Source organism: Ctenopharyngodon idella, chromosome 12 (assembly GCF_019924925.1).
Source record: "Ctenopharyngodon idella isolate HZGC_01 chromosome 12, HZGC01, whole genome shotgun sequence".
NCBI classification, from domain to species: domain Eukaryota; kingdom Metazoa; phylum Chordata; class Actinopteri; order Cypriniformes; family Xenocyprididae; genus Ctenopharyngodon; species Ctenopharyngodon idella.
The window spans coordinates 17752008-17815495 of record NC_067231.1 but is presented as its reverse complement, the minus strand read 5'-3'; the positions used below and the strand labels follow the sequence as shown (position 1 = coordinate 17815495).

General features: G+C 36.6%; 1 protein-coding gene across 3 annotated transcripts; it reads left to right on the top strand.

Moving 5' to 3' along the window:
* The first annotated feature begins 24891 nt into the window (after nucleotides 1–24891).
* opn4b (opsin 4b) lies at nucleotides 24892–63246 on the top strand. Of its 3 annotated transcripts, none has more exons than XM_051915516.1 (11): nucleotides 24892–25147; nucleotides 37049–37191; nucleotides 39179–39312; nucleotides 44179–44382; nucleotides 44958–45129; nucleotides 45394–45561; nucleotides 48198–48305; nucleotides 49549–49735; nucleotides 50688–50900; nucleotides 56632–56667; nucleotides 60330–63246. In XM_051915516.1, the coding sequence occupies exons 1-11, from the start codon at nucleotides 25004–25006 to the stop codon at nucleotides 60513–60515; spliced, it is 1695 nt and encodes a 564-aa protein (XP_051771476.1). In that variant the 5' UTR covers nucleotides 24892–25003; the 3' UTR covers nucleotides 60516–63246. The 3 variants fall into 3 exon arrangements, with proteins under 3 accessions (XP_051771476.1, XP_051771475.1, XP_051771477.1); XM_051915515.1 differs by having other exon boundaries at nucleotides 56632–56697; XM_051915517.1 differs by lacking the exon at nucleotides 56632–56667.
* The last annotated feature ends 242 nt before the right edge of the window (nucleotides 63247–63488 follow it).

The window sequence follows — 63488 nt, the reverse complement described above, 5'->3', positions numbered from 1 at the left end:
GTTCTCCCATTTATACAGGGAGATATGCCAAGTTAAGCTTCCTTTTTATTGTTTATTTTACAATTCGATTTTTATTTTAACTTGCAGTGACACTGAAACCACAGTTATGAGTCTGGCACATGATGGATCTTCAGGCCTGTAATAGTTGAAGGGTCTCATCCCATTCGATTTTGTAGAATATGCATTGTTTCTAATAGATTTTACTTTCAAGCAACACAGCTGAAGAATGTTTGGCCTTGATAGAGTACAGTACATGAAGCTTATGCAAAGCTTCACTAGACTGAAATTTGGACAGTAAGGGGCCTTGTGCAAGGAATGCTTTCATACTGTTATTCAAATAAGATTTGTGAGATATATTAACGAAAATCTAATACTGAACAACAGATGTTGTATCACAATATAATATGATTAATGCAGTATTTAACTTTATTCATTCTAATCATATTGTGCTGTGATATGTATTTTTTTTTCATTAAAAGCCTCTGAGTGCTAAATATAATTTATTATAAAATATATAACTTAAAGAGAAATAGATCTTATTTAACTTTGTCTTAACCAAAGATTGGCTCTAACACAAAGATATGTTTTTTTTTTTTTTTTTTTTTTTTTTTGTCATTTATTCATCTTTACTTTTGTTTAAAGGATGTTTGAGAATGTAGCAAAGGTGGTGTATGAGTATGCTATGCAAAATGCTCTCTCCTGATCTACCAGCAAAGAGTCAGACTGGGACAAAATCAAATATTTTTTCTTCTTTTCTTTTCCTATATACTGGGGAAGAAAATGATTTCCTGCTGAATTGTTGAATCTTTACTTATTAATGTCTGTACAGTTAACAGCCTTTGAATGCGAGTTGTAGCCAGTGGGAGGTGGATTTCTCAAAGATGAAATGGCATTTCAAGGGTTTTCCATTTCGGGACTCGTTTGTAAATGCTTGAGGTTGAGTGAACTTGTATTTTTGCAATAAAGTTATTACCAATGCACTCCAGCAGGGGCGCTGCACAAACGCCTACACTCTGTGTCTGAGTGTTTCTTTTTTTTTTTCATAGAAAACGTTTTTCTCTTATTATGATACAAAGTCTATCAAATGCTATTGTAATGTGTACCATTTCTAAAACTCTCACAGTGGGAGTGATGAATGAGTGTCAGGCTAATTTCTTAACATATGATCTGCATTATGCCAGTCAGAATTTCTTTCTAATGCTCACATTTAACTTCCATATTCACAATGTAAATTATACTACAAAACCAGGGAAGTACAGAAGAGCTGTGTCATGGATTGAGAGAGTATAGCAGCGCCTCAGTGTGGCTGGGATTTCATTGCAGCTCTCAATGACTGATGACCTTTAGGCACCTCCCAGTCAGCTTACTTTGATCTGCAAGGAAAGCTTCTGCTTAATTAAATGGGCAAAGACTGAAATGTCCAAAAAGTGTTCGTCATGATTGTTTCTTTAGTGTATTTCAATAAGATAAAATATGTAAAATCATACATTTCTTTAGCTCAAATCACTTGCAGTCATTTTCAGGCTGGTCCAGCTAATGTATATATACATTTTAGAGTAAACAACTTATCAAAAATGCAGGACTTGCATTCATACACTCTTAAAAATAAAGGTTCCAAAAGGGGGGTTTCGCAGCGATGCCATACAAGAACAAGAAACTTTCAGTAATCAGTTCTTAAAATAACCATTTTTTTTATTGTTATTGGTGTAAAGAACATTTTAATAATCTAAATATTAAATAACCTTTTGTGCAGTAGAATGGTTCCATGGATGTTAAAGGTTCTTCATGGAACTATAGATACCACTGTACAGCCATCATATTGAGCATTATGATTTGTGCTTTTGTGCTCAAACCTTTTTCTCAAACTGGGATTAATGCTATATTAAATTAACCACAATTCATTTTGTGATTCCAGAGCTGTATGTTCTTCAATAAAAACAGTAGTTGTCAGAGTGCATGAGTGGAGGACTCAAAAGCAGAGGTTTCGTGCAACAGTTTATTAGACACTTTTGGGAGTAACCAACATCCAAAGTGTAGTGATACACACAGACAAAAGGGGATGTGTGAGAGCTCCAGAGCCATCCATACAGACACCTGCGGACACAGGCTGTGGAGACCACTTCAGGTGCATGCCCAATGGGACGGGGAGTGAGACGAGACTGAGAACAGAGAGCGCTCGGCCAGCTGTACAACTCCTTGTCTAGGTGTCCTAGGCACAGCAGCAAACAAAGACTATACTGATTATAAGTAAATGCAACTACATGTCAACTTATTATACTAACCTAAACCCTAACACCGACCTAACCCTAACAGTCTACTAATACTCTAATGAAAGTTAGTTGACGTGGATGCAAAGTTACATTTAGTTAGTAGGATGTCTAAAGAGGACCACCAAAATAAAGTGTAACTCTCTTTTTTGGTTATTGCCTCTATACTAGAATGGAAGCATCCTTACAAAACCTGAAGTATTCTTGGGACTGCTCTGTAACAACTGTGGAGAAGTTATGGCCACAACTTCTGTTTGTTTAGACAGTTTCCTCCACAAGGTGTCAGTATAGATGGTCTTCGAAATATTTATTTATTTATTTATTTAATCTCTTTCAGTGTTTTTTTTTTTTTTTTTCTTTTTTTGTGAAGTAAATTTTTATAAACTATGTTGCCCCTGCAGTGAGTCTGTGGTGAAATACAGCAGTTTTTGTGTTACAATTGTGACAGTCCATTCAGAAGAAAAGATGATGTCTTCTTTTTTCCTACAGGAAGGATTGTGTTCCAGCAATGCTTCCTTTTTTGCCAAGAAGTGCTCAATGGTTTTTACCCCCAAAAAGAATGGTAAATTGCACATTTCTCCTTAGTTCAAGTGACAGTGATAGAAAATGAAACATTTACAGATCCTCAAATGAACTCTGTTTCACACACCGCAGCATTTCTGGATATGGCTCAGGAAAACAAAGCTTTTCATTATTGTGCATGCACTGCTGTTTTGAGATGCCCTTTCCAAAGTTGCCAGAGGGAAATAGATGAACCCAAATGTACTCATGTTATTTAGTTTTTCAGCGAAGAGGCATTCCTGAATGCTGAAGAAAACATAAATGTGAAAGTCGGTCTTTTTTTTTTTTTCTCCCCCCAGAGTATTTAAAACAATTAAAGTTAAAGAGTGCAGTGGTTCAGAGAATATCCATGAATCAGATAAGGACCTGGACTAAACCAGACCCAAACTCGAGCAAGGCCAGGACACAGATCTTGAAATGACATTTAAAGGCCAGATGAGAACATATCTATCAGTAAGACACAATAAAAAACAAAATCAGGCTTATTTGTATAATTATTGCCACTGACTAGAGATGATGTGATGGCTGCTCATGAATGATTTGTTCATATTGAAGTACACATAGGCCTATAGCAAGTGTAACAAGTTGTCTCAGAGAGGGATTCTTTCATTGGTTTTGTGAGTACGCATGTGCAACATCATCTCGTTCATGAACGAAATGACTCGGGAGGTGAACTAATCAACGACTCGGACAAAAACAGTTGAGAGGTGACTTAATCATTAATCTTTTCGCGCATTTTGTCTTTGGCTGGTATTATCGTGATTTCCTAATTTGGAATATGATCAAAGCTTGCGTGAAAAGATGTGGAGGTAATTTGGCTATTGAGAAAATGTAGGCCTATAATTTAACTCTGCTCAAATGACCGAAATGACTTGAATAAAGATTTGCTCATTTTTGCTGAATGAGATTCAAAGATCAAGTCAGGAAAATCTTCCCATCACTTCTAAAGATGCAAGTAAACATCATTATTAACATTGGTTGACCTACTGCTGTTGTGTCAATGTGAATCAATGTTGTGACAATGTCATACATTCAAGCATGAAGTGTTTGTGCAGTTTTCTTATGAATGATGGATGTGAGTATAACTTGCAAAAGCAGTTAGAGTTGTTGAAAGCAAAGTGATGCTGTAGCTTCCGGTGATTCAGCTCTGGATGCGCACTTGATCCGTTTCCCCTCCTCTCTCTTCCTCATCCCTGCATGTGCCACAGCCTCACGTGTGCCCAGCCACAGACGAGTGGGTCTGCCGCCTCAATGAAACACGTCTTGAGTTGCTAAAAATATCCCTCACACAGGAGGAAGGGAGAAATAGAAACCAGAGGGTTATTTTTACTCTCTTTGACTGACTAAGAATCGTGACTTCTTTGGCCCACTGGTTCTTTGAGCTTTTCATTTTTTATCTATTTGTTTGTATCTCACAGCAGCTTTTTTTGGAGGAAATTATACCATAACGAGTGAGTGAGGAGGTTTGCATGCTAAGTAATGGCAAAAACACCTACATTCATTCTCTTCCTCTGCACGCTTCCTCCGAAAATCCCACGGGCTTCACCTTTGGTCAATTGAAGAGAGTTTCTCAGCTGAGTCACAGTTGGGTTCTCTGGTTTGTCAAGGATGAATCAGGCACTAAAACTAAAGTGAAACTGGATGTGGTACATGCAGAACTCCTTTGTAAGGTTTATGTGGAACTTTCCTAGATAGACTGAATACAGGTAAAGTAAGACATAGTCCTATGTCATTGTATGTGTATTCTTCCACTAAAAATTAGCTTTAAAGGGATATTTCACCCCAAAACTAAAATATTCCAAACCTGTATAACTTTCTACTGTGGAACGTAAAAGATATTTTGACAAATGAAAGTCAGTTGTAACCAAAACTGTTTAGTTATCAACATTCTTCAAAATATCTTCTTTTAAGTTCCACACAAATGATCAGAACGTGTCCCACACCTATATTTACCTCCTACAGTGGGGTCCACATTGAAAATCTGGCATTCCCAATCTAATTTAAATCTGGATATAAATATAAGGTTTTAAGATTCCAAACAATAAATTGACAAACTGAATAAGAAATATTTCAGATTCTGCACTGAATCAAATAAGCATTGATCGTTTGAACTCATTTGTGCAGACGGTAAGATGCACCTGCTTCTATATTGAAGCTCAAGATGCTTTGAGTCATTATCAAATCATGGTGGAGAACATTATCAGGTTTGACACAAACTTGTGAATGTCATTCAGCTTTAGTGCTACTGTCATTAAAGAAAAAGGAGAACAAACCAAATGTGAAGAAATTTATTTTTTAATGTTTTAAATTCACCTTTTCACTCAAATTGCTTATGCCAAAATACACTGTACACAAGTACATGAATGTGCATTTTGCTATACAAGCGCATTGTTGTGGTTTGAAGTGCATCAGAGCGCAATTTTATGAAGCCCAATATATATAACTGTATAACTGACATCATGTATGCGTACAGCCGAACACATATAGGCTGCATCTGGAATTGCATAATTCCCTACTATATAGTAGGCAAAAACAGTGTGACAAGAGTAGTATGTCTGAATTCGGAGTATTCATAAAACAGTAGGTGAAAAGTTATCCAGATGACTTAATAATTGAAGTGAAGGGACGCAACTGACTCTGGGAGGTCACATGACAGTGACAACTTGACTGATATAGTACATCTTGATTATGTTTGTACTACACACATTCATACTATATAGAACATACTTTTTTACTGTTGTACAGCTCATCCATTTCTCTCCACAAGGTATGAGGAAAAAAAAATACAAGCCACATGAGCGAACTGAGCATACAGAGTTGAAAAATCCGTGCACAGATGCTGGCTGCATCCGAAAACTTAGGCAGCTGACTTACTGCCTTGCGGCCTAATATGCAGTGACTTTGCAGGCAGCGCACAAAGTTACCTCATGAAACTGATTTCGGACAGACTTCTGATGCAGCGTAATGGTTTAATGATACAGCAAAATAGAGCGAGCTTTGGTGAGAACGAATCGAATATTTAATTACTATAATAGTTACAGTATCTCACAGAAGTGAGTACACCCCTCACATTTTTGTAAATATTTTATTATATCTTTTCATGTGACAACACTGAAGAAATGACACTTTGCTACAATGTAAAGTAGTGAGTGTACAGCTTGTATAACAGTGTAAATTTGCTGTCCCCTCAAAATAACTCAACACACAGCCATTAATGTCTAAACCGCTGGCCACAAAAGTGAGTACACCCCTAAGTGAAAATGTCCAAATTGGGCCCATTTAGCAATTTTCTCTCCCCGGTGTCATGTGACTCTTAGTGTTACAAGGTCTCAGGTGTGAATGGGGAGCAGGTGTGTTAAATTTGGTGTTATCGCTCTCACTCTCTCATACTGGTCACTGAAAGTTCAACATGGCACCTCATGGCAAAGAACTCTCTGAGGATCTGAAAAAAGAATTGTTGCTCTACATATAGATGGCATAGGCTATAAGAAGATTGCCAAGACCCTGAAACTGAGCTGCAGCACGGTGGCCAAGACCATACAGCGGTTTAACAGGACGTGCTCAGCGTCATATCCAGAGGTTGTGTTTGGGAAATAGACGTATGAGTGCTGCCAGCATTGCTGCAGAGGTTGAAGGGGTGGGGGGTCAGCCTGTCAGTGCTCAGACCATACGCCGCACACTGCATCAAATTGGTCTGCATGGCTGTCGTCCCAGAAGGAAGCCTCTTCTAAAGATGATGCACAAGAAAGCCCGCAAACCGTTTGCTGAAGACAAGCAGACTAAGGACATGGATTACTGGAACCATGTCCTGTGGTCTGATGAGACCAAGATAAACTTATTTGGTTCAGATGGTGTCAAGCGTGTGTGGCGGCAACCAGGTAAGGAGTACAAAGACAAGTGTGTCTTGCCTACAGTCAAGCATGGTGGTGGTCTGGGGCTGCATGAGTGCTGCCGGCACTGGGGAGCTACAGTTTATTGAGGGAACCATGAATGCCAACATGTACTGTGACATACTGAAGCCGCAGGGCAGTATTCCAACATGATAACGACCCCAAACACACCTCCAAGACAACCACTGCCTTGCTAAAAGAAGCTGAGGGTAAAGGTGATGGACTGGCCAAGCATGTCTCCAGACCTAAACCCTGTGGGGGCATCTGTGGGGCATCCTCAAATGGAAGGTGAAGGAGTGCAAGGTCTCTAACATCCACCAGCTCCGTGATGTCGTCATGGAGGAGTGGAAGAGGACTCCAGTGGCAGCCTGTGAAGCTCTGGTGAACTCCATGCCCAAGAGGGTTAAGGCAGTGCTGGAAAATAATGGTGGCCACACAAAATATTGACACTTTGGGCCCAATTTGGACATTTTCACTTAGGGGTGTATTCACTTTTGTGGCCGGCAGTTTAGACATTAATGGCTGTGTGTTGTGTTATTTTGAGGGGACAGCAAATTTACACTGTTATACAAGCTGTACACTCATTACTTTACACTTTTAGCAAAGTGTCATTTCTTCAGTGTTGTCACATGAAAAGATATAATAAAATATTTACCAAAATGTGAGGGGTGTACTCACTTCTGTGAGCTACTGTATTTCTCGCTAGAAATGACATCAGAAGTGGAAATGTTGGTCAAGTGGTCAACAGCCACAATTTTCAGACACAGTCTTTCTTTTTCTATCGCAGCTGCACAGAATGGAATTCCCATTCCATTCCCACAGGATTGTGGGATATCAAAGGCAGCGAAGGATACATCGAAAAATCAATCATGCCTTTAAAAATCAATCATATGATGGTATCTCAGGAGACAGGAAGTGAAGCTAACATGGATTCGGACATGACTTGATCCCTTCCTACCTTGGAATGCAGCCTCCGAAGGCAGCATTTTTAAGTTTTCGGATGCAGCCAGAATGTGTGTACTACCTTGAATATGAACTTTATGTCATGCGCACTTTACGCATATCCTATAGTGTACGTGTAACAAGCTTAACCCAAACAAGTACATACTTCATTCTCAGTGCTACCGCAAGGGACACTATAGCATTAATTAAAATGTCAGTTTTCTCTTTCAGTTCAACTACTGTTATGGCAGAGCAACAGTTTTGCTGAAGTATGCACGTAAGTATGCAAGTATGCGCTTGTGAAAAACAGAAGCATTTTCTTTGGTGGTCTCAGGCTTTCAAACTACAGTACAATGTACATGAAATCTATTTCAACAGGTAAATGATATGATCATCCAAATTGTTATTTATCTTTTAATCAACTCACAGAACACCTGGGGAAAGTAGTAGCTCAAGCAGGTGAATGCGGTCTGTGTGATTAGTTTACGTTAATGAGTTTCCAGAGACACACTGAGCCTTCCGTGGAAATTCATTAATTTGCTGCGTTCAGCATGCCTGTCACTCAGGACACGTTCATTGGTTCAGAAAACATGAAAACGCCACATATCATGCTCTAATTGTCAGCCAGCTATTAAGATATTAGTCCAGTGTTGGTAATGAAGTGAATGTCTGTTGCTGGAGTCCTGCGCAGCAATTTGCTTTACGCCAAAGCCAGACAGGACAGAAAAATTCCCTCATGACTGCAAGAGCAATTGTGTTGCTTAGCAACAGCTATAGCTGGGCTATCACCTTGTCACTAATTTGTGAAATGTCAAGAAAAAAGGGGCAATGCCATCAGCTTTTTTATATATATATAAAAGCTTAGTACACAAGTACAGAGATAAATTCCATGGCACTCCTTTGTGTTTTATTGTAAGTGTGGGAAATTGGAGACTCCCAAGAGTCTAACCCAACAAGGTCAGATTCATGTTTTTGCTTTAGAAAGTCTTCAATCACAATAATCTTGTTCCCAATTAGCATACTATGCCCTTGCCTCCATCAGGTGGTGCTCTAGTCACAAGTTCAAGCCTATAACAGAACGTGTGAGAATTACATTGAGTTCCCTCAGCAGTAATGTCATGCTTTTTCAAGTACTTAGTCAAAATGCACTTTCTCGTTTCATCTGACTCAAAGGAATAATGAAATATTTCTCTGAAATCTTTCCTGGTACGGCTAATAAAATTTCTGTCTATGCCTTTCACACCCAGAATTCCAAAAGCCTAGAGCCCTATAACAGTTGATAAGCATTAGCAAGAGTGTGCTCTCTCCGGACCAGAGTGAATCTGAGGCTGTGTGCATTCAAGAGACAATTATTCCCATGTGCAAACAGCACAAGAGGTGACAGATCTATAGATAGCCACAAAGCTCTAGGGTAAATGCGGCACAGAAAATTATTCTATTCAAAAAGATATCTGGCTGGATAATGCAGAAAAGTGTCTAAATGTAGAGTAAATAAAAACATGAAAGCCTGTTTATGTCTCAGAGTAAAAAAAGAGAAGAAAATGTAACTTATTTTCTCTCGTAATTGCAACTTTATATCTCACAACAGCACTTAAAATCTCTCAATTACAACATTTCCCCAAACTTATCACAATAATTATTTTTTTTATTTTTTATTCTGAGACAGAAACAGATGTCCACTTAATTTAATAAAAGGATTTTAGAATTGATGGAAAGAAAGAAACATTTCTCATTAACTCAGAACCCTTTGGGATATTTGGTTTATCTGGTTTCAGAAGGTTTTATTTTTTATTAAAGTTTTTCTTTTTTCATTTTGATGTTTATCAAAGTCCTTTGCGAAAGTGCCCTGAAGATTTAGGTCAACTTTCTATGAAGACAAGCAATTTAAAACAATTTAGTTATTTCTGGTTATTGTGATTTCTAGATGGTCGTTTAGCCATTGTGACAATAGTGGTATGTTTACACGAAAATAACAATGTACTAAAAACGGAAACGTTTTTAGTACATTGTAGAAATGACTAAAAACCCTGTATTCTTGCATGCCAGGGCAGTAGCTGGCGATGTCACTTTGTAAAGAAATTCACGTTTTTGTTATTTACATGTAGACATGTAGATAACAGTATCGTTTTCAAAAATTTGCACTTTGGAGCCGTTTAACACAACGCTGTTTTCAACTAAAAACGGTGAACTTTTTATGCGTTTTGAGCATTCATTTACACAATAATGGCTTTTGGGGGCCTGAAAACACAAGCTTTTGAAAATGGTTTTCAAAGTGCAAGTTTATGAAAACAACGTTATTGTCTCTATGTAAACAACAAAAACACGAATTTGTGAAAACGGTGACATCATGCGCATGCGTATTAAGTGCTCATAGGCACGTAGTGTCTCTTTACAAAATGACATCGCCATCTGCTGGCCTGGCATGCAGAATACAGCGTTTTTAGTCATTTCGTGGATCCGTGACAACGTTGTCAAAGAAAACTTTTCCGTTTGTAGTACATCGTTGTCGTGTAAACGTACCCTTTGAAACACGTTTTCAAAAGCTTGTGTTTTCAGGCCCCTAAAATGCCATTGCCATGTAAATGAACAGCCAAAAAGCATAAAAAGTTTTCAGTTTTCAAAACTGTGTTGTGTAAAACTTAGGCCATGCTTAATTAATTTTTTTTTTTACATCGTGCACAGTGCTTTATTTATGTTTTATGCAGTTTTACAATGAACATTATGGATTTGACTTGGTTTTCTTAGACTTCAAAACAGTTTGAGAATCAAAATAACTCTTTTTGGTGGTTTAATTGTTAAATCTTAAATATTTTAATAGATAGAGAAGAGTGTTTTGATAAAAGTACCTCAACTGAACTTTTAGTGAGAGTCACATTGACCTTACAAAGTGCAAAACTACTAATTTTCCAGTGACCCTGATTGTGAGTTAATTAAGTTGTGAGCATTACAGTATGTATGTGAGCCTGTGGGCTATGAGTTCATGATTGCTGATCAAAGTGATTGGGGATTGGAAAGGGAAGGGTGGTCTGGCTATTGACAGCGTCTGCTAGAGAACTGTCAATATCCCTCCTGGTAAGCTCATGATTCCTGTGGTCTGAGAATCATATAGAACCCATCAGCTTTCTGCCAGTTCATTTAAGGTAATTTAAGACTCCATCCTGAGATTTTTATAATTATATAAGTTGTCCTTGTACCTTCTGTCATTGCCACTCCACATACCTCAATCAGCTGTGAGTGTCTTCTGTCTAAAAAGGTGTCACCCCTCCTGCCAGTTCACCGCTGAGATGCCTGAACTGTGAAAGATGGATGATCGCTATCCCCCTGCTTTACACTTTGATTCGGTTTCTGAAGGCCTCTTCTGTAAAACCAGTCCTTCAGTTGAACATGAAACATCCTACATATCACAGTAATGGTACAGTAATGGTGTGTGGTAAGGCCCAGAGAACACTATTTTACCACTGTAGATATATAGCATCTTTTTGCCCTTTGTAGATTTGTATCTGATCACCGGAGGGGATTGAAGAGAGTGTAAAAACAAACATTAAATCAAAGTGAAATTCAATATTTCCCCAGCGTGCAGACATTAAAGCCTATTAAGCTTAGAGTCTTGGGAATCTTCACTCATTCATAAGAGGAAATCATCTTTTATGTAGTTGTATTTTTTCCTCAATATTTTTTTTTAATGAGGATATTAAAGGCATTAATGAAGAATTTCACTATAATGCTAACCCAAGTGTGATTTTCTTTTAATTCCTAATAAAACATTGGAACCATAATTAACAAGAAATATCTACTGTAACTAGAGGGAAGTTTTGTTCTTTGTAATAATCCCAAACCTTTTTTTCTCTCAGTCTGTAGCTTCAATGTATTTCACATAGATCATAATAAAAACATAGGCTAATATTTATATAACTGTATAAGCAAGTTCAATTTTTTGATCATAATAGCCTTTACTTTTGCAGTATGTTTTGTGTATATATATATATATATATATATATATATATATATATAATATATATATACAGTCAAACCAAAATTTATTCACCACCTTGAACACCTTGAACATTTCATTCATTAATACAGTTTATTCACTATAGCTTAAAAAAATGGTAATAAAATATGACAAGATCTCAGAGTTAAACTGTGTCAGAAAAAATTTATCTTAATTATGTCAGATAACACTTAAGCAAAACATGGTCAGGTCAAAGTGTCTGAATAATTTTTGGTTCCCAATTTTACTGGTAGTCCGCTGTATGAAGAATTTTTTGGTATAATATGTCACAGTTTACTTTATTTTGCTATCCTCATTTACATAAATGAACTGTAGTGTCCTGCACCCACTAGTAAAAATATATCAAAAATGTCTGAATAATTTTTGGTTTGACTGTATATGTGTGTGTGTGTATGTATATATATATATATATATATATTGAAGAGAAAATTCCTTTAGTAACTAAAATTGCTTCAGTGCTTATAAAAAGTTGAAACATTTCATTTTAAGCATTTCCTTCTACTTTTAAAATGAATTCATATTTTAGTGACTACTCAGATTTTATTTTACATTCATTTTTGCTGTTTAAATGGTTTTGCTTGTTTCAATAGGGGTATGTTTTGCAGCGTGTACCTGTATGTTTCATGTGCATCAATTTATTACATTATGTTGCAGCAAGGTTATACAAGGCTTTATTGTGGATGCTGAGGAACCGTAAATCCTTAAAGCTGTTTATTTTGAGTCTAAAACCAATGATGGATACGATCTGGCTTCTGTGTTTGAAGGTCCATGCGGTCAGTTCTTTTGATGCGAGAGTGTATGATCACAGAGGCTTTTTAGACATGGTGCATGGCCTACCATTACCTGTGAGATGCACTGTTAATGGAATCTCTCAGTGCTCTTTACTAGTGCTTTCGTTAAATCCTTGTCACTCAGACCATTGTGTCCTCATTGTTACCCACATTCATGCATTTATCCATGATCAGGAAGTTTCCTGTCAGATGTGCAGTAAATGTCCTTAGTGAAGATGAACAATATTGGTGTGCTGTTTTGCAATATTCGCTTCCACTGTTGGCAAGGCTGCTTTCCTCTCACATGGTGTGAAATAGAATAACTTTATGAGAAATTTAAATTAGGACTTGAGGTTGTGTTGTTAGACTCTGCTCGGCAAGATATTGATTCCTGAAAATGGTTTCAAATTTCTCAGAATTCTGAGCCTTTCCAATGATGTGCAAATTGACTCATTCATTGACTTCATCCAAGTCTACTCAGAAATGTTTTACTAACAATTTATCATCTGTGTTACTTCTGTTTTTTCTTTAGTAGTACACTCTTAAAAATAAAGGTTTTAAAAGGGGGGTTTCACAGTGATGCCATAGAAGAACCATTTTACTGTAGGTTCAGTAAAAAGTCCTTAAAATAACCTTCTTCTTTTTTTCTTAGTTTGAAGAACATTTTATAAATCTAAAGAAACTTTTTCAATTATAAAGAACCTTTTGTGCAATGGAAATGTTCTATAGATGTTAAATGTTCTTCATGGAACCAAATGCAAATAAATAAAAAAACTTTATTTTTAAAGAGGACCTATTATGCCCCTTTTTACAAGATGTAATATAAGTCTCAGGTGTCCCCAGAATGTTTCTGTGAAGTTTTAGCTCAAAATACCCCACAGATCATTTATTATACCATGTTGTAAATGCACATTTTTGAGTGAAAGCAAAAACATGCTGTTTTCACGTAAGTATTTTTAAATGCAAATGAGCTGCTGCTCCCCGCCCCCTATCCAGAAAAGCACTGTGCCTTTACAACTCATGCCTCGGATACTCTGACAAAAACTAACAAAACATCTGTTTGGTTTTGAGTATCATCTCTATCAGTATATGGTTTTTATATATGGTTTTCTGAGTGCACACATCCAAAGCACACAAACAGAAAGCTGGCTGCCAGACAGTGCGTACAGTGTATCAAACTGCCAAAGTCACACCCCCCCACCAGTGGTGAACCATTGAAATTTTGAGCCATCAAATTTTATCAAAAATATCTTAATTTGTGTTCCGAAGATGAAAGAAGGTCTTATGGGTGTGGAACGACATGAGGGTGAGTAATTAATTACAGAATTTTCATTTTTTGGTGAACTAACCCTTTAAGCAGTGTTTTATGCATCACTGTTGTTAATGAACAGCGGACCATTCTTAAAATTTTTACATTTTTGCTAATGTGACTGTGACTTAAGACCTACTTGTGAATAGATATACTTTAATTTTAATTGACCAAAGACTCTTTTTTACTTAATGAATGTGACATTTGCTTTTGTCAATGTATTCATGTGAACTGTGGTTGGATGTCATGTCTTGTATCAGCAAGTAGTCATGAGCAAAGATATATATATCACTATGGTAACATCCTCTGCATATGCGTACATTGGAGTGTGAAGGACTCTCGTCAACCAACACCAACTGTCGGTTCAGTGATTTCAAAAGTGATTTCAGAACACAACAGAAAATGAAGTCTATTTTGTCACTCCAAGACCTCTCATCTCTTTTGCAGTGCAATGAGAAGCTCATCTTTTCTGGTTCTCTCAGGGCACGAATACTGGAATGTAACTTCCTGATCAATAGAGTTTCCCATGTATTGATTTGTCACATGGAAAGTGGCAGTCAGAGAGTTATTAATCAGCAGTGTTGTGTGGACTGCATCCCACGTCGTCGCCGTGTTGGTGTTTGCAGTAATGTTTCATAACAAGCAGCTCTGTTATACTCTGGATGTCCCCTTAGATGAGTCAAGTTTCCCATAAGCCATTGCCTGCTTGATGAGAACTTATTGTCCAAAAACAATAATGTCATGAATTGCTGCAGTAGCTGCTGTAGAAAGAAAATTATTGGTACAAAACTGTAAGTACAATGCAAGCAAAAATGACAGAAAATAAAATAACTGGATAGGAACTATTTATAGAGTATTCGCAATATATTTGCAATGATTTTGTTGAAAATATAAAATTAAGCAGAATTGTGAATATTATAATTATTTTAATTAATAATGTTTTTGGCCACACTGTAAATCCTAATGCTCAAAATAATTAATTGGTTTGAGTAGGGCAAACTTAAATTAAGCAAATTAGTTCAGTCAAATGAATTTTATGAGTATTTAGAACTTTCCTTTTCTTTTGAGTTCACAGAACTGACACAATTTAAGTAATCTGAACTCTTTCATTGATTTGAGTTTTATAAACTAAAACTGGGCTAGGATTTCTATTTCTCAGCATGCTTTGCCATAGCACTTAAAAAAGACAGAGTAAGTGCTAAAATAATGTGATGTTTTGTTTTGTGTGCAAGATTAATGTTAAGTGGGAGATTTAGTAGTGTTTAGAGTTTGGTTGCGCTAATTTAAAAGAGTTTCTGTTATGTTTTGTTTTTTGTTTTTTTTGGACGGTTACCATCACGGTGCCAAGTGGAGCATGCGACTTGGTTTGAGAATAGTTATATTAAATTATTTATAATACTGTACTCATTTAGCAAGTGCTATGCCATGATAATGCTAACATGTTAGCATTTATTCAGTTAGCTACAGTAGTTATAGCTAGCTAAGTTTCCAGTAATAAAATATTTAAGTTGAGATTACATGATAATTTTAAGTTAAATGTAGTTAAAGTGTATTAGAAAGTTCTGCTTAAACTTTGAATTCCTCAACTTAAAAATTTTTATGTAACTGATTACCTCAAAACATTTTTTTTTTTAGTTTTGCCAACTTATTTGGGTTTACAGTGCATTACATTTTCTGAAGAGTTTGTTGTTAAATGTTTAGTACAAAAATGTGGAAATATTGCTGCATATTGTTGTTGTTGTCATTACATTTTTGTTATTCCATTGTTTATTGTTATAAGGGTGACTATAAATGAATTAATGATCAGTATTTTTATTGATAATACATGCATTTATCATCCCATTTCAGTGTTCAAATATTTTTTTATTAAAACATGTTTTTAATAAAACCTATACATTTTTTGTTTAATGAAAAGATATAAAGATTAGGCCTAATATCTAAAGTTTTTTGCCATATCGCCCAGCCCTAGTTGCTGACATTGTTTAGTAACTTTATTTCTGTGATTTTAGAAATAGTATTTCTCTCACCATTGTTTTATAATGTGCATTTATATTTATAACTTCCTTTCCATGCTATAGACGTCTGTGGTATAGTCTATTTAGAATAGATATTTCAGAATAGCTTTCCATTCGGTTGACTTTCCTCACATTCTTTCACTTCTTTTCCCTTTGCTGTCTCACCTTGTGTCGCCTCTGACACCAGTGACTGATTCTCTGGGCTTCCTCTAGCAGTTTTTCATTGTCTCACACTTCCACTTTACTCCATGTCTCCACACATTATCTCACCCAGTGCTGTTTGCTCATGCGACCCCTGTTTATGAAAGGGACGTGGGGCTGTACCTGTGTGTGTTTCGACGTGGGAGGGAATGCTGTGGGATGGGATTATTGTGGGATTTATGTTCTTTAAAAAATCCCATCTCCCTGTTTTCATGGTAATCCTTCCATCAGTGTAAATCCAGGCGATTCAGAGCAGGCTTCTAATCACAGCAGACCTCGACGCTGATGCTCTCTGACATGACTTAAGACCACATTTTCTCTTGTATGTCTTCAGAAAATCCACCCTTTCCCTGCGGCAGAGAATGAAGTCAACAGAAAACACAATTCCGATGCGTAATTCTTTGACCACTTGCCCAATTCCTGTCTTTATTCTCAAATATGGCTGGATGACGCAAGAAAAGATAAATGCAGTGCAGTGATGACTCAGTGGCTGTCATAGCCGAAAACTGGCTATGACATGCACATTTATATGATGAAAATTACAGATGTATCTGCCTCACCTGTCAAAGTGTATCATTATAGTATTCACTTAAATGGAACAAAAAAAAAAGTTCTTCTACTACAAATAATGGAAATTACAATTAAAGCAGTGATTAAATGTAGCAAAAGCGGTTAGGTAAAATCCAGACTAGTCGGAAAAACAATTTTTTTGACAATTTGGATAATTTTGTTGCAATAGCTTACACAGCACAGGGAGGCTTTATTTGAAACTTGGAGCTAAATTTACAAAAAAAAAAAAAAAAATTATATATATATATATATATATATATATATATATATATATATAAGTAAACAGTAAACAGTCAGTAATAAAATAACAAATAAACAATTTGGAAACAATAGCACAAATAAATACTTTTATTATTTACTTTCATTTAAGAGCTTAAGCACAGATCCAATATACTGTTACTCAACATGTGTTTTCAACTATTTACTTTGCAAAATTGGCTGTTTACCTGAATATTCGCCAAGATGGGCATTTTGACATAATTTTTGTGTGTATTTGACAGTTTAAGCACAATAAGCCATGAAAAAGAAACTAATGGTACTCGTGAGCTGGTTAAGAGGCGGCTTTATGTGTGCGGCACTCAATAATTTTGACAACACACACACACACACACACACACACACACACATATATATATATATATATATATATATACTGTAGATATAAAATATGAGATATTTCATAATATATAAATATATATTTGTAATATAATCATTTACATATACATATATCTTTATTGTATACCTATTTCTGGTTCAATTTAATAATTTAATTTATTTCTGGTTCCTTCACTTTTAAATTACACATCTATTTTCAGGATCTATTTTTTGTGATCATTGTTGTCAACAACAGTAACTTGTCCAGACTCATAAGAATGGCAGGTGCAACAATGGCCTCCATATACTTGCACATAATCAGAAAATAAATCTGTCTTAAAGCCTAAAGGATAAGCACTTAACAACTGAAGGAAAGCACTGAGGGATTGCCAAGCCTTTCCTCCCTGCTTTATGCCAAAAAAATTAATATGTCTGCAAGTAGTTCCAATTGGACAGGGTTATCTGGTGATTTGAAGTGGTAAAATGACCTCACCAGCCTGTTGGAGTCTGAGATGAGAGTAATATGACCAATCTCTTCTTTTGTCTCAGGAGGATCTGTGTTCCGAGTTCCCTATTTAAATTCTGCAGTTTAATCCATCTTTTCATAATCATTTCTAACATAGACCGTGACTTATATTTCCTCTATGTTCACCTTGTTCCAATAATCCTTCTTTATTTTTTTCTACATTTGTATTGAAGAGCTGTGGCATCATTTTTGTTTTGCACATTTACGCACACACACACACACACACACACACACACACACACACACACACACACACAGAAACTTTGACCTGACCATGTTTTGCTTAAGTGTTATCTAACATAATTAAGATTCATTTTTTCTGACACAGTTTAACTCTGAGATCTTGTCATATTTTATTACCATTTTTTAAGCTATAGTGAATAAACTGTATTAATGAATGAAATGTTCAAGGTGTCTGAATAAATTTTGGTTTGACTGTAAACAGACAGGCATAATTTATATTTTTGTTTGTTTGTTTGTTTGCCTTTTTTTGGTAGCCAATGAACATGCACCATGCATTAAATTGGAAGGCCAAACCCATTAATTACAAGGGATTGTCCATATACTTTTGGTCATATAGTGTATTTTGTTCCATGAGAGCATATCATTCTGCCTGCCAAACTCTGTTTTATTGCTTTTAATGTATCACTCAAAAGTTCCTGCTGTGTGTGACCTCAATTGTGTTTTGCAGAGATTGCGGTTACATGCTCCTAAAGCACTTAGATACCTGAAAGCAAGCTTAGAAATCAATATTTTCGCCGAAGACATGCAGATCCTAGATATACCCATCTTGTTTGAGTTTTTTATCTGTTACAACAGAGGTCTTCAACCCTGCTCCTGGGGACCCACTGTCCTGCAAAATTTATTTCCAACCTGCTTCAGCACACCTGCCTGTGATTTTCAAGCTTGATTAGCTGGTTTAGATGTGTTTGATTAGGGTTGGAGTGAAACTCTGCAGGACAGTGGGTCCCCAGGAGCAGGGTTGAAGACCTCTGTGTTACAACTGTTACTGTGACATACATTTTGAAAACTTTGTTATACTATACATGCAGAACAAGATGAGATTTCTAGTAACACTCCTTTGCACAGACATGAGGGACGTGTATCGAATAGGATCATTAGCACCATCCAACACAGCGGGAACAGAGATGCCATTCTGGGCAGCCCCATTAATCTTTTATGATCAAATTAACCTCACAGGGTTCACATATGGCCTGACACCGGCCATGCCATCCCTTTTAAAACCACATTGCACATAAATTGCAACACATAATGCATGAGATACAAGAGGTAAGATGGTAAATATGGGATGAAAAAACAGTTATCAGGGTGAACATCTGGTGCTGTGGCTTCCGCCTGCGCTTCAGACGCTCGAGTGACTCTCTGCATTGCGCAAAGCTCATACAGGGATGGTGTGGGATTGTGTAGCTGAAGTGCAAGGATCACTATCATTAATCTTTGTATTTGGTGAAAAGAATGAAAGAGACTGACAGAGAGAGAGATAAAGGAAAAAACTAACATGAAAATTTTCTGTACGCCAACTAAAGAGCATATATACAAACCTTTTGTGCTCATATATACCACTAATTAAAATAATCTAACAATGTTTACTAAAACTTAAAGATAAAGACAATCACAATATGCATTAATAATAATAAATGAGCACTGTTTTTTTTTTTATTTTGTCACTGAAATGTATTAATTATTTCACTATATATGATTTCCTGAAAAAAAGAAGCCATATATATATATATATATATATATATATATATATATATATATATATATATATATACACGATTTATAAACTGGGATGCATTTATTTTTTTATTTTTTGCCAAATTAGTGCGAAAAAATGTTATGCAGTATCTCAACAGAGCTTTTGCCTTTTACAGTAAAACATGACATAATTGCAGCTAGGATCCAAGAATACTTTTAAAGTAAGAATCAGCTTATAACTTTTAAATTTCTGCCTAAAGTCATGTACGTGGCCTTCATGTGTCTTTGACAGTTACCATAATTGGTATGTTAAAAACACTGGTTGTGTGTTCAAACCCCACTGAGGCTACACTGTAAAAAATGCTGGGTTGTTTCAACCCAAATTTGGGTCAAATATTGTCAAACTTAATCGTTGGTTAACAAATTTCATTTAAAAAATTAACACAACGGCTGGGTTTGTCCATATTTGACCCATTTAAGAGTGTCTTTGAGTGTAATGTTGTCACTTAACTCTTTGTATTACGCTAGTGAAGGTTGGCTCCGTAAATTCTGCTAGCTATTTACTTTAAATGCTGTATTACTGTTATTTATTTATTAATTTATGCTTTTAAATTGTTTGTTTCTTTGACATTTTGTCAGACTTAATAGAACACATTCAATGCACTGTTTGCAGGGTAATTAGGAAGTGCAGTTTATGGATGGAAAAACTTCATAAGACTGACTAATGCTAGTCAACAGGAAACAATCAATATTACGCAGAGAGTGCAGAATGTAAGGTCAGTTTTGGAGGTCTGTATATTAGACTGAGCGCAGCTTCCATTAAATGGATAGTCATTATTAACTCACCCTCATGTCATTCCAAACCTATATGACTTTATTTATTTCATAAAATAGAAGAAGATAAATTATACAGGCTGTTTTCTTTTTGATGTGCACTTTCCTTCATGCAATTGCAACAAAAGGGGACTGTAGCTTTAAGCATTGAAAAAAACACAAAAGCACCATAAACGTATCATTATAAATGGTGTATATGTGTGTGAGGAACAGACTGAGATGTTATTCACTGAAAATCAGCAATAACTCTCTATGATGTATCAATGAGAGAAGAGGTGATGTTTATTTAGTTAATGAATCATTATTTTAACTTACATTTGTTCAATGAATTGGTGGATCTAGTTCACAAAACTGTTTTGAATGATTCATTGAATGACTCACTGACTCATTGATTGAGTCTCAGCAGTTAAAAGCTCAATAGAGGTAAAGATTATCATTCAGTATGTCTCAGTGGTGGCACGTCAAGGGAGCCAAAATTTTGAGGAGGACAATGGTAGAAGAACCATTTAATGTTAACAAAATTCCCATTTATTCATGTAATTTCACATCTCAGAATGTGTATTCCATGTTTGTAATTTCACCATTGTAACACCATAAAATATTATTATTAGTTCACCCAAAAATGAAAATTATCCCATGATTTACTCACCCTCAAGCCTCAAGCGAAAGTCTCTAGCTATGGATTTGCCTCCCCCTTTCTCTCCCTCAGACTCGCTTTAGCACAATTTTCAAAACGGTTCGACACATCTACGGGAAAGAGCAGCAATGGTTTCTGACTTAAAGGGATAGTTCACCCAAAAAAGAAAATGATCCCATGCTTTACTCACCCTCAAGCCATCCTAGTATATGACTATGTTCTTTAAGACAAACACAATCGGAGTTATATTAAAAAATATCCTAGCTCTTCCAATCTTTATAATGGTAGTTAGACGACCCTTGCTGTTCAATCAAATAGGGCTGGGCAAAAAACTCAAGCAATTTCTCTTTAAAAATTCTTATTTTAGACTTTGCTCTATCCTCTGCACTTCTGCATTCATCATTGTGTCACGCGTCAGGTCAGAGATTACTCTTGTGGCGTAAATCGATTTGCATAGGCCCTCCGCTAGCTAGTTTTTTTAGTTTATAAAGATTGAAATATGGATATTTTCAAAATCAGGAGCACCATTCACTACCATTATAAAGCTTGGAAGAGCTGGGATATTTTATAATATAACTCCGAGTGTGTTCGTCTGAAAGAACATAGTCATATACTAGGATGGCTTGGGGGTGAGTAAAGCATGGGATCATTTTCATTTTTGGGGGAACTATCCCTTTAAGTCAGAAACCATCACTGCTCTTTCCCGTAGATGTGTCGAACCGCTTTGAAAATTGTGCTAAAGTGAGTCTGAGGGAGAGAAAGGGGCAGGCAAATCCATAGCTAGAGACTTTTGCCTCCGTTGGTAAAAAAAAACTAGCCAATCGTCGATGAGTATTTGACTTTCAGTGGTTAGAGTGTTGAGAAAAAGTACATCGCAGAGGAGGTGAGCCTCCCTTCAGATATGAACCAATCATCATAGAGACGTATTTTGATGTTAGTCTGAACTGTTCCTGCTGATAATCTAGCAACTACATTAATTATGGAGGGTAGAGATATCGAATATTTAATCGCCATTAAATTGACCAAGCTGTCATTCAGGCAACAGCTACAAATTAAAAATAAAAGAAGATCCTACGCCTAAACTACATCATAGGCTATATCAATCAACGGCACTAAATGGCCGAACGTGCTCTTTTAACGCGGACATTTAAATAGACAGCAGGATTGTTTGTTTTTTTTCTTCAGGTGATATGTGAGTAAATTTCTATTTATATATCATCTTGCTGTACTATATATGTGTTATGTAATTTTCTTAATTTTTCTGTCTGACAAACAATCTATCTTTGGGAGAGGATCCCCAGTCCTTTACAATTTAGTGCGCCTCCTCTATAAAACTGATATTGTACAACATCAGATGCCTTGAATCATAATGCATGGGTTTTATGATTCTTTTATGATGCTGAAAATCCTCATTCATTATAATTGCATGGAAAAGCATAACCAGTACACTATTCAGAATGTCCTTTTTCTGTATCGCAGAGAACAAATAAAGTCATGTAGATTCGGGAATGACTTGAGGGTGAGACAGAATTTTCATTTCTGGGTGAACTATCCCTTTAACTAACCCCACCTCAATACTGGAAAGTCCAGAAAATAAAAAACATTGTTCCTCATAGTCAGTGAGTATACATGTGATTGTTGAAAATCTTATGACTTGGCGGTCTTCATCTTTGCTCTTTGGTGCCCTAGTTTCTCAAACCAGAGATATTTCACAAAATAATCCTTTTGATGAAAAACATAGATAACAATGAATGTACGGCTAATCACTTGCATTTCTTTCAAGGCCAGGCTTTAGAGATATCTGTAGCCTAGCTGGGTGTTCCATATTGATTGTCCTCGAGATTCCAAGAATCAGAGGTCAGAGGTCAGGGGTGAGAGTTACATCACCTGAAATCTTCACCATAATTGCTTCTTTCTCTTCCTTCTATTCTCTCCCATCTAATGAAAATAAAAACACACTAGCTAGCATACAAGTGAAATGAGGATGATTACCTTACCATGGCACTACAATTATTTTCAACACAATGCATTCCAACTAGATCTGCTGGGATTTGTCCATGCATTGGGCAACATGTCTCATGACATTGGAAAGCCAGTAAAATAGCAGGAGCAGAGTAAGAGGATAAGTCTTGTGGAAGCAGTTACAAGCACCTTACACACAAAAATCTTGTATAACAGTAGATTTTACACAAATTAACTCCATAAATCTGTATTTTTTTTCTCCCTTAAATAACAGTGCTGCTCTTTGTTAGTCATTCATGACCCATATTCATGTACTTCCTCCAGTGTTGAAACTACCCAAATTGCCACCTATTAAAAAGCAATAAATATATTCAGATGGTCATGTACTCACACACAATATATAATAAAAAAAAGAATAAATAAATAATGTAATGTAATATAATATAATAATGAATATAAACTCTTACAAATTTGTAACGCAGAAATATTTGTATGAACATAAAAAGATTTTACATCTGGGACAAACTGAACAAATTTCACCGACATTTGACAAACAAAAAAATAATAATCGCTAAACAAAGGGGGGTCAGTATCAAAAGTAGCTGTCAAGATCTTGTGCGTCCACCAGCTGCTTTAAGCAGTGCATCTCATCCTCATGCACTGCAGCAGATCTGTCAGTTCTTGCTGTGAGATGTTACTCCACTCTTCCACCAAGGCATTTGCAAGCTAGCAAACACATCTTTTTGAAGCTCAAAAAAGTGCATCCATCCATCATAAAGGTACTCCACACGGCTCCAGGGGGTTAATAAAGGCCTTCTGAAGCGAAGCAATGCATTTGTGTATATATGAAAAATATCCATATTTAACATGTTATAAAGTAAAATATCTAGCTTCTGCCAGACTGCCTTCTGTAGTCAACTTACGAAGAAGGTGTAATGCCTCTCGCATTTCAAAACACTTACGTTACATTCTATGCCTTCCATATTCAACTTATGAAACAAGCGTAACTGAAGTTTGAACCACTGTAGTCACGTGGACTATTTTAACAATGTCTCTTTCTGGGCCTTGAAATGTGTAATGACGTTTCTGCTTATGTGTAATTCAGAAACCCTCGGATTTCATCAAAAATATCTTAATTTGTGTTCCGAAGATGAACGAAGGTCTTACAGGTTTGGAACGACATGAGTCAGTTCTTAATGACAGAAATTTCATTTTTGGATGAACAGTTTATTGCTCTGGCCACATCTGCAGTCCCCATGCCTCCCTGCAGCAGGTCTATGCATGTTCATGCAGGTGTATCCTACGTAGGGATATGGGCATCTTTCTCCTGGTGTTTTGAAAGTTCTCTCTAGTGTCCTAAATTATTGAAACTGTGACCTTAATTGTCTAACCCCAGTAATCTGTTCAACAGGTGCATGTACAAATATTGTTTATGGTTCATTGAACAAGCCTGAAAAACTTTGTTTAAACCCTTTCTAATAAAGATCTGTAAAGCTTATTTTACAAAAAATATATTTAAAATACAGTATCCTGAAAAAGGAATGTTTATGAAGTAACGAAATAAAAAAATGTATTTATATTTGAGAAAAATTAATGTATTGTTAGTAGTGTGCAGTATGTATGAGTAAATGCTAAGCAACTGTTGTTCATAACATTTTAATTGCCAGCTCTGGGGTTCACACTGAATCGGCAAGTAGCCTATGTTTGTGCTGCTGAGCTGACCAGCTCTCAATTAAAGCTATTTCTGATTCTGAACTGGATAGGTGGTTTGAGAAAGAGAGAGAGGCAGGGAGGACTGAGCATGTGCAGGTTATTTACATATAGGCTACTAATATGAACGTCCTGTTGGCACTTATTCACATAGGGCAAACAGGCACATAAGGCTTACACTTGGTGTGATTATGAAGGGCTTAGCACAGGGCTGCTGTGTGTATGTGGGATGTTTGAGTTTGCTTAACTGAGCATCCCTCCTCATGCATACTCGAATCGGCACATGGTTACTGGCATTGACAAACTCATCACACACACACACATGTTGGGCGCAGTTGACAGCTTAGCTCTAGGTTGCAGACAGAGAGGCAGAGGAAGACATCCAACATCTTCTCATATAGTAATGCTGTTCCTCAGGTTTAAGCTAACTCTTTTTGCGTACCAACTCTGAGCTTCTCTCCCTGCGCGTGCCGTGTCCACTGCGATGAACGCTTCGCGCTCGGTCAGCATGGGAATCCCCACTCAAGTCCCTAACAGCACCGCGGTGAGTGCGGACACACTCGCCCATTGGAATTACAGCGCAGTGAGTGCGCACAAGCTGATGGAGCTGCCGGCGCGAGCCACTACGGTAAGATGATTGAGTTTGTAATTGAACCAATTGTGTTTAGTGGTAGGCTGCGCGCGGATTCTGATTCTTCTGTGAGCGTATACAGCTCCGTTGTAACATATACAATCATGTGTGTTGGACTTTAAGACAGTTGAATGTTATTAACACACAATAAAAACGGGAAAATATTGAAAACTAACGTAAGAGCGCGTGCGTAATCGGAGAAGTTCATCCGTTCCAGCTCGTTTCAGGTCCAAGGGTGCGAATTGGGATGACTCCCTCAAAAAGATAGTCAGAGGTACTTGCGTTATGTTTTAAAAGCGCTTTAGTACGTCTCCATGTCCACAAAAGTTAAGTCAACGACCATTCACTTGTATACTCCTACTGCAAATTTAGTTACCACACGTGTTTAAAACATCTGCAGGAGAGGAACTAAAGATATTCCTTTTTAGTCTCCCCAAATGGACATGCAAGGATTTGGCTAATAAATGTTTTAGCTACTTAATCACGCCTCATTATTATACCCTCTGGAGAGTTATGCGTGCCATGGTTATGCATAGTTGATTCACAATTGTGAGTTTAGCGAACCATTGAAACGTAGAGCACGTGCTAAAACATACGATTGAGAATGTAGTGTCTTAAAACACTTAACCGAAAAAATTATAAACCAGGGAACTTTATGCCGATTTTAATTAGGATCATGATCTAAAATTACTACAGTAAATGATGTTCAAAAGGTCGTTAGTTAAGAGCGTTAGTTACATTTTCGAAATGTCATGGGTAAGTAAGGAAATTCCATTTTTTATGTCTTTTCTAAAGACCCCCTGTTACAGTACTTGGCTGTTGACAAGAATATTTAATATTTTTATTCAGCTGCAGCAATATCTGAAATAAAAATATTTCAGCTGTACTTTTCCATTGATATTTAATGCTTCGGTGAAGCAATCAAGTTGGAATGTATTATATAGATGTATCCATTCTGTGCATTTATGTCGAGGACTGGAGTTATTGCTTAACATCAGAAATGTGTTCCATAGGTATTTCTTTGATGAGCTTGCATTAAATAAAGTTAGTCTAAAGAGTAAACTAAATATAATGGTATTTTGTCGTGCTTCTCTGTAATGGCCACATGAAAATGCACTCAGTAGGTTTTAGAAATACATTTTATGCATGTTAGACAGTCTAGTTTTTAAGAATAATTGAAGTGGTACTCATTTGTCATTGTGATAAAATGCAGACATATTTGGATCAAGTCTCTACACTATAAAGTCTAATCTGTATGGTGTCTTTGTGATAGTACACAGCTGGATTGCAGCTGCTCACTGTCACCCACACACACTCCACCAGAGGTGTTACAACCCAACAAGTGGAATTACTCAGCAAATGAGCACAGTTTACCAGACCTAGACAGAAGCAGACTGATGCCATATTCACACAAATGTATAACAGTAGTCCTATATAGGATCATGTGGGGATCTCGCACATGGGATTAATTTCTTAAAGAGGTAAGCTATTCCTGGATATTTCCTGTTTGACGATTAAAATGAGTAGCCTGCATGGATATATAGGAAATGAAATCAGGGAAGAAATGAAACAAATAAAAAGATAACAAATATGCATAATGTAGCTCCTAAGAGCGAAATTTGCATTGTATCATTTCATCACATGAAAACGATATTGAAATAGCATGATAATGATGTGAGGTCCTAAAGAAAAGAGCTTTAAAACCAAATTTTACTAAAACATAATGCTATCCACGAAAAAAAAAAAAAAAAAAAAAAGATTGCATTGGCAATAATCTACACAAATGTTAGGAATATAGTGCCATATGAACGAGTGTTGTGGCATTTTTCAAACAGAGGGGGGCCCTGTTCCTCTCATAAATCAAGACATTATTTTTTAATGTCATAACCACAACACACAGCGTGCATTAATATGCTGATGTGATGTGAATACAAAGCTTAACCTCTATATCTTCCATTGGCCTATATTGATATTTTTCAATCCATGTAATTTTTTTTGCACACATCAACAACAGCCATTGTGAATCTAACTAGTTATTTTCACCCAACTATGGAGCACAATACAGTATAGTATATAGAATTGATTTCCCATCTGAACCTTGTGTCATTGTGTGTTGTTATCCCTGCTGCTGTATACTATTATATTCTGTGTAATTGTTTTCACCTCTCACCCTTCACCTTTTGATTCCAAATAATAGACTGATTCTAGGGGTGGAGAGAATCAATGTGTGGGAGATAAAAAAGTGATGCAAATGTGGGTTTGAAAAGAAGCTTGAAAGAGAAAGTGAAAGGTCATGGTTGTATATGGACTACAGAGAATAGGATGTTTAAAACTATGCCAAAGACATTTGTAATTGTCAGTGAGACTCTCACTGTTTGCCCACAGCTAATATTTGACCACCTGTGTCAGTCAAACAGTTTATGTGATGATACTGCATGACAATTAGCATTTATATATTTGGCTGCATAAATTTCCCAATCCAAAGTGTTGAGAGATGCCCATGTGGTCTCAAAAACAACAGGTGAAATCAGCTATTTTTTTATTAAAATGAAAGACAAAATACCTGCATTTGCCCAATCATAAAAACCAGTAAAATATCAATTGAGCATGTGTTTGTCTTTGACAATAAATGCTGTTTTACTCTGAAATCTTGTAAAGACAATGGTGCAGGTTTTTCTGGTTAATTCATAAGGCCGTCATGACCCTGTGCTGCTTTGATGTTCTTCTGGATCTTTGAAGGTTATAGGATTTCAGCCTAGCTTGGTATTCTGTTGGGGAGCACTACTACAAAATGATTTATTACTGTACCATTTTAATGTTCTTCTTTTTTAGTTTTTTTAGAGGTAGACTTTCTGCTCCCATGGTTTGATAGAAATCTGACTTTATGGAGAAAAAAAAGTTGTTTGAGTTCGATTTGTTCAGTGTGTATTTGAATGATTTCTGGCTTGTCAAAGGTAAAGCAGAGAGCAAACCTGTTTCTGTAATACAGAGAGACATTAACAGGATGACAACAATATAGACATTGGTCTTCTATGTCTGTCCCACAAGTGGGGAATAAAGCACAAGTAGAAAGCTGAATATGAAATACAAACTGTTTTGTTTTTAGTTTTTTTTTTTTATCATGAATGAAGTATATGTCTATGGAAGCTTGTTCGGAATAAAAAAGGTAATTGCGACTTTTTTCTCACAATTACAAATTTATATCTCACAATTAAGACTTTATAACTCGCAATTCTGAGAAAAAAAGTCAGAATTGTGAGTTACTCAGAATTGCAAGAAATAAAGTCAGAATTGTGTGATATAAACTCACAATTGCAAGTTAAAAGATTGAGCGCTGGCTATTGTATTTAAATGTTCACATACTTGTGTCATATGGATGTATATTTTAAACATCAGAAAGACTAAGACAATGAAAATAAGAGGGAGAGTGATTTAAACATAGCATCTGTTCATGCTTCAGTCACTTTGCCGTGTCCTTCAAGGCTTTCAGACATTAGTATTCTTCTTAACATCTGAATTGATAATTCACATGGTGGGTGTTCTTTATGTTTCCTGTCTGATTGTGCAAAGCTAGTGACATACCTTGAAGGGACATATAGGATCAGACCTCTCTCTCAACGAGAGAGCAAAAGTGTGAAAATCTCCTCACATAGATTCATTTTACATTGTTCCAAATTAAAATGCACATTAATTAATGGCAAATGTTTGAAAGAGAAAGTGAAAGGTCATGGTTGTGCCCATTAATGAGCCATTAATGGGCCTTTGGTAGTTCATTGTGGACAACATATTGTTGATTCTTTAGTACAACTACATACCATTTTTTTTTATTTATATTTATGCATCTGATAGATGCTTTTAATCTAAGCAACATACAGTACAGTGTAAGGTAGGCTACATATTTTATCAGCATGACCTTGATGTTGCTAACGTTATACTATACCAGCCTTAGGCATTAAACTATTAGTTTGCTTCCTGACAAAGACATTGAATAATCGGTAAGATGTGCTGTGTAAGATCTTGGTTGATTTTCCTTCAAGTGCATATGTCATGTCAGGTAGAGCAATTCAATTGAAATCTTTGCAATAAAATTGTAAGAAAAGATACTTAACTCTATGATGCATCAATTATTTAATTATGAAAAGAAAAATGATCTTATTCTCATTTGAAAAATGAGAGAGATGAAAAATGTTCAACTTTGGATAAAACACAGCGCTCGTCACTGTCACTTCTTACCCAGCCGTCCAATCACAGTGGAGGTGGGGCGGGACAAATATCACACGAACCAACCGTTTCATCATACAACAACAACAGATGATAACAAGCCCAACAATGGAACAAAATTTTTAAAAAATGGCCAAAGCAAGTATTTTACATTGTTTTGACATTTTTATATTCGGAAACAAACTACCTGCAAAATCAGATAACACTTTATCGGATATTCTGTATCATAGCAATTAAAGCGTCTCAAAAAAACAACAACTAAAAAAAAACCAAAAAAAACGCTGCGCCTCCGAAGCACTCTCAAACGCCCACAGCTAGGTGTTTTCAGATGAGCACATGCCATTTTCAGCTGGATAAAAATGCTTTGGTGGTCACACAGCCTAAGGGTCAAAGGTCGCCACCCATGGTGGTTTGGATGTAGCATCACACCCAGAATAGCTAAAAATGGCTTTTAAAGATCCGTCCACTGTAGTGAAGTCTGAGGGTTAAATAATGATTCCCTTATGGTAAGAACTGCCAATGAGAAGCCAAGAAAAATGGGTCAGTGGTATCAGTTAAAGCATGCATAGATTGAAATCATCAGCATCTCAGAGCTGCACATTGTCAGAGTGCTTTTTAAACTTTGTCTCTCGAAACAATGTTTTTCCCTAGTAATATTGTAGACATCATTAAACAGGAATTTGTGCAGTTTGAAAACTTTAGCTTGAATTCAAGTTCACCTTCCCTCAGAAAAGTTCTTTCAGGAAATACAGCCCTGCTCTTTGCGGAAAGGTCTCAGCTTTTGTTGGACAGGCGGAGAAGATAATCTCCCCAAAAAGAAACCTTTTTTTAAAGCAGTGGATCAGCTGTCCTTTATCGCAGTTTCTGCTTGAGAAGTTTGGGGCCATGGTCTTCAGAGACGTTCCTCACTGATCAAGAAAATGTCAGCTGACGGATTTGTAATTGATTGTGTGTGCTTTGCTCTTATCCAGACTGTTTCTACTAGCCACAAGCTATGATAATAAGTAGGGCGGCACAGACAAACAAGTTCATTCAAGACAATCTGTTGCTCTCAGTCTTGCCAGGTTTTTTTTTTTTTTTTTTTAAATAATGCAAACATATCCATAGTACTTAAACTGTTAATTATTTGGATTATTGAAACATAATTAAAAATGATTTAGGATTTTTGTTGTGCATTGGTGTAAACAACTGCAGCCCCAAAAATGAAACACCATGATATCATTCACACTCAACTAATGGTACAAATAAGCTCCTTGTGCTGTGGTGAAGTGTAATTTCCTCTACTTTATCCATTTCTGTCTTTCTCTTTTTTTTCTCCTTGTCTCTTTATATCGCTCACTGAATGTCTAAGTGATAGTGACATTTTAAGAGCACTTCTCATCTATTTGTGCCGCAGAATCCTCCACCAAGTAGCAGCACATGCTCTCGTTCAAATCCCTCATCGATAGACCTAACAGAGAAGCACTGACATATGAGGATTAAAGCAAATATCAGTTCTGTCTCTTTAGATTAGGCGAAATGACAGTCGAGGCCATGCGCATTGGATACACTGCTTTCTGACTTGCGACTTGTGCTGTTGCACTTTTTTTTTTTTTTTTTTTTGAGGGTCATTTCATTTGAACAGTTACTGTCTATATATTACTGCCATCCAAAAGTTTAGTTCAGTAAGATTTTTGTTTTAAAGTTTCTGAATAAAGTCTCTTATGCTCACTGTAACAGTGCTGACACAGAGCAGATGGGGACAATGATGTAATGAACCCAAGTGCAGTTTATTTAATAAGGTGAAAATCCAAAATCCAAAGCATAAAACATAAAGTACAAACAAAATCCAAAATTTGAAACCATAAAAATAAACATGAACATAAACTTGACTATAGACTATGACTTGACACATAAAACTTAAGACAGCAACATACTTCAATACCCAACAAAATAACAAGGCAAACTCGAGGGCTTACATACACAAGGAAGGACTTATCACATAACAGGAAGGAGTACCACATGACAAGATAAACCAAAGAGAACATAACTTTTAATTGCTTTGTGTTGCGCTTTGGGTTTGAGAAAAGTGTAACATAAACAAAATGCATCAAAGTCATCATCATAATAACACATGAACGGTCGCCGCTACAGCTCATCCCGAGGTGGTGGTGCCCCTTCCTGAACTCTCTGCCTGCTCTGTCACTGCCATGGTGGCTGTCCATGAATTCATTGTGCCACATGCTATGGCCACGGAGGCCGTTAATGTTGTTTCTCTGCCAGGGCCTCTTGATCCACCAACTCCACCATGGGGCTCTCCAGCTCTACTGAGGATGTGGTCATCGCCTCTACCTGCTCCATCGTGGTTGTCTTCTGTTGCATCTGCTCCACCCTGGTGGCCCCCATCACTGTTGGCTCTACCATGGCATTGTCTAGTGCTCCATGGCCCAGGTCCTCAATTGCTCCATGGCCCAAGTCCTCCATTGCTCCATGGCCCAGGTCCTCCAATGCTCCATGGCTCAGGTCCACCAATGTTCCATGGCTCAGGTCATCCATTGCTCCATGGCCCAGGTCCTACATTGCTCCATGGCTCAGGTCCTCTAATTCTCCATGGCACAGGTCCTCCAATACTCCATGGCTCAGGTCCTCTGATGCTCCATGGCTCAGGTCCTCCATTGCTCCATGGCCCAGGTCCTCCAATGCTTCATGGCTCAGGTCCTCAATTGCTCCATGTCTCAGGTCCTCCATTGCTTCATGGCTCAGGTCCATCAGTGCTCCATGGCCCCAACTGTGTTTATGAGGATACTCACTAAAACGGAGCCCACAGTATATTTTTCAATAATCGTGGTTATGATTTTTGCCGTAATCGAGCAGCCCTACTCTCCCCCTTCATGGGCCTGATCCTCCATCCCTCCCCCTGGTCCGCCTCTGCTTCACCACCTTCCTGGACTTTTCTTTTGGGGTGGATGTTCCTATAGGGCATCTGGAGCCACCCTTTTGGGGTGGGAATATGTCACGTTGGTTTAGGTTTTGTTTGTGTTCCTTTCTTTTATTTTGAAGTTTTCCCATTGTCATGTTTCCTGGTTTGGCATGTGTTTCCCTTGCCATCATGTGATCATGGCTGCATCCGAAAACTTAGGCAGCTGACTTGTTGCCTCGCTGCCCTGTCAGGCAGTGACTTTGCAGGCAGCGTTTGCACACAAAGGCACCTCACGAAACTGATTTTGGACAGACTTCTGAGGCAGCGTAACTGTTTAATGATCTACAGCAAAATAGCGCGAGCTTTGGTGAAAACTAAGCGAATATTTTATTACTACAATAGTAATTTCTCACTAGAAATTAAATCGAAAGTGGAAAACAATGGTCAAAAACGTACATTTACACAAAAAGTGACCGCCAACCACACCTTTCACGCCTTCTTTATTTTTTAGCTCAACTGTCTGTCACAGAATGGAAAGCACAGGATTGTGGGATATCAAAGGTAGCAAAGAAAACATTATGCTGCCTTCAAAAATCGATCAAATTAAGGCATCTAATGAGACAGAAAGTGAAGCTAACTTTGGATTCGGACGTGCCTTGATGCCTTCTTACCTTGGAATGTGTCCTCCGAAGGCAGCATTTTTAAATTTCCGGATGCAGCCCATGTCTTGTGTTTCCCTAGTCTTGCGTGTCATGTTCTGATTGTTTGATCGTCTTGATTGTTCACATGTGTTTCTAACAGTTGTGCGCTGCTTAATATTTTTGTGGTAACCATGATAATGAAGAGTTTTTGATGAATAGAGAGTTTAAAAGAAAATAATTTATTTAAAATTAAATATTTTGTAACATTATAAATGTCTTTACTGTCACTTTTGATCACCTAATGTGTCCTTACTGAATAAAAGTATCTGAATAAAGTAAATATTTTATTCAGAATACAACATAGATGACATATCAAATGATGACGTATCATTTTAAGGGAAAAATAAGTTGATTTTAAATTTCATGGCATCAACACATCTCAAAAAAGTTGGGACAAGGCCATGTTTACCACTGTGTGGCATCCCCTCTTCTTTTTATAACAGTCTGCAAACGTCTGGGGACTGAGGAGACAAGTTGCTCAAGTTTAGGAATAGGAATGTTGTCCCATTCTTGTCTAATACAGGCTTCTAGTTGCTCAACTGTCTTAAGTCTTCTTTGTCGCATCTTCCTCTTTATGATGCGCCAAATGTTTTCTATGGGTGAAAGATCTGGACTGCAGGCTGGCCATTTCAGTACCCGGATCCTTCTTCTACGCAGCCATGATGTTGTAATTGATGCAGTATGTGGTCTGGCATTGTCATGTTGGAAAATGCAAGGTCTTCCCTGAAAGAGACGACGTCTGGATGGGAGCATATGTTGTTCTAGAACTTGGATATACCTTTCAGCATTGATGGTGCCTTTCCAGATGTGTAAGCTGCCCATGCCACACGCACTCATGCAACCCCATACCATCAGAGATGCAGGCTTCTGAACTGAGCGCTGATAACAACTTGGGTTGTCCTTGTCCTCTTTAGTCCGGATGACATGGCGTCCCAGTTTTCCAAAAAGAACTTCAAATTTTGATTTTTCTGACCACAGAACAGTTTTCCACTTTGCCACAGTCCATTTTAAATGAGCCTTGGCTCAGAGAAAACACCTGCGCTTCTGGATCATGTTTAGATATGGCTTCTTTTTTGACCTATAGAGTTTTAGCCGGCAACGGCGAATGGCACGGTGGATTGTGTTTTCTGGAAGTATTCAGTAGCATTCCTGTATGTGATGCAGTGCCGTCCAAGGGCCCGAAGATCACGGGCATCCAGTATGGTTTTCTGGCCTTGACCCTTACGCACAGAGATTGTTCCAGATTCTCTGAATCTTTGGATGATATTATGCACTGTAGATGATGATAACTTCAAACTCTTTGCAATTTTTCTCTGAGAAACTCCTTTCTGATATTCCTCCACTATTTTTCGCCACACCATTGGGGGAATTGGTGATCCTTTGCCCATCTTGACTTCTGAGAGACACTGCCACTCTGAGAGACTCTTTTTATACCCAATCATGTTGCCAATTGACCTAATAAGTTGCAAATTGGTCCTGCAGCTGTTCCTTATATGTACATTTAACTTTTCCGGCCTCTTATTGCTACCTGTCCCAACTTTTTTGGAATGTGTAGCTCTCATGAAATCCCAAATGAGCCAATATTTGGCATGACATTTCAAAATGTCTCACTTTCAACATTTGATATGTTATCTATATTCTATTGTGAATAAAATATAAGTTTATGAGATTTGTAAATTATTTCATTCCTTTTTTATTCACAATTTGTACAGTGTCCCAACTTTTTTGGAATCGGGTTTGTACATACTAAACAGAATTTAAATTGATCAAATACTAAATTTAGTTTTTATTTTTTCCCTGTTATATGTGTTAGTAGTACAGCATGGGCACAATATTTCCTGTGAATGAATCTATTCTGAGTTCTCTTAACATGATAGAAAAGACAAGGTAACAGTGAGGTTATATTTTACTTTTAAATTTTCAATTTCAGTTTTGATTTTGAGTTCTTGGAAGTAACACCTGTTTCCAGGTATAAATTATCACATTGTAGGAGAGCATCTGTGCCACAAACCACAATTTCTGCAAACCTCCCACTGTGCAAAGAAAAATCCAGTAAATGAGAGAGGCACCAAAATACAATTTGAATGAAGAACACTGCATGCAAGATCTGTGTGTTCATATATAGTCTTATTTATGCTCAAATGGCTTGCTTGCATACAGACCTAAAAGGGTGGGTAGACAGGAATAGTGAGTGACTTGCTGAATCACAATTCAGTCTTGCAGGGTGAAAAAAAATTAAAGCGATTTATGTGTTGATCATTTGGTAATAGGTTTGTCATTTCATTGATCAACCGATTGTTGAGTGGTAGAAATGAATAACAATCTTGGCAGAGAATGTTTCTCATTCATCGCAACAGAAATAAAATGTTAAAGATTGTTTTGGGGCCCCCAAAACAATCATGTGCTGCAATTCAATTATTGTATTACTTTTGAGACCCATAAGCACAGAGGATCTCAGGTTGGAGTGGATCAATTTAGGAAGTGTTTTGGATTGACCAAAAGTAAATACAGGGTGTGCAGGTTCTTCGGCAGCTTTACTGAAGCACAGTGATCGTTTGCTTCTTTTTGCAGGTCTGATTGTTGCCTTCTTTTGTTCAGGGCTTCGGCTTGAATGAGTCTTTTAGGCTGAGCTTAAAAAAATGAAAAGGCAATTTGTACTATTTGTTCTCTCTCTCTCTCTCTCTACTTTTTCTGAGACTATTAAATGGTGAACATTTTAAATCTAATTTAGAATCAACCTTTTGACAAACATTCTTTGATCTGTTACTTAAAATTACATATTATAGTGCATGGACTAAAAAATAGGACGAACAAGAGCCATCTGATCGGATTAGTTGTGTCCGAAAAGATCAGCATTATCTTATCAAGGTTCTCACACCTGCTTTTGTTTGCAGCTTAATTTTATTCACAGCTGGTTGTAGGAAATACAATGAGCTTCATAGTTTTAACCTACTTTATAAATCTGGGATTCAGAATCCAATTAAAACAGATAAAAACAGAAAGTTTTATTTTTGAGTAGCAAATTTTTGAAACTGATCATACAAGGTCAGATGTTCTTCCATTGAATCTTTGGATCATTCTCCAGAACATGATCATCAGGTTTAATGCAAAATGTATTAAACTAAAAACTTTTGCAGAAAACAAAGCTTCCAGCATTCTTCTTTCAGTAGTGCTGGAGGGGATCTACTTCAATGAGATGATAAAATTATTTAAGGACCCATTTATTTTTGCTCTGTTATATCACGAGCAAAGATGTCCACATACACACATTAATCTGCTGCTGATCTGTGGCAGATTATAAACTCATTAGTTCTAAAATGTCCTCTTCTCTCACTTTGTATTCAAGATTGTCTACTGAGCAGTCTTACGCTATCGATATCATCTCCACATCCCCTTCTTCAAAGACTATACTTTTTTCCAGTCATTGTACAGCAGAGTGTTTCATTTATAAGAAATGTGAATGATTGCCATTATTTACTAGTCTGTATTACCCATCCATTCTATGCTCTAACTATTAAAGTGACCTACAGAGTGTCAGTTCCACTTTTTTGCTCAGGCTGGCTTCAGCCAATCGAGTCAATAGAGTGAATAATAGAAGTATAAATGGAAAAATTGAGGCTAAAAGTGTCCGACTAAGATGTTGACACTGGTAAATCGAACTGCAGTGTTTGATGTACTAATTGCCTCTTAAGAACTGAGCCTGACACAAGGGCGAAAAACCAAAAGCAGGCCCCGCTTGCCATTCTAAAAGCTTTTGTGTGTTCTCTGTTCCACACACCAATAACTAAATGCAACAGCACAATCCACTTTGCAGTGCAGTCTTCAATCTTCAAAAACAGTAAATATGTCTGCTTGATTCTATCTTAGCTGGCTATTGAGGTATTAAATGAGTATTATAGAGATTTCAGGAATTAGGGGATTTGAAACAAACAAATGGTATCTTGGTGAATTAAGATATTTGTAACTTTATAAGTAATGTAAAACTCAACCATTAAGTTCCATTGTCCTTTACTATGATGTACTGTGTCCTGATCTGAAAGCATATCCTGGCATTCTTTTTTGTCTCGCTGTCCACAGGTGGCAATGGTGCGGGATGTTCGATATCCTTTCCCCACTGTGGATGTCCCAGACCACGCTCACTACACCATCGGCTCTGTCATTCTGGCAGTGGGCATCACCGGTATGGTGGGAAACTTCTTGGTCATGTATGCCTTCTGCAAGTGAGTCCAGTTTGTGTTTGTCTCCTTTGTATGATAGCCAATGAAATTCTTGTTAGATCTGCTCATCTGGAGTCATGTTTGCACTGCAAACTGCATATTAAGATTTAGACTGGGTTATCCCAAAAAATTAAGTTAAAAAATGTAAATTAATAATTAAATTAATAAATTAATAATTAAAAATAAAAACAATCAAAATAAAACACTTACTAAAAAAAATTAAAATCTTTTTAAAATCTCAGGGTAAAATATTTAGAATTTTTCAAGAATTTTTTTAAAATGTTCGGCTAACAAAAAAAAAAGTCTGTGAATCTCTGATTTAAGGCCTGTTCACACCAAAAACAAGAACTATAGCTATAAATATAATGATAATGATAACTACATTAGCGTCCGCACCAGTGGCTTTAAATACTGGTGCTCTTTAAAGCAGGATGGATTCTGATTGGCTGATTCATCAGCTGAAAAAATATCATTCTGAAAGTGATTTCAAATTATATTTTCTTAGTGTTTCCCAGTGCTGTTATCATTATAGTTATGGTGTGGACTCTGCTATTCTTTTATATTTAGAACGATTTTTACAACTATGTCTTTACTCTTAGTTATCGTTTTTGGTGTGAACGGGCTTTTAGACTTTCTAAATGAGAGAAATCAGGGAACAGAAAATATGATGCATTACACACACACACACACACACACACACACACACACATATATATATATATATATATTCCTACTGTAAATATATCAAAAATGTATTTTTGTAAGTAATATGCATTGCTAAGGACTTAAAATCAGGTGATTTTCTCAATATTTTGATTTTTTGCACCCTCAGATTCCAGATTTTCAAATAGTTGTATCTCGGCCAAATATTGTCCTATCTTAACATACATCAATGGAAAGCTTATTTATTCAGCTTTCAGATGATGTATAAATTTAAAAAAAAATGACCCTTATGACTGGTTTTGTGGTCCAGTGTCATATATATATATCGGGGTGTTTCCTCCGAGGAGGCAAGAGAGGCAGTGCCTCCTCAAAATAATCCATATTACAAAAATAAAACAATGCAAATATTACAAAATGTGACAATAAAAAGTGTACAAGTCATTTGTTTTTCCAAAGAAACACTGTCCAACAGCGGCACCCGCAGTAAAGTTACACCAGGAGTCCACGACTCTTGTGCCTCTCTGGAGTTCACAGAGAATGAACAGAGCCCCTAAACTGTGCAGTGGGTTTTGTAGGGGGTAATAGAGAATGAATGGGGGAAAGTCACGTGAGAGGAGGCAGTGCCTCCATCGCGCTATGATTGGATATGATCGGTTATGATTGGATATGATTGGTTTGTGTGATAAATCCCACCTCTTGTTTACATGCGCGTTCCGTGCGTCAGTCTGAATGGCGTCAATGGGAAGACTAATTAAAAAGTAAGTAAACAACTCACCCACTTAGATATCACCGCTTTATATCACGTCAAACTCAAATGTGAAAAGACCTGAAAAAATGATGACTCTGGGGGTTTTAGTGAGCAAATAAAATATATTGTTTAAATTGTTACTGCCTTTAGTTATTATTTTGGAATAAATGTAAAAATGCTTAAAACACCAACTTGATGAGATTGACTTGGTTTTAATAAATAGAACATTAATTACATTGTTAATGTAAAAATACAAAATAGAATGTATTTGGCTTCTTTTTTCTTTTTTGATGTAAATGTGAAAACAAGGAAAATTTGACAACGTTAAAAGTAACGGACATGTATTTACATTTGATTTATAAAAAATAATAAAAAAAAGAAAATAAATAAAAAACTGAGGTCATTGTTTGCCTCCTCATTTCAAAACACCACTGCACGCCACTGATATATATACATATATATATATATATATATATAAACATTTATAAATAATACAACATAAAATACCACTGCCACTGATGTGCTGCTGCTTCTTCTTTCTTTGACAGTTTTTGACAGTTCTTTTGTGTATCTTTTCAGGAGTAGGAGTTTGAGAACACCTGCCAACATGTTCATCATTAATCTGGCTGTCACTGACTTTCTGATGTGTGTCACTCAGACACCAATCTTCTTTACCACCAGTATGCACAAGCGATGGATCTTTGGCGAAAAAGGTAATCCAGCTGTCAGATAATCATGGGCACTTGATCAAACCCATGGTTCATTTTCAGACATTCATAGCTACTTGCACAGATGCTAAGAAAGAGTGAAATGTCAAAACAACTTTGCAGGGTGTCTTTTAACATCAGATTATCTTCATGAGACTGATTCCAGTGCAGATGAGAAGAAAGTATAACAGATAATGATAAAAGATCTCAGCTGGAGAGGGATTATTCATTGATGCATAACTGTATCCTGGTGAAGGAGAAGAAACACCTTAATGTCCAAAGAGGTCAAAGCGTATCTAGATATGAATCAGTGTTTGGTTAGTTTGAACATGTTCTAAAATATGCAGGCACTGGAAAAATGTTTTCGGCTCACCAGGCAGATAGTCTGATGAATCAGCGCTCAGAAAAATAATTAGGGATCATTTCGGCTGTTTTAGCAAGCTTTGTTCCATGGGGAAAACAGTGGTGATTATATTTTCATCATCATGGGAAATATAAAATCAAACATTTCTGTAAAATCAATTAACTGTTTAACACAAATTACACTTTTTGCGGAACTAACAAACTTAATTTGTTCATAGTACTTTTTCTGCCTCATGATTTAATTGATAAATTACCATTTTTCACTGTAGTTTCTATGTTTCTAGTAATCAGAGGTTTGCTTTCCTTATCAGACAAAACTGGAAAATATCAGAGGGGAACTGAATGACTGCTTAATGCTATAGCCAGTGGTTCCAACCTATATACTGTAGTATTAGTGATTCGTTTGTTCAGTTTGTAGTCCTAGAACCCAAAAGAGAATTAGCATATTTGAGCCATTTTCTCTCAGTGGGTTTTTAGAATAGCAGTTGGTGCATCATGGCTGAACAGCTCCATACAAAGGCATTATATTACAAATGTGATCTCTCATTCTATAAAGCTCTCTTAAATATAGTATTGCAGTTAGAATTTTTATTATTAGTCCTAAGTACCCCTCTTTACAGCATAACAGCTGCATGATTACATATTCATCTGGTGCAAATGTGGAATTTATGTGATGCTGTAATATTAGGCTTTCGAATAATGATAAAACATCAGGTCATCCAAGGATCCCTTGATCACTGATGGTCTTCTTTAAATTCCAAACCTTTTAAGCACTTAAAGCGTGTTCTTTGAAGTAAAGTAGTTGCTGTATGATTGATGAAGTGGAATGAGCTCACTCAAACTCTCTCGAGGTCTCTCTTCACCTGAGGTATGTGTGAGAGATCTGTCACGCTTCTTCTAAATGATGTTCAGTAAAACACCCTCAAAGTGCTGTAGGGCAGCATTATAAGATGGTGTCGAAAAATATGACAACAGGACCCACTCACAGAGGAAAGACACCCATTCACAGTCATTATAGTTAGACCCGTTTGCGGATCTTAAAGCATACTAGATCAGAATTTGACAAGCTTTCTTTATCTCCTATCGACATCAACTTGTTAATAATAACTGAGAATCTTAGCACCAGCAGTCATATATTGTTCATATTGCTTCATTGTTAATATTTTATCCAAGGTGTTATTGTAATTTTATAAGCAGAAAAGCATTGTCTTGCAGTTCCTAAAATTTGTAATTTTTTAAAATGCTTTCTGATTCTGTTTGGTCAATTGTCATTCTGTGGTCAAGTATTTTTATAATGAGTGCAACAAATTAATTTCATACAAATTAATTTGTTATTAATGTGTTATGGCACTCTTCTCTTACTTACATAATAAAATAATTCAAGCTTAAATATAATAATAATAATAATAATAATAATTTGTACATTATATATTATTAATGTATTAATATTAATATTTGTACATTATATATTATTAATATGCATAACATACATAATGAATTAAATTCATGTCTGTTTATTTAGGCATTTCCTAAGTAGCTGTGTACTAAGCAGTAAAATGTACAGTCAGTCAGTGATTAATAGCAAAAATCAAAACCCTTCAGGATGATATAAGATCACATGATCATATGTTTATACACTGTAAAACTCGATAAGTTAATAATATTTAAAACATTTGAGTAAAATTTATTAACTCAAAAAAATTTAAGTAAACTAACTAATTTTTTTAAGTTAATAGAACTTTAAATTTTTGTGACAAGTGGGGCGGGGCTGAGAGCCGTGGAAGCAGAGCAAGGCCAGTGTGGTGCACAGGTGTCTCTCATTAACAATCACATCCCTTCGCTCCCACAGTTCTCAGCCTCACCCAACTCATCATAATGTTAATTACATACAGTTCATTTACATAAACAACATCACATTTAGATCTTGGTTAAATGTTAGATAGCAGATTAACACATGCTATTATAAATCAAAGAGACTGTTATTATATACTTGCATGTACACTACTGTGCAAAAGTCTTAGGCACGTCAGTATTTTCACCCCCCAAAAATGGAAGAACTGTGGCCGTGTCTCCAAGATGCTTGAAGAAACCGACCTGCAAAGATACAGTACTTGTGTAAAAATGCTGTAAAGTGAGAATGCTTTCAAAAATATTGTCATAAATAGATTTTATTTATCAATTAACTTCTATTAACCAAATCAATTCAATATTTGGTGTGACCACCCTTTGCATTTAATACAGCTTTTGTCCAGGTACACTTGGGCATCATTTTTCAGGTAGCTTCGCAGGAAGGTTTCTTCAAGCGTCTTGAAGACACGGCCACAGTTCTTCTGGATTTAGTCTGTCTCAGTTTCATCTGTTTCTTCATGTAATCACAGACAGATTCGATGATGGTGAGATTGGATCTCTGTGTGGAGCACCAGATGTTGACAGACTCCTTGTGTATTCAAAAATCTCACTGAATTATTAAAATTAATGGCAAAATGAATGTTTGGAAATGTGAACTGATATTTCCAACTGACACACTACAGTAAAAGATATAAATAACTGGCTTAAAAAATATTTTGGGGGGGTGAAAATACTGACGTGCCTAAGAGTTTTGCACAGTACTGTATATAATCAAACAACATACAGTATATGTGGTCTTAAAAGTTTTGCAGCCCATCCTCAACCTAACCACAGGCTCTACTCTTCACCACAATGGTAACCCTACAAAGCTAACATAACAGAACCCCCTGTAAATCCCAACATAACTCAACATTAAACTTATGCCTCCCTATGTTAATTATGTGCAAAAACACACAAAATAACACTTAATTTCAACATTTATTTATACAATCTGATGCAAAGCATGCTGGGAATTAGAAAACTGCTGCAACTCAACTCAATCATATTAAGTTCAGCTTACTACAGTGAAATTTTGAGTTCACGCAACTTTTATCTATTAAGTACAATGAACTTTCATTATTATTTGAGTGAAACAAACTCGTTTCATTTAATTAATTTCACTCTTCGGTTTTATAGTGTACATTATCTCTAGCTACACTGCATACCACACTTATATACAATACTCGGTAACACTTCACAATAAGGTTCATTAGTTAGACATTAGTTAATGTATTAACTAACATGAACTAACCATGAGCAATACATTTGTTGCTGTATTTACTAATCTTCGTTAACATTAGTTAATGAAAATACAGATGTTCATTGTTTGTTCATGTTAGTTCACAGTGCATTAACTAATGTTAACAAGATTTTAATAATGTATTAGTAAATGTTGAAATTAACATTAACAAAGATTAATAAATGCTGAATAAGTGCAGTTCATTATTAGTTAATGTTAACTAATGTAGTTAACTAATGTTAATTAAAGAACCTTATTGTAAAGTGTTACCCAATACTCAAACATTATGAAACAGTTTGTTCTATGTTGTTGGTCTTCTCATAGACAGGGCTATAATTAAAGACGAGTTCCCAGCAATATTTACATTTACATTAATTTACATTTGATCATTTAGCAGACACTTTTATCCAAAGTGACTTACAAATGAGGAGAACAATAGAAGCAATCAAATCAACAACAGGGCAACAATATGTAAGTGCAGAGCCAGTGGTCTTTCTGTAGGCAAACATCAGTGCTTTGAATTTGATGCGAGCTGCAGTTAGCAACTATGCAATTGATGAAGGGAGGTGTGACGTCCACATTCTTCGGCTCATTAAAGATCACTCTCGCTGCTGCATTCTGGATCAGTTGCAGAGGTTTGACAGTACATGCTAGAAGGCCTGCCAAGAGAGCATTACAATAGTCCAGTCAGACAAGGAGTTGTGTAGCATGCTCCAATAGGAAGGGCTTGATCCTGGCAAATCCTTGTATATGGCATACCTGCAGGACCGGGCTGTTCTAGCAGTGTGGTCTGTAAAGTTTAACTGGTCATCAATCACAACTCTTAAGTTCCTGGCTGTCCTGGAAGGAGTTATGGGTGACGAACCTAGCTGAATAGAGAAGTTGTGATGAAGTGTTCGGTTGGCCGAGATCACAAGCTAATTTAAATTAGTAGCCAATAAATATGGGCTTTTCAATGACAGGTTCTTAACTCATACCCTTTTCCAATCTGTACAATAAAACGCCTGTTCACATTAGTGACATTTCCAAAGCAATTACAGATTCACAGGGTTACAGGGTTTTTCCATTATTATTATAATTACACATCCACAGTTGCCTGCATGTACAGCTTTAATTAATTAACAGGTATTTCTGTGATGATAAGGAAAACATGTACTCTTTCATTTTCAGTCTTCTTCTTTTCAGGAGCATGAGTGAGATGGTTGATTTAAATGGACTCTATATAGCCTGTAGTATGATTTATTACTCATACAGTATAGAAGAAACAATGTAAAAGACTTGTTTTTTTTTAATGCAGTGCTGGATTACATATTCAGTGCATTATGAAATGCATTAATGTTTCTTTTTACAGTATTTCTTGGTATTTCTTTCTCTCTCCACAGGCTGTGAGTTATATGCATTCTGCGGTGCTCTGTTTGGTATCTGCTCAATGATCACTCTCATGATTATTGCGGTAGATCGATACTTCGTGATCACTCGTCCTTTGGCCTCGATTGGTGTTATGTCACGCAAACGAGCCCTGTTGATACTCTCTGCTGCTTGGGTGTACTCTATGGGCTGGAGCCTGCCTCCGTTCTTTGGATGGAGTAAGTGCTTACAAACACTCACTTACAGGGGCGTTTTGTCTAAGCAGACAAGAGAGGCATTTAAAGGATTAGTTCACTTTAAAATGAAAATTTTAAAGTCAATATTTACGCTTTTTTCGATAGTTGAATATGGAAGGCGGTCTGGCGGAAGCTATATATTTTACTTTATAACATGTTAAATATGGATATTTTTCTTACACAAACAAATCACTTCACTTCAGAAGGCCTTTATTAACCCTGAAGCCTTGTGGAGTACGTTTATGATAGATTGATGCACTTTCTTGAGCTTCATACTCGTTGGTCCCATTCATTGCCATTATAAAGCTTGGATGCGTCAGGATATTTATTAATATAACTCTGATTGTGTTCATCAGAAAAAGTCATATACACCTAGGATGGCTTTAGGGTAAGTAAAGCTTAGGGTAATTTTCATTTTAAAGTGAACTAATCCTTTAATTTTAAAATTTGAGATTGAATAATGTATAAATCCCTCATTTGTTAAAAACCTCATCATTTCATTTCAGAATCCCGCAGATATATGCACAGCGGCATGTAATTGTATTTTATATTCACAGGTGCGTATGTTCCTGAAGGTTTGCTGACATCCTGTTCGTGGGACTACATGACCTTCAGTCCCTCAGTACGCGCCTACACAATGCTGCTCTTTACATTTGTATTCTTCATCCCCCTCTTCGTCATCATTTATTGCTACTTCTTCATCTTCAGGGCAATCCGTGATACCAACAGGTAAGTTCTTTTACCATTTCTATGTGTGTGTTTGACCACAGGTCTGAACCAGAAAGAGGAAAAATAGGCCTACTGGGAAGATGAATTTTATTATTTATCAAACAGAGATCAATTTTAGATTAGTGCGGTGTTACTGTGTTCTTTACAAAAGACAAAGACGATCAAATCTGTTTATATGCTTTGTGAACTGACGCATGTTCCGTCTCTTCCTGTGTGTACTGAATCTATATGTTTGTTTACATGTCTGTATGATGGGAATAACAGAGCTGTGGGAAAAATCAATGGAGAAGGAGTAGGACCCAGAGACTCTATCAAGAAGATTCAGCGAATGAAAAATGAATGGAAGATGGCAAAGATAGCGCTCATAGTGATCCTGCTGTATGTCATCTCTTGGTCTCCATACTCCTGTGTAGCTCTTACTGCTTTTGCTGGGTGAGAATCAACTTGTCTTACACCCACAATCCATTGCTTTTATTACATCCTTCTTGATGATGTTATTTAATTAGTGTTGACTTTAGTCAGAAGCAACTGAACCAGCTAAATAATTTGACAGATAAACACACACTTGAGTTTTCACTGTGCTTACACATGCTATTCACTGTTAAAGATTTCAGTTATTTGTTCAGACAGTACAAAGACTGTCTAGAATAGACATTCAAGGCAGACATAAGTTATATTAAAAAGAGCAGAGATAGCTTTAAATTAAAGATAATACAATTATCCATTTATCTGAATCATCATATAATACAGTGTGTTCCAAGTGAGAAGCAGATATTTTTCAAGGTAGTTATGAGTAGCCAAAGAGCTAGCAAGCTATTTAAAGGGTTAGTTCACCCAAAAATGAAATTTCTTTCATTAATTACTCATCCTCATGTCGTTCCACCCCCGTAAGACCTTTGTTCAAACACAAATTAAGATATTTTTTGATGAAATCTGAGTCTTTTTTTTTTTATTCCCCATAGAAAGCAATGTAATTACCACATTCAAGGTCCAGAAAAGTAGTAAAAACATTGTTAAAATAGTCAATGTGACTACAGTGGTTCAACCTTAATGTTATGAAGTGCCGAGAATACTTTTTGTGCGCAAAAACAAAACAAAAATAATGACTTTATTCAACAATTTCTTCTCTCCTTGTCATTCTCCTACGCTGTTTACGTTCAGCGCTTACTGGTTCTACGTCAGAACGGCGGCTCAGTATTGGCCGACGCTGTTCACGTGAGCAGCACGACGCATGCGTGTGATGCTGACGCAGGAGCCGGACAATACTGAGCCGCCGTTCTGATGTAGAACCTGGAAGCGCTGAACATAAACAGTGAATGGGAGATAAAAAAAACTCTCAGATTTAATCAAAAATATTTTAATTTGTGTTCTGAAGATGAACAAAGGTCTTACAGGTTTGGAACGCCATGAGGGTGAGTAATTAATGACAGAAATTTCATTTTGGGTGAACTAACGCTTTAAGACCTGTGCCACAAATACAATACAATACAATACAATACAATTCAATAGGGATAATATAACAGGGTTTCTCAAACTGGGGGTTCATGAGTGGTTTGTGAGGGAACTGCAGGGGGTTCACAAGTTGATAAAAAGCAATAAAATGAAACATTTAGTAAAAGATGAAACATTTTATTTCTTTACCGGCACATTAACATTAGAGAACCATAAACAAGCAAATGTGTTGTTAAATTATTAAAATATTAACTTAACATCTCAGGGGATACTTAGAGTAAACATTAGTTTTTACTTAAACACGTTTTTAATATACTTTATAATGTAATAATTTCACAGTTAATCTCCAAATTAAAACAACATAAAGAAACAACATGAAGACAGTATATTATAATACTTGTTCAATGGCATCTTTTTATGATTGAAGGCCAGTATCACCGATTCTAATACAGCTACTGATGTCTCGATGAGACTGATTTTTTCCCCAATTTTAAACATGAATTATAGCCATTCAACATTACAGTGTAATTGAAAGCTATATCATTTTTTACATTTATTAGGCTTCAAAAATATAACAACTTTTAATTTAAGTTAGCTTAGAACAATCCTCACATAAACCCATAATAAATGTCATATTTACCTGTGCCTTTCCTACCTGTCTAACAGATAGGAAAAATACAGAATTCTGATTAAGTTACCAAACAGTCTGCACTGCATAGTTTATAGCCTAAATTAAATATAGATAATCATTATTAAAGCTACAAAAGTTCTTTAGTCAAGAGCAGTGAGTAATTTTCTCTGTTACCTTTGTTCTTTCATTATCTTAAATGACAGACTGCATTAGTGGTTGCTGTCACTTTAAGAGCTGCCGCTGCTGCACATGACGCGTCCCACTTTCTCACAGCTCTTTACTTTCGTTTTAAGACTTTATTTAACTCATTCAAGGCTGCTCTAATGAGGATACTCGACAAAACTGATATTTTTGGCATTATTGTGCATGTTATTGTTTGTTCAAGCGTGACAGAGAGAACTGGATTCTGGCGCACCGTCCATGCGCACGATGGCGCATGTCTTGCATCATGTGCGTGTGTGACAGGACATTCACAGACAGCGCCGTTCTCTTTTGGCGCGTTTAAATGGTTTAAAAGCATTTGCATGAATAAGAGTGTGATCATAAAAAAAACGGATGCTGCGTTAATTGCGTTAATATTTTTAATGCGTTAAACTGGAAAAAAAAATAATCGCATGCGTTAACGCGTTAACGTTGACAGCACTAAATATAATATAATATAATATAATATAATATAATATGACTGTTAAGACTCTTTTATTCTTTTAGTCTCTGATTTCTTCCATCCACCCTCAGAGAAAATGTGTCACATACTGTGAAAGAAATGCACTGCTTTGTTTTAATCAGACTTCCTTTGGCAGAATAATGATCACATGCACCACGTACCTGCTGCTACATTTCCAAAGGACTGGATGGTTTTATTCATTTACCACCTCTTTTCAATCTAATATGTCTGTGTGTAGCTGTGATGCGATGTCATGCGGGTTAGAAGAAAGTAACGCATTTAAATGATGTGTAATGTTATGTCCTCTTACTCTTTTCACAGATACGCTGACATACTCACACCCTACATGAACTCTGTGCCTGCTGTGATTGCCAAAGCATCCGCCATCCACAACCCAATCATCTATGCCATCACTCACCCCAAGTACAGGTATGATGATGTTAAGCATAAGCCTTTTTACAAAGAGTTCTCTATTCTGCTGCATTTAAAAAGAATTTACAGTATATTCATGGCTACCTAGTTGCTGCACATTCACAGTAATTTTAACAATTTGTTATATGGTGATTTATAATTAATATTATTATGAAATAACTAAATAATTAAATTTTAATATGTAATTTATTTCAATGATGGCAAAGCTGAATTTTCAGCACCCATTACTCCATTCTTCAGGGTCACATGGTCCTTCAGAAATCATTGGTGCTCAAGAAACATTTCATATTATTATCAGTGTTGACCTACTGAACTTAAAGGTCAGTTGTGCTGCTTAATATTTGATTAATACAACATTCAGAAAGAACAGCATTTAAAAGAAATATAAGTATTTTGTAACATTATGTCAGACACTTTTGATCAATTTAATGCATCTTTGCTGGATAAAAGTATTAATTTCTTTAAAAACAAATCTTACTGACCTCAATCTTTCCAATGGTAGTGTATTTATTTTTTGTATTTTATTCAAAGATAAATTCCTGATAAATATTGTAAAATCCTGGCAATATTTTACATTGTGCATCAAAATTGAAATAAGCTGGCAGCATATTGAGGCACTGAAGCACACCCGACTCAATAACCAGAAGCTCCGGCTTATTACACACCCTAGTTTCCAATACAAAGAGACCTGTCCAGTGAAATGAAACATCGTTCCACAAACATGAATGCTGCATGCTTCAAGGCCAGGCAGACCCAAATCGATCAGCAGCTTTGTGTACAGAGTGCAAGCATAAGTACCTTGAGATGACAGAGTTGGATTCTGACCTTTAAAAGTCAGATTTACTTCAGATTGATCTGCTCTGGATGCATTGGGCCATGTGCTGCTCATAACAGATCTGTGGTGAGCTGCAGAAGATTAATGCCTCGTGATGAAGAACCTAAATGATGAGGTCATCATTTATCCATTCCTATCACCTCAATATGATGAGATCCTTATGAAGGATTGATCTGAACTGTCAAGTCTGGTTTTGACATAAGACACGACGAACACGAGATTCCCTTGTTTTAATGAACCATAAAGGGTGTTTTTTTGTTTTTGTTTTTAAAGGTCACTATTATTTCATTGACAGCTATGGAAAGTCAATGTGAATTGCAGTTTGAGGTTTCTTCTTTCAATTTTCCTGCCCTTCGTTCACGAATCACCACTTCCTCTCCCTCTCTCTCTCTCTCTCTCTCCCAGGTCTGCTATTGCAAAGTACATACCATGTCTGGGAGTGCTGTTGTGTGTACCTCGTAGAGACCGGTTTGCCAGCAGTAGCTTTATGTCCACACGACGCTCCACTGTGACTAGCCAGTCCTCTGAGACCAGCAGCAACCTGCACCGTGCCGGGAAGGCACGTTTGTCTTCTGTGTCTGACAGCGAGTCGGTAAGAAAACACCTTTAGGCCAGAAACAATCTCTATACAAGAATCATCCTTATTTTGCATGTGGAAGCAAGCTATTTTCTGTGAATGTGCGAGACTTATGATTCATTAGCCTCTATAGGTGAGTAACGAAGAATAACAAAGTGGTTAGGGAGAGATTTTTGCCCCCTGGAACTGATTTTCAAGGGTACACCATTTTGATGGCATATTTTTGTCATCACAACAGCATGTGGTCCATTTATGTGACATAATTCAATTGAGTAAATTAAATCAATTTGTCAACCTGTAACTTAATAGACCAAAAATAGAATTTTATAAAGTAATAGATAAACAACAGAGGAATTCACTGTGGAGATATTTATATCTGGGGCATTTCGTTCACTTTTAGTGGCACTTTTTTGGTTAATTTCTCAACACAATAAAGTACACATTGCAGTAGGGTCGCCACCAAGATGGCTGCCAAGTGAATTGAATTGCCTTAAAGGGATAGTCCGTGCCAAAATGAGAATTCTGTTATCATTTACTCACCCTCATTCCAAAACTGTATGACACAAAAGAAATTTTTTTGAAGAATGTTGGTAACCAAACAGTTTTTGGTCCCATTGACTTCCATTGTATGGACAAAAAAATACAATGGAAGTCAATGGGAACTGAAACTGTTTGGTTATCAACATTCTTCAAAATACCTTCTTTTGTGTTCTGCAGAAGAAAGAAATGGATACAGGTTTGGAACGACATTAGGGTGAGTAAATGATGACAGAATTTTAATTTTTGGGTGGATTATTCCTCATGCAATATGTTGGCCAAGCATTCTCTTGTGTAAAGTATGTTTCTGGCCTTCCTCATTCAAAAGATCACAGAAATCTCACTATTATTCTTTTTAGATTTTTTTTAAGCTTAAATAGTGCAACTCTCCTTGTTGGATCAGCATTTAGTGTTTGTTGTGTGTGGACAGGGCTGGACGGACACAGAGGCAGATCTCTCCAGCGCGAGTTCACGGCCTGCTAGTCGTCAGGTCTCATGTGACATCCGTAAAGATTTGTCAGATATCAAGCACACCAGCTCTCTGAGGCTGAAGGTCAAGAGCAGAGACTCTGGTGTCTTCGACAGAACCTCAGCTCAGAGTCTAGCTGAGCCGAGCGTGAACCGGACCTGTGCGTACATCAGTGTAAGTAGGAGTCTTCAATAAGTGTCATATCTCATCTCATTAATCACAAGCTTCTCAGCTGACTCAGCGCTTCTTGATTTATGAAATTAGGAAGCCCACATTCATTTTAGAGAGGAAATGACTCCTTCAGATTTAAAATTCATTTGGAAATTTCATTCCATCCTTCATATCTTGAAGTTCACTGCCCTGGTTTCAGCCACCGTAGACAAATGACAAGAGTACTCAAAAGTGTGCATGGTGTATGTGCTAATGATGCTTTTTCTGTGATTTCATTTGACTGTACAATAAGTTTGCTGCTTTGAATTAAGTTTGCTGCTATGAATTATGTTGCTGCTATGAATTTGTACTTCTTTCACAAGCTTTTCTGTTAGATGTAGCGGAGCTATCACTCTCTGAGATCTACACACAGCTGTACTTGCTTTTTTAACTCAGCAGATGAAGATGGGTTTTTTTAATTCAGCCCCCTGGTATTGCTCAATAATGATAAATTTTATTATTCACTTGAAAGATAAATCACGAGGGAACCTAAATTACACTTACTTTCGAAAGCTGTGCTAAAAATACCCTGACAGAGTTTCATACACTGCTTATTCAGGCCACGTACACACTGTAAATTTCAGGAGTGACAACCGCATTTAAACGTGGGAGTGAAACCCCTAAATTATCGTTACATGTGTACAGAACTGGACTCACTCTCGAAACAGCGATGATTGACAGCTTGGAAACCAGCTTGTGTTTGGTATCCGTTATTGTGACTAAAGTAACATTACAGTGACAAAACACTCGTTATTTTCAGCAATTTAACTAAACAGCATCGTGTATGCTTATGTTTGTATACAACCTGTTTGACACAGAGCTTGCTCTTTCTGTGTTGCCGTGATCACTCATTATAAGCATTTTTTGGGCTTGTTTAAGCTTGACTCATAAAGTGATCGTGTTTATGGAGTTATTAAAGTGAGCAGGCACGAATCAAAATAAAGCATTTGGATTTATTTCGGTTTATTATGGGCTTGGTCCTTGTTCTCAGATTTTTCAAGCTAGATCTGGCAACACAGATGAATCAAGGCTCGTACTGCTTTCCCTGTTATTCGCCGCACATACAAAAGAGAGACACCTCCGATGCACATTAAAAAACGTCATTAACAACTAGTTGTTCAGTTCCATACACAATGCATAGAATTTCTGCAAATGCGGTTGCCACTACCTGTATTTTACGGGAGTTAATTCGGTTGTAGAATGTGGTTGTCACTCCCGTATTTGACTGAACTGTGTGTGTACAGAATGCGATTAAGCACTAAAAGGTGAACTGACAACCGAATTTACCTGCAAGTGTGTACGTGGCCTCAGTGGCGCCACTACTGAATCTGCAGCACGGAACATTCAGTGCGACCATTGTAGTCTGTTTCCTGAAGAAATAACTCTTTTGAGACACTTCTTTTTAGTAAATCAGAAACATACAATGCAACCAGTGTAGCCTGATTCTCAAACAAATGACTCTTATTAAAAGGGTGCCATTAGTGAATTACAATGAGAATCAACTAGCAGTCAATCAGGGCTGCGTTTCCCAAAAGCATTGTTAGCCAACTTACATCACAAGTTCCGTCGTTACTAACATAGTTCAGCGATTTGGTGTTTCCCGAAACCATAGTGCTAACGAACATTCACAAACTGCATCGCAAACTTGTGTTAGGTTGGAACGACAGCTCTCGAGCTGTGGTTAGAAGCATAGTTTCTTGTTTTTATGACATGTGGACTTAATAAATCGCTATCTTGATCAAAATAAGCAAGCTGACATTAAGTACAACGTATATCTTTTATTTAAAATATATATACACATGTCATATTTTAGTTTGTCAAGAGATTTTAAGCACCGTTTTTGAAGAGTGCGCGTGTGTGTACGTGCTCTGGTACATAAGAACGAGCCAATGATTGAATCTGGAAATTAACTGAGAAAAATGAAAATTAGTCCTCAGATGCCATGTCCGTAATCTATAGCAAAATATCTAGCATTAATTTGATTTCAAATGGATTCATTTCACCAAAGAGGCTGAACGACAGGTTTGCGACAATACGGTTTCAGGAAACAGTCGTTTCAGTGCAACCAGTCTTTGTTCTTTTTAATGTATCAAAAACATACAGCACAACCAGTATACAGGTGCTGGTCATATAATTAGAATATCGTGAACAAGTTCATTTTTTTATTGTAAATTATTTTAAAAAATGAAACTTTCATATATTCTAGATTCCCTACATGTAAAGTAAAACATTTCAAAAGTTTTTTTTTTTTTATTTGTTGATTAGAGCGTACAGCTAATGAAAGTCCAAAATTCAGTATCTCAAAATATTAGAATATTTACATTTGAGTTTCATTAAATGACCATCCCTACAGTATAAATTCCGGGTATCTCTTGTTCTTTGAAACCACACTAATGGGGAAGACTGCTGACTTGGCAATGGTCCAGGAGACAATCATTGACACCCTCCACAAAGAGAGTAAGTCACAGAAGGTCATTACTGAATGGGGTGGCTGTTTACAGAGTGATGTATCAAAGCATATTAAATGCAAAGTTGACTGGAAGGAAGAAATTGGGTAGGCAAAGGTGCACAAGCAACAGGGATGACCGCAAGCTTGAGAATACTGTCAAGTAAAGCCGATTCAAACACTTGGGAGAGCTTCACAATGAGTAGAATGAAGCCGGAGTCAGCGCATCAAGAGTCACCACACTCAGACATCTTCAGGAAAAGGACTACCAAGCCACTTCTGAACCAGAGACAACGTCAGAAGCATCTTACCTGAGCTAAGGAGAAAAAGAACTGGACAGTGAACAGTGGTCGAAAATCCTCTTTTCAGATAAAAGTAAATTTTGCATTTCATGTTGAAATCATGGTCCCAGAGTCTGAAGGAAGACTGGAGAGGCACAGAATCCAAGCTGCTTGAAGTCTAGTGTGAAGTTTCTGAAGTCAGTAATGATTTGGGGGGGCCGTGACGTCTGCTGGTGTTGGTCCATTGTGTTTTATCAAGTGCAAAGTCAATGCAGCCATCTTCCAGGAGATTTTGGAGCACTTTATGCTTCCATCTGCTGACAAGCTTTATGGAGATGCTGATTTCCTTTTCCAGCAGGACTTTAGCATCTGCCCACAGTGCAAAAACCACTTCCAAGTGGTTTGCTGACCATGATATTACTGTGCTTTATTGGCCAGCCAATATGCCTGACCTGAATCTATGGGATATTTTCAAGAGAAAGATGAGAAACAGTCGATCCAACAATATACAGATGATCTGAAGGATCAATAGTGCCTCAGCAGTGCCACAGGCTGATCACTTCCATGCCACACTTCACTGATGCAGTAATTTGTGCTAGGAGCAAGTCATTTGCTGTAATATGTCCTGCCGATCAAGTATTGAGTGCACAAAAGAACATACTTTAAAGAACTTGAACTTTTCTGTTTTGCAAATCCATTTTTTGATTGATCTTAGGAAATATTCTAATATTTTGAAATACTGGATTTTGGACTTTCATGAGCTGTACGCTCTAATCATCAAAATTTAAAAAAAAAACTTTTGAAATGTTTTACTTTACATGTGGGGAATCTAGAATATATGAAAGTTTCATTTTTAAAAATAATTTATAATAAAAAAATGAACTTTTTGATGAAATTCTAATTATATGACCAGCACCTGTAGTCTGATTCCAGAACGAATGACTCGCTGGTTCCTTTAGTGAATCACACACAACCCGGGGTGCATTTCCTGAAAGCATTGTTAGTCAACTATAGTCGTTAGTCCCATTGAACTCTATTGGTAACGACGGAACTTGCACCCATAGTTTGATTTGGGAAACGCACCCCAGTGCAGTCCGATTTACAGAATGAATGACTCTTATGAGCCTCTACTTTTCAGTGAATCAGAAACAGTTCCCAAACGAATGACTCCTAATCATGAATGAACGAGTCTAATGAGTCAGCATACAGCTCAAATATGACTAATTGGTTGTTATATGAAGACATATAGGCTGTGTTTATACTGGCACAAAAAATCAGATTTTTTGCTCACATCTGACACAGATCAGAATTTGTTGCACACGTGTAAACACAAAAATCCACACGAGATCCGATTTTTTCGCATCCGATCTGAGCCACTTCCAATCCGATCTGAGCCACCACCACAAGGTGAGTGCGAGATGTTTGCTTACTAAAAGGTAGCTTTAATGTTGTATTATGAAGCAGAGGTGCCTGTATGCACTTGCACTAAAAATTCGCAGCTTTATTATTGAGGTAGAAACTTTATATGTCTATCTATTTTTTCCTTGAAAGAAATTGCATGCGCATGCACACACACACACATTCAGCAGCTGAATTTCAACCTCTGCCCGGTTAATTTAAAAGAGACTGCCGTGTGTTTTTTTTTTTTTCATTTTAATAAACCAAAAGCTTCACTGGGTAGTCTAGCCTACTCTCTCTCTAGCCTACTCTCTCTCTCTCTCTCATGATTACCTTCTGGCAGGTAATCATGACTTGACCACCCGACGTGAAATATATAAATAATTTTATTAACACAGCCATTCAAAACCCGAGGGTCTACCATGTGCATGCAAAGCTATCAATGACAATCATTTTGGGCGGGAATTAATGTAAAAACAGATATCGGATACTAGTCGCGTCTAAAGTGAATGTAAACACACTGGCCAAAAAATCAGATATGGTCAAAAGATCGGATCTGTGCATTAAGACTTGCAGTGTAAATGCAGCCATAGTTAAAGATACATGTAATATGAATGAAATATGTTACCACATTTTTTGTTTATTATTATTATTAAATATTTAAGGCCAAGATTAGATTTCATTTATATGGCTTTTAATTATCATTTTTTAGGAAGCATTTAAAAAAAAAAAAAAAAAAAAAAAAAAAAATATATATACATATAATGTTATTTTAAACCATAATCACATGGTTTGTGGCATTTTATAATTTTCCAGTTGGATTATTTGTCTGTAGCTTTATTAGAAAAGACTTGTGACCCATTTTTGGATTGCGACCCACCATTTGAGAACCACTGATCTACTTCACTGATTGTACAAAATAGAAAGTAATAGACAGACAATAACTCTCTCATGTTAATGGACTGAAACAAATCCTGCTTTTCTGCTTATCACCAGTCAAAAGGATATATAATGTAACATTGTTTCTAGTTTCCAGTCACAGACACATGATTCTTTTAAAATGTCTGCTAACACTCCATTTTTTAAAAAACAGAACTCCAATCAAATTGATTTCACTCCTAAAGGCTCCTTTTGTTAATATAATGTTAATGGACACAGGTCATGAGCCAGTAGAGCAAGTGAAAGATGTAGATGGTACAGTGCGGATCAGTGCGCAGGAGTTTTCTTTAAAGAGCAGGCTTGAATGAGGGTCCATTACATTGAGATTAAGCCTGCTTTAATTCTCCTGCTCTAATCTGCTGGTTTTAGAGAGATAATCCCCATAAACAGAAGCTCATCCCATGTCATCAAGATGAACAGCATCAGTGCGTCCACTGGGTGGCACCTTCGGCTCTGCCCTTCCCCCTTTTTCTTTTGACTGGTCCATTTAAACATTAGGAGGATGTGCAAACTTAATCAGTGATTAAAGATCTGAACTTTAATAATGAGAAAGAGAAGTGTTGAACTATGCAACTATGGCAAACCCTCATAATCGTAAATTTCATTCATATCTCCCCTCTCCCGCTTTCAGATGATAGGCGACAAAGAAGAGATCTCCATGGCCGAGGTCAGTCTGTCCAATTGTCTCTCGTCCTCTGTAAGTGCTCTTTTTGGACTAGATTAGTTTCTAAATGATGTTTGAGTTACAATTATTAACATAGGATCGCTGTCACTTCATGTACTAATTCAAATGGGATGGAGATCATTGTAGTATGGAAGTAAATTAATGACAAATGTTTTTGAAATAAAAAAGCTTGTTGAATTGCACTAATTGAAAAAAATGTGCGTTACATTAACCGTGCTTGCATTTTAATGCATTGTATTTTTAAAGTCTCTCTGTAGTCAATAATTTTATCCCTTAAACCTCATCTTTGATCACCAAAATGACATATTTAAATGTTTTTTTCCTGTGAAAAAAATTTCTTCATGCCTTAAAATAGCTTGAATGTAACTCCACACCCTTGCCTCATTTAGTATATGCGGATCAATGAATATGCAAATCAGCCCCGCCTCCACTCGCTCACGCCATCTTAGAGATCCACTCTGTCAACTTACTAAGGGAAAACGCTGCACAATGGTATCGCTCTTTACAATATTGGACATGACGGTAATTAATATGATTAGTCTTTTGCTTGACTATGTTATCAAACAGCTAATACTGGGATATAAAAAGGGATATAGTTCATCATAACATTGAAATATACGTCATACACCCGCCATATTGCTAAATCCTCACAAGTTTTCATATCAACAGAAAAATATACCAGGATAACCTGGCTTCTCTTGAGACTGCCCTGCTGGTTCACTGTTAATGATATGCTAAAGCCTGCCGGCACATTGATGTGATTGGTTACAAGGTAGTTTGTGACGTCACAGACACCAGCGATTTCAAACCACGGGTTTTTTCACTGCAGTTTCAAGGAGAAAATACTCAGCAATGGTGTTGACATATGAATTTGCATATGGTTTGTCTTAAAGCATATTAAAAACACCTCATAGACATATAAACAACATTAAAAACTTGATTTTCACCACAGGGGGTCTTTAAGGCTTGCATTTTAATGCAGTTTAAATATTCAACATATTTAAGCTGTGAATATTTCAATTCAAAACATTTTACACACATTTTCATTATTAAAAATTCAATGATCCATATTCACCATTCCGTCTGTTTAAAAATACAACCTGTAATAATCAGGCAATTTTCAGTCCTTTTTATTTCGTTTTATAAATTCGCTTCTACAAATTCAGTGGTTCAAATTCGACAGAAAATTCAACATTGCCTACATTCTGGGAACTGCAGGAATAGCAGTAGATTGCCGATGCATAATCTCCATCTACTGTTAGTCGGCCTCACCAGCAGGTGGCTCTAGCGGCTGTTAACGAAGACCAGTGCAACGGCTAGAGAAAGTCATTCATTCACAAAAATGGATTTACAGAAATGGAGCAAGCATATGTGATGATTATCAGGGCTATGTGTATAGCCTATGTAAGCAGTAAAAAGCAAACATTATTAATGTAACACATTTTTTTTTTTTAACTTAGTGCAATTCAACAAGCTTTTTGATTTAAAAAACAATTGTCATTAAGTTTCTTCCACATTGTAGTTATTAACATTGTCTGTTTCCTGATAGTGACAGAAGGTTATATGCATCACAAAACCCACTGAAATAGACTTCTATGTGATTATGTTACTAAGGGAAGGAATTTATTAAAGTGAATGACACTTTGTTCAACAAAGGTCAAATATAGAAGGAGAAATGTGATGATGATAATAATAATACACCACAAGCACAGATATTCCTATCAGGACTGGAGTAGATTTCTCAGAGGATGCTGAAAAACAATAGGTAATTTGCGCTGTAATCTTTTTTTGAGGCTGTGTTAGAAAATAACACACATGTTCGATTCATATGGGATTATAATCACAAAATCCATCTGTGAAACAATTTTATCTAACCTCTTCAGGGAACTCTAGTCCCATCCAAATAGGTCTAATATTGATATTACGGCCATGCAGGTCCATTGGTGGTACGTGTTGCTATTCATTAATCTGTTTTGTTGTGCTCATGGTGTAAATATTCAATGCAGTAATGAAGAAGCTTTAAGGATTTCATTACACTGAGTCACATTCTGAGGGAGAAAACTGATCTTAAGATGAAATATTGTAAACAAATGCAAGACTTTAACAAGTGAAACCAAACCACATGAGGTCAAATTAGGCATCCAAATGGTCTTGTGCTCAGATGCAGTAGTGTGGATCAGAGAGGCCGAGCTGCACTGGCACAAAGTCACCCTAGTTTGCCATTATTAATAGCAATATTGACTGGAACCCAGTGTTGGAAGTGATGGCAGGAAGCAAACATGTCAGTGAATGCAAACACAAAGTCCAGAATGTTCTCAAGCAGCTCAAGCTGAAAAACCCATGTTGCTGAGCATCAATATGAGTATGGCAAGTTTTTTTCAGTGCGCTGTGGGAGTTTTCATTGATCCCACTGCAACAAGCAAGTCCTATACCTGCATATTCACTCCCAGCCGGATCTCATTAGAATTCATTTTTGTACGTTGGTATATACGCTGAAAATTATTTACATATAGACAGCTTTTGTATATATGTAATAGATCATGTGACACTGGAGTAATGGCTGTAAATTAAGCTTTACCATCACATGAATAAAGTCTATTTTAAAATACATAAAAGTAGAACAGTGATTCCCTGGTCCTGGAGTACCCAGAACATGGCACATTTTTGCTGTCTCTCTTATCTGACACACCCATCTGAAGTCTTGCTCCGTGTCTGAAATCGCAAACTTCCCTACTATATAGTAAGCGAAAAACAGTACACCAAAAGAGTAGTATGTCAAAATGCATAGTATTCTGGAAAAAAACAGTAGGCAAAAAGTACCTGGATGACTTGCTACTTCCGCTGAGATTGTGATGTGCGTGTTTAATGGACACTTTACTATCCCATGAGGCATGTGACAGTAACAACATGGAGTACATCCGAATTCCATTCATAGTCATACTACATAGTCATACTATATAGAACATACTTTTTTAACGGTCATGAAGTAAATTCAAATTCAAAAGTAACACCTACTCAGAGAGTATGCAATTTCCACACAAGTCCTTAAGGGAACGACGATACATCCAGGCAAACCAAAATGTATTTAGACACCTTGAACATTTCATTCATTAATACAGTTCATTCACTATAGTTTAAAAAATCGTAATAAAATATGTCAAGATCTCAGAGTTGAACTGTGTCAGAAAAAATTTATCTTAATTATGTCAGATAACACTTAAGCAAAAATAATTTTTGGTTCCAATTTTTTATCTGGTAGTCCACTGTATGAAGAATTTTTGGGTATAATATTTCACAGTTTACTTTATTTTGCTATCCTCACTTACATAAATTAACTATAGTGTCCTGCACCCACTAGTAAAAATATATAAAAAAATATCAAAAATGTCAAAAACAATTAAATTATTAACACATGCAAAAACAAGAGAGAACCAATGAAATATTAATAACTGATTGTTTTAGTCAATGTATGCTTTGTCCTGTGGGCTTTTTGATTTGCATTTTTCTGCACAGTAAAATAAAACCTGTATAGCTGTAATTTGTCTTTTTTTGCCAAATAATGTTATATGTGTGTGTGTGTGTGTGTGTGTGTTATTTAAAAAATTATTTATTTACTCACTGTATTTTCTCTGTCTCACATCAAGCCAAATATGGTGTCAGACAAAGCCGATGAGAAAAGACTGTTGGTTCGGATCCCTTCCATCATTGTTACGTCAGAGTCCAGTCCTGCCCTCCTCTCAGTAGGGCGCATCAGTAGCTCCTCCAGACAGCTCCCAGGTGGTTCGGTGGAGGCAGCCTCTGTCACTGTGGAACCTGCTGGCATTGACTGAAAACCAGCTGCACTACCACTGACTTATACTTCAGGACACAATCTCAACGAACTCTTGGTCATCTGACTTATTCCTTCCACCTTTTTGTTTCCTTTACACAGGGCTCAAAATTGAACGTGCATGCTGTTACAAATGACATCTGAAATTTGGCTGTGCCGTTATTGTTGTACTTTTGCCTGTTTCAAGGTGGAAAATGGGGGACCACAGCCTACAAGGTGAACAAGGTCTGTATTTTAATAGGAAAGTCGGGTCAGGATACCCTTTCAGGCTTCTTTCAGTGGTGTGGAGATGATCCTCTCCTCTCAGGGAAGAATTCAACAGTTCTGAAAAGCAGCAGTGTTTCAGTTGTGGATTGACACTGCTCTATGTATTCTGATACATCCTTCTCTTTAGTGAGCTGCTTCATCCATTATAGGTTGTGCTGTAGGCCGTTGGAATAAACAGTTCCCAGCGCCTGTACAAGATCAAAAACAACACATAATCTGTGACCTGAAGATTCAAACGCCTAGTTTTTACCCAGCCAGAGATTTTGGTCTCACTATGAATAGAGCCCTGTCTACAGGTGTAAAGGTAGATCTTTTGATGTTTCTTTAAAGGTGAAGTCTGTAATTTCATGTACAAATGTAAAAATATTTACATTGTAATGGCTGATAAACGGTAAATGGCCGATACTTAAAATCTATACTATTTTGTCTACATTATTTAAAATAAATAGTTTTAAATTATACAAGTGAATTTAGACATCACAACATTATAATGTACAGTCTGAAAAATGGATATTAATGATCAGATTTGATAAAGATTACATTTATCAAGACTTTTTACCTCTGCCACCATCTAATGTTCACTTCATCTAAATGTAAAAATAGGGGAATTAAGCATTCTCAGTTAAATATCCAATAACTACAAATTTAAAAATCTCTAATATTGAGAGAGCTGATATGGTACAGATATATTTTGCGTCCTTAATTTTAAATTGAATAGATAAATAAATAAACTAAACACTTCAGCTTTAAAGTTTTAGGTATTCCCACTTCATAACAAATCAAGCACATTGAAAACCAATGACATTTTTCTGGCTGCTGATCCAAATAAAGTACTTATTTCATTTTGTAGATTATAATTTTTTTCAGCACTGTATGGCCAATACATATATATGTCTATTGAATGTTAATACGGAAGTGTGCTCAACAAATGATCTTTGAATGAATGATTTTTTTTCTGTATGATTTTTCATGCTTTTGTGTTGTGCCATGTTCCTCTATCCACAAGCGAAATTCCCCATGGTTGTGATTACCTGCATGCTTTCTTAATGTAAGAAATTCTATCTTTTAATAGAAATATTTGGTTTTAAATGTTTTTCACTCTCTGTGCAGGCTACAATAGCATCAAAACCCTTATAAATGTGAAAATTGTCTTTTAAATTCAAATAACTGGTCTCAGAGCCTGTGGCTGTAATGAACTGTACCTTTCAGATTCAGATTTGCCTTTCTGCTGGATTTCAGAGATGCTTTAGTGGGATTAATATGCCAGCATCTGGAAGTCCTTAGGGATTAGAGGGGAAACGCTTTTAACAAGATTAGTTTTGGGGAACTGCTCAGCCAGAACGCTCCATTGCTTTTAAAGGTTGCTGTTTTCTCAAAGTTACATACACATTGACTGATAATGGTCTCTGAAGCAGATCAAATGCACTGTCGGGTCTCTCTGTCTCTTCTGAGAGATACGTTTACCTGTTTTTTATTTTGAGTTAAATATGCTTCACAGATGTTTTATGACTTTCTATGGGGTGCTTGAATGGCATATTTACTGATTTGCCGGAATGTTCACCTGATTTGCAGCTCTTCATTAGCGTTGACACACATTTAGCAGTGAACACCTACTGTATATCCAGTCACTCACAGTTATCAAGTAGGTCAATAGTGTGTCCTGCTGACTTGCATGTGATTTGTTGCCTGGACGCCGTCGGGGTGACATAATCAAGTGCTATACGAATGATAAGTTAGCTTATCAGCAAAAGCAACGGGTCAGACATTATATTTTTGATAACATTGTCACGTCTTCATTGCCCTTCCCTTTCCTGTTTTCTTGACTCCGGTTCTGGTTCTGTCATCATGTTATATTTATATGTGCATGGTAAAGTTCATACAGTAATTTTTATATACTTTTTACCAATGCACCTGACAATGACAGATGAACTGAGAGAAGAAAATTTTTTTTTACTAGACATAAAACTGCATATTGCATCATTTTTAAATCGTTTAGATGTTTCTTCTCATATAATTGTGATAAACAGTGTAAACCTTTGCAGCATCATATACAGTCTTAATATCTCTATGAAACAGCACCCGTCACAAAAAAAATGTAAAAACCCAATGTGATTTTGTTCCTAATATTTGTTTGTTTTGGTAATTTAATGTGACAAATATTCTACATATGTTTTTTTGAAAAAAAAAAAAAAAAAAAATGTAGGGCAGGACTTCATCTGGAATTGATTGGATGGATGTGGTTTGCTATTGCTGTGATGTCATGTAAGTGACAGGTTGCCCCGCCCTCACACCAGTAAACGCATCATCAGAGAAGAGATGTTGCTGCAAGTTATTTTGATTAAAGATTACAAGGGCACATGAATTTTTAAAGGGTTAGTTCACCCAAAAATGAAAATTCTGTTATTAATTACTCACCCTCATGTCGTTCCACACCCGTAAGACCTTCGTTCATCTTCGGAACACAAATTAAGATATTTTTCATAAAATCCGACGGCTCAGTGAGGCCTCCATTGCCAGCAAGACAATTAACACTTTCAATGCCCAGAAAGCTACTAAAGACGCATCTAAAACAGTTCATGTGGTTCAACTTTAATGTTATGAAGCGACGAGAATACTTTTTATGTGCCAAAAAACAAAACAAAATAATGACTTTATTCAACAATATCTAGTGATGGGTGATTTCAAAACACTGTTTCATGAAGCTTCG

Bases quoted from the DNA above. Each gene is read 5' to 3' on its own strand.
- opn4b (XM_051915515.1), top strand. From the start codon at position 25,004: ATGAACGCTTCGCGCTCGGTCAGCATGGGAATCCCCACTCAAGTCCCT. The intron at 25,148-37,048 runs GTAAGATGATTG...CGCTGTCCACAG, and splicing joins TGCCGGCGCGAGCCACTACG to GTGGCAATGGTGCGGGATGT. The intron at 56,698-60,329 runs GTAAGTGCTCTT...TCTCACATCAAG, and splicing joins CCAATTGTCTCTCGTCCTCT to CCAAATATGGTGTCAGACAA.